At 44.9% G+C, this 60,948-nt stretch overlaps 2 protein-coding genes across 3 annotated transcripts; both read right to left on the bottom strand.

Moving 5' to 3' along the window:
• Positions 1-4,099: 4,099 nt before the first annotated feature.
• IFT27 (intraflagellar transport 27) lies at positions 4,100-12,544 on the bottom strand. Of its 2 annotated transcripts, none has more exons than XM_060279863.1 (7): positions 11,983-12,544; positions 7,747-7,826; positions 6,970-7,029; positions 6,365-6,424; positions 4,965-5,082; positions 4,567-4,676; positions 4,100-4,370 (listed from the first exon to the last, which is right to left on the bottom strand). In XM_060279863.1, exons 2-7 carry the CDS (start codon positions 7,789-7,791, stop codon positions 4,272-4,274), a joined length of 492 nt encoding a protein of 163 aa, XP_060135846.1. In that variant the 5' UTR covers positions 7,792-7,826; positions 11,983-12,544; the 3' UTR covers positions 4,100-4,271. The 2 variants fall into 2 exon arrangements, with proteins under 2 accessions (XP_060135846.1, XP_034984493.1); XM_035128602.2 differs by lacking the exon at positions 11,983-12,544 and adding an exon at positions 11,534-11,894.
• Positions 12,545-33,078: 20,534 nt separating this feature from the next.
• On the bottom strand, positions 33,079-53,144 carry PVALB (parvalbumin). The gene is made up of 5 exons (XM_035127857.2): positions 53,080-53,144; positions 46,088-46,156; positions 42,079-42,211; positions 36,724-36,833; positions 33,079-33,292 (listed from the first exon to the last, which is right to left on the bottom strand). Exons 2-5 carry the CDS (start codon positions 46,146-46,148, stop codon positions 33,264-33,266), a joined length of 333 nt encoding a protein of 110 aa, XP_034983748.1. The 5' UTR covers positions 46,149-46,156; positions 53,080-53,144; the 3' UTR covers positions 33,079-33,263.
• Positions 53,145-60,948: the final 7,804 nt, after the last annotated feature.

Genomic DNA, 60,948 nt, shown 5'->3' with positions numbered 1-60,948 from the left:
GAGAGAAATCTCCCAAATCAGGACAAGAATTGAGAGAGCCTGTGGAAGTAAAATTGCAGGGACTTCAACAAACTCTTGGCTAGGTTGCCAACACTCCACCAGAGCTCAGGGATGACATCTTATGTATTGATTAGGTGTATATCGTGCTAAGAGGAAGGCACGCTTGGCAAATCCACACCGTGATCAACTCCCGCCTGGAAACCAATGTCCCCACTGTGGAAGGACATGTGGATCCAGAATTGGCCTCCACAGTCACTTACGGACCCATTGTTAAAATCGTGTTTATGGAAGACAATCTTACTCGGCTATGAGTGATCGAAGAAGAAGAAGAAGAAGAAGAAGAAGAAGAAGAAGAAGAAGAAGAAGAAATCTATCCTCAAAGGAGCTCAAGGTGGAATACATGATTCTCTCCACAGAAGCTTCTTGGAGAAACTCAGGGCTCTATCATTCCCCAAAGCTGTTCAAGTTATACAGACCACGTTGGAAGGTTGTGGTGTCTCCCTTCACTGGAGGTTTTTAAACAAAGATTGGATGGCCATCTGTCAGGGTTTCTGTAGCTTTGATCCCTGCATTGCAAGAGGTCGGATTAGATCAGGCATAGGCAAACTCGGCCCTCCAGATGTTTTGGGACTACAACTCCCATCATCCCTAGCTAACAGGACCAGTGGTCAGGGATGATGGGAGTTGTAGTCCCAAAACATCTGGAGGTCCGAGTTTGCCTATGCCTGGATTAGATGCCCCTTGAGGTGTTTCTTCAGACTCTAGAACTCCTTGATCCTATAGATTACTGCAAAGGTCTGGGCAACGATAATCTGCAACTGAGCAGTTCCCCAGCCGCCCACATATTGCTATTTTGGGACACGAGAAACGACAGACCAAGATGACATACGAAGAAACTGCCCCATAATTAAGGAGGCGCAGAAGCCTGTGAACTTCTGTGATTATATCTGTCCAACCACATCACTCTCAGAAGATTTAACTCTTTAGTGTATAAAGTGTTGCGGATGCCTAGCAAGTTTGGAAGGAGGGGGGGGGAATGATAAAATGCAAGCAGAATTGGCAGCAACCACCCGTTTAGGAAAAATAATTGGTAGGGATACATTGATAAAGCATGAAGGGAAAAACGCATCATCAGTGGGTACACAATGCAGATGTTTAAGCTTTATCAGCATATAATGCTAATGTTTAAGCATTATCAGCATATAATGCTAATAGTTCAAAGAGAACCTCAGAAATGACAGGGAAACAACCTGCTACTTCAGATGCTTTGTCCATTTGTGAAGACAGCCATTATTTGGTACCAAAGCAGAGTACCTCTCTCCCTGCGTATGTATGTGCAAGTGCCTAAAAGCAAGCAAGAGCTGCATAACGAAAGGATAGGCAGCACTTTTGCTTGTCAGCACCTGCATCAGATTCCTGGTCCCCCCCCCCTCCACCTTAAGACAGCTCCTGAATGTGGATTTATTAGAGAATTCTAGCAGCAGCCCTACTAATTCTGTCTTTAATTGCTGCCTTTTTGGCATAATCCAGATTTGCTCAAGCACAGCACCACCTTCACTCCTTGTCCATCTCCCATCCTTCTGCTTTAAAGGGCAATTTCCACACAAATTGCTGATTCAATTTAAACATCTTTTCCAAGAAATATTATTATGGTTATTATGATTATTATGTGTGTTAATGTACACTTAGAGTTCAATCAGCAGTTTCTTTGCCTTCACCAACGAGACTGTTTTTCAGTAACTCTCTGCTATGAGCTTCACTAAAAAGAAAACATCTTTGCATGAACCCCACGTGCAAAAAATGGTAATCTGCACCTCATATCTCTACTCAAAGGTATTTGCGGCTAATGAGATTGCTTGAATGTTGCTTTTCTGTATCGTTGGCACTTGTAGATGGCGTATGGAAAGTCACAAGTCTTTTGTATCTGGATTGGTTTTTGGTAAGTGTGCTACAACTCTGCATACACTGGGGCGTATTAATATGCTTGGAGTTGTATGGGTTTTGTAACATGATATTTTTAGACTTTATTTATGTGCAGCATGTTACGACCTGCCCTGAGCCCTTGGGATAAGGAAGAATTTTTTAAAAAAAATCAGAATAAATACGTTATGACAAGTCTTTCCAGTATAATCTCTCAATTTAAAAGTAGCAAGTGTATTCTATATCACTCCCACAAGATTAATTCTTTATATACCACAGTGGAAATGTCAGAAGCCCATCAGTTACAACTGTACAATGTGAGAAGCACTAGTAAAATGGGAGGAAAACTGTTAAGCAAAAGCAAGTTTCAATATGCTAGGCAAAGTCTTAGAAGGCAATTGTGTTCTAACCCACGGCTGAGACACCCTTCCTTAAATGGTCTGGGCACCAGCGGAGGGCAGTGCATTCTCAAGTGGTAAAAGGAGAAGAAAAGCCCTTAGCAGTTAAGAGAACTACAAACAGCCAGAGAGAATGAGCCAAATCAAAACGATCAATTAAATAATCAAAATAAATGTTGTGAAGTCACAGATATTGGTCTTGGTAGTAACGCTGAAGAGCTCCAAGCTGTGAAAACTACCCCATGGGCTTAAGAACGTAAGAGCTCTGCTGGATCAGGCCAATGGCATGTCTGGTTCAGCATCCTATCCTCACAGTGGCCAACCAGACATCTGTAGGAACCCCACAAGCAGGACCTGAACGCAACAGCACTCGGCTCACCTACGATTCTCAGCAACAGGCATTCTACTGCATATTCACTTAGTTTGAGAGGTCCTTTGGGAAGTCTTCACAGCCTTTTTGTTTTAATGACCCTGATCAATTTAGTATCATCAGCAAACTTGGCCACCACTGTTCACCTCCAACTCTAAGATGGTTTATGAACAAGTTAAAAAACACAGGTCCCAAAAGCAATCCTTTGGGGAACTCCACTTCCTACAGCTTTCCATTCAGAGAACTGACCATTTATTACTACTCTCTGCTTCCTGCTACTTAATCCGTTCCTACACCATAGGAGGACCTTTCCTTTCATTGACTGCTAAGCTTACTCAGGAGTCTTTTCGTGCAGTATCTTGTCAAATGCTTTTTGAAAATCCAAGTACATCATGTCAACCACATCACCTCTATTTATATGCTTGTTGACACTTTCAGATAGCTCCAATGGGTTTCTGGGACAGTACTTGATCTTGCAGAAACCATGCTGACTCTGTCTCACCTAGGCTTGTTCTTCTATTTCCTTGGCTATTTTATCCTTAACAGTACTTTCCACCAGTTTTCCAAGGATAGATGTTAAGGTAACCGACCTATAATTTCCAGGAACCTCCCTGAATCAATTTTTTTATATTAGTATAACATTGACTACTTTCCAATCAAGGCTAGTTACATATTTTTGTTAGAAAACCAGCAATTTCACATTTGTGTTCTATGAGAACTCTCAGGTGGGTATCATCTAGACCCAGCAACTTGTCAATTTTATTTTATTTAGTCTATTACGCCTAGGAAGAACTTCATCTCATGTCACCACTATCTGACTCAGTTCCTCAGACTCCCTTCTTGCAAAAGTGAGTTCAGGCACTGGGATCTGCCCCATAACTTCTGCTATGATGACAGATGCAAATAATTCATTCAACTTCTCTGCAATGTCCTTATTCTCCTTTGACACTTTTGTCATCCAAGGGTCTAACTGCCTCCCCATATAGTCTCCTGCTACTAATGTATTGGAATAACTTCTTGGTTTTGATCATCATGTTTTTAGCAATATGCTCTTCCTTACTGCCTGCTTGCACTTTGTTTCCCAAAGCTTGTGTTACCGGTACTTTTTGTTCTCGTTTGGAGAAGACCTCCATATTTTGAAGGAAGTCTTTTTGCCTCTACTAGCTTCTTTGACTCTTCTTGTTAACTACGTTGACATTCTGGTGGCTCTTATGGCATCTTTCCTGATCTGCAATATACACTCCAGCTGAATGTCTAATATTGTGTTTTTAAACAACCCTCAATCATTTGGGAATGCTTTGACCCACATTATACTCACTTTCACAATATTTAAACTGCAATCAGGCAAAGCAACGCATGCCAAAATTTAAGTCACTGGATAAGTAATAGCCAGGTGAAATAATAGTCAAAGTCTCCTTCAATAGGTTTATTTTGGCTTAGAATTACAGGAAAACATATGATAATGAGAAAATAAAAGTCTAACTTCCACTCTTACAGGATTTAGTTTGTGATTGCTAAACATTTGATTCGTTCCAGGTACAAAGAAATGAAACAAGCTAAGCATTATCACACTCACAGGTGCCTCATACCAATGAATGAAAGGTTTCCACCCTCTCTTTGTAGAGTCGGTGAAAGGCATTTGCCATGATGTGAAAAGGGGCTTCATAGTTTTCCATCTCTTTCTGTAAAGATAGAAAATAAATATATAATGACAGATGAGGAAAAACTCGTTTAATTACTTCAACAAACAACATTTGCAGGAAACAACAATTGCTGGAAACAAGCTAAATTACAGAAAGACAACAACATAACCCAGTGCCTCCTCTATCTGAAAATGAAAGCAATTATTTCTCTACATCCAATTATATAGACACTCACTACTGACATCTCGCAATATTCTAGGCCATTGGTTTCTGCCCAGTCTTTAGCTTGTTTTTGTTCCACAACTCGCCTATCGATCAAATCGGTCTTATTGCCCACTAGCACACCTACAAAAAACAAAAGAAGAAAATAATTGAATTGTTAACAATGGCACCATAAAATTTAGCAAGTTAACAGGTAAAAGAGACAGGAAAATGTGTTGTTTGACAAGGTAATGGAAAGAAAGACCACAAGGGAGTCACATGGCATATGTATTTCCCTTATTTGTTTCAGATACTGACTGAATAAAAGAAAGGCATTCTAACAGCTTGGAACTGAGATGCTGATGTCTGTTAGAACTCATGTGCAGGAGTTACAGGCACAAAGTATATATGCAAAAATGTTCAGTCTCCTACCTGGAGTATGTATTCCAGAGGCTTGGGTCCTCAGCTTCTCAAGCCATTTGGCAGAGTTATTGAAAGACTGTTCATTGGTAACATCATATACAATACACAGGGCATTGGGCTGTTCCCACTGTGCAACAAGAGGAAAACACTGTCAGTTCTGTTGAAACAAATGTGGCCCTGGAGACTTCATAAGAAAATAATTTTGGTACATAGGGAGCATCAGAAAACCAGAGCTAAAAAAGAAAGTCTGATAGACAAGGATTCCATCATCTATGGAAGTATCACTGGCATTCAAAGGGAAAGGTACATTGCTGTGTTTCGGCCAAATTCTTATCCAAAGTCTCAAAAAAGCACTTTCAAGGATGGAAAATTGGGGTGTGTGTTGTGGTGCAGCAGCCGCTGGTCATATTCCATTAAAAGACCATAGTATAAACTCATAAGGAAGTCTAAAAACCATCCCAAATGAAGATATAACATAGCTATTGGGAAAGACAAAGAAAGAGATTACAGCTTATACTTTTCTCTGGCATATTCAGCAAGGTACCATGCCAATGCCCACTTCGTGAATCAGCATAACTGCCCCAGTGTTTTAAAAACTAGGAAAGCTACCAAACACGTAAGAACAAAGCAAGTTTAAGTTTAAGATCTATTAGGGAAACATAAAAAGATCTTCCTTGTCAGGGATAGTCAACACTGTGCTCTCCACATGCTTCTGGACTCCAACCCTGGAGTCATAGAGTTGGAAGAGACCACAAGGGCCATCTAGTCCAACCCCCTGCCAAGCAGGAAATCAGTCCCAGCCAGCACACACAATGGTCAGGGATGATGGGTGTTGACGTCCAACAACCTCTGGGGGCACCAGGCTATCCCTACTCTATGCAAATATGCTCTCTGCACATTTTATTTTGCAGAGACCCAACAAAGCTTTTAGGCCAGGATTGACTGACTTTAGTCCTTGCACAATTGTGGTTTGTTTTTTTTACACAATAAAATTCACGGGCTTTCAATTTACAAAGCAGGGATGCACAGCCAAATTAAGGCATAACTATTTTCTGTGAATCGATCCCAAAATATGCATTCTTGTTTATGTGTCTTGCTGGGTCAGACAAAGGCCTGTGCTAATTATCTGAAAGAATACAAATAACCAGAAGGCATTAGTTGGTCCACCTGAAACTGTGCTGCACTGGTCAATTGTATTTAAACTTCTGCCCACTTTTGTTTAGGAGACTGACCCCTCCCAATAATTTTTATGCATGGGGAAAATCCCCCCCCCCGAATGATCCACCCAGTTGTTAGGAAAAAGGAAGGAATGATTACTCCCAGTTCCTATGCAAGCTTAAATTAGGATGTGGAGGCCAGGGGTACTTCAGAGCTTATCTGTTGAATGAAAACTCTTATATTCTACTTGCCAGTTTCTCTAGCATTTCAGAAAAGATTTCTTTTCCTGCTGAGTCAAAGAGGAAGAGTTCCTGAAAGCAAAAGCAAAAACAATGTGTAGCCATGAAATCTTCCCTACTAAGTAAACGGTTTTTAAATGCTACTCACTTCAGGCACACCAATGATCACAATCTTAATAATTAATAATAATACAAGTAACCCACAGAGCTATAGAAATGAATTAACTATTATATTTTTAAATACAGAAGGAAACACACCATAGCCAAGGGTAGTCCAGCTTGCAAATATTTCACTGCCCTATCTCACCAAGCAGCCCATGACTAACCCACCACATGGTGGCAGCAAAGAGCTCTGGGGGCAGCAAAGAGCTCTGATAGTTGGTTACATGATTTTATCCCAGAGGTAGGAGTCCCAATGGGTATGAAGTTATTAGAGAGTCCAAGATGTTGCATTGTCAACATTAGTGCTATACAAATAAGTTTTCCTACATTCGTATAAATTAACTAACAGAATTTGAGTAAGTAAAACAAAGTCATTGAAAAAAAATGAGAATTATTGATAGGATTTTTATTTTTTATTTAAAAAGCCTATCTGTTTAAATCATAGCTGGGCTCACCACACTATCATTTGTCTCTGGAATCAGTACCGTCTTCACCAGCAATTCTACTCCTGTTGTCTGTCAATCAAAATAAGGTAAACATGTCATAAAGATTCAGAGGAAGCAAGTGTATTTTCATACTGTGCTTGCCTAGGGCCAACAGAATCCTTCAGGCCTTTCAAATCATCATCACAATATAACAAACTAATTTATATGTCATAGAATCTGAAAAATGGATGTTTGGGACTAGCCTGGAAAAACAAAACCAGGCTGAAATGAAGGCAGTTGCTTATAGTTATAGAAAGTTTGTTTTTGCTGCAGGACTAACTCTGGCTGTAGATTCTTTAGGGTATTTTTCAAACCCATTTTTAGGCGACAATCTTCAGAAGAGAAATAGTAAATCCTTCTTTTTCTGCTCACATAAGGTAAATACAAAAAAGTATGTTTCAACATGAAGACCTACAAGTGCAGAGACCTGATTTGTACAAGTCTTCCCCCTCAAATTGGGTTTCTACATGTACAGGTCTCTGTATGGGGTGCCTGTTCCATATTTCCTTAGACATATACAGGAGTGGGAAATGGAATGGGATGCACTTTTGCTCCTCCTGCATTTGATGACAATTGGTTGTGTAAGTGTACAAACTGGTCCTAGGTAAATATATCCTTGCCACTTTTCTGATGGGATGTTTTAAATGTAACTAAGGATACTTAGCACTATGATTAACATTCAGATCTGTGAAGATCACACCGATGTCTCTCCTCCCCTGGTGCTTGTCATTCCACCCAAAAGCTCACCAATGTATAATTTTTCTGAAAATGAGCCCCATCATTGCAGAACATCTGGACCAAGGCACTTTTCCCCACTGCTGGGTCACCTGCACAACAAATAGGAAAAATACTTTTGTTTTAATTTTGCTAAGTCACTTCCTTCCTCCAATTATATTCTAAGAAATATAATGGACCTGCGGGTATAGAGTGGTTATATAAATTCAATAAACAAACAAAAGGGGGGAAATGCTAAATAAATAATTCTGATGTAAACAATGACCAATATTATACCGTGTTTCTCATATTATAAGACATGTCTTATATTTATTTTTTCCTCAAAAAAACACACTATGGCTTATTTTCAAGGGATGTCTTATTTTTTTCCTCCTCCTCCTTGCCGTGGCCGGCATTGCTGCTGCGCCTATCACTATGTCTTATTTTCGGGGTATGGCTTATATTCATTGAATGCTTAAAAATCCTGCTATGGCTTATTTTATGGGTATGTCTTAAAATATGAGAAACAGGGTATATTTTATATGCATGCTGAAACCAAAGGATTTAAATACACCTATCTGGGCAAAGGAACAGGTCCAAGCTAGACATGACATTCATTGTGTGAATGTACAGGTGAAACTCGAAAAATTAGAATATCGTTGAAAAGTGCATTTATTTCAGTAAGGCAACGTATTATTTTTTCTTTTAATTTTTACAAATGCTTTCTTTTGGAAATTCCATGGTAATAAAACAAATAGTTACAATAATACAAAAATAAACAATAATCATTAATCACATTCCATTTATAATTGACCCGCCTAACGACAAAGAATTACAATTACAACAAATGAAGGCTTGACATATCTTGCTTTGCATGTCATGCATCTATCTCATATACTGGTTTCACCTTTTAAGTTGCGTTACCGAAATAAATGCACTTTTCGAAGATATTCTAATGTTTCGAGTTTCACCTGTAATTAAAAGCAATGCATGTTTTTAGTGTAAAGAGTGGCTGAGGAAAGGCTGAGGAGTCTCTGGACCACAAAGGTGGGGAGGAAGTTTTTCTTCCTACCACAGTGCCCACATAAATTGTTTCTTCAAAGCTGCAATTTACATTTCACACCTTGAAATGAAAAGCACACATTTCAAAAGCTGTTTTTTTTCTTTTTTGTGTGAATTGTAGCAAGGAGCAAAATAATTACCTGCCAGTTCTGTGGCAGCTCAAGATTCTTCAGAACTGCATCTAGCATGGCTTTCATGACACCTGTTCTCAATTTTTTTGCAAGTACACAAACTCCAAAGATCTGCTGTACTACTGCTGATCATAGCATGGGTCACTACAGAAACAGACTTTCTAGTTTTTTTCCTCACCATCTATCAGGACAGCACCTTTGGTCTACTTATATATATTGGTCTACTTATATATTTTACTTGCTGCTTTATAAATATTATTTTGCTTCTTTGAGTTTGCCACAACTTTCTTATTATCAGTGAATGCTAATCATAACCTTGTCCAGTCTTCTGTTCATAATGCGAACAAGAGTGAAGAGAGGAGATCTACTGTAAAGAACACAACAAATGGCATTGTGGAAACATTTCCTGAAGCTGCAACATACTGTACTTTCCAGTATGGAAAAATATTTAATTCCGATCATTACAATATTGTTAGGATTCAATATCAACATTTTAGGCATCAGAATTGAACAGGAAAAATATTTTAATTGTTCTGCATAAGAAGCACGAAACACTAAGATTTCACAACAGTTTCCCTCTGTTCACAAAGGACACAATTGTTCTGCTAGACATGCATATGCAGGAGCAACATGCATGAAAAATTCAGTATTTGGGCTCAAATTGAGCAACTATTTACAAGACTAATCAAAGGAAATTGTGCTTTTCAGGGTGGCTGGCTGTGTGTGTTTACTCCACTCAAACTTCATACTCTTGCATGGATGCCAGGTAAGACAGGAGCACCCAATGGACATAGCAGAAAAAAATGTGTCCATTATGCATAAGGAGACAACACAGTCAAATTTATACCGGTATGCTTCTGGTTGACCAGGCCACCTTGTAAGGCAATTAGAAAATAAAATTTGTTTAGGCAAATTGAGTATTTTGCATTCTTGAATGACGGTGTAAGGTTTGCATTTAAAGTTAAAATACGGAATATATTGTTGTGAGGCCCAGAGCCGAGTGCTGGTGTAGCTTCAGCAATTATCAAATTGAGACTGAGCTGTATATAGCGGCAGCAGCAGCAGCACACCTATTACTGGTCCTGCCCTTTTCAGTTAAAGGCCCCAGCCTGCTCCATTAGTCTTCTGCTCTGGCCTCACCCACCTCATTGGGGCCTCTGCAATGGAGTCCTCTAGACTGAAGATAGCAGTGCTACATCTTTAGGCAGGAAGGGCACTGGCACCAATTGACTGCCCACCTGAGGCAGGATGAAGCAGCAAAAGTCTCCAAGTTGGTACCCTCATGGGCGTACCATCGTACCAAAGCAGTGCTGGCATTGGTTCCCATTTCCAGCGAGATCTCGCTGAAATCTCGCAAGATCTCACGGAGCACAAAGGGATCTTGTGAATTTTGCTGATGCTGGCACTTCTATGCTGGTGGAAGAGTGGCACTTCTCATTTCGCCTCAAGCGGGACACATCAGCCTGGCCCCTGCTTGGAAGAGCTTTTGGGGCGTTAGCCCTGCATGGCCTCCCCCTTCAGAGTCTGTCCTCATCCCCTGAAAAAGAGTAATCTGATTCTAGGGTCATGACACTTCTAAGATTCTAAACAAACATCCCATAATGCTAAGCATGCGATAAAACCACAACATCTTTCAATATTCTTGGCATTTTCTGTTCTATTTGGGAAACTTGCTTGTCTAAAAGCTGATCTAACCTAAACACTTTGCTTCTAAAGTCTACAGTGACTCCTGATCTGCAGTTTTTTTAATCAAACAACCAACCATCCAACCATCAATATGCTTTCTGGCAAATCAAGATAAGTTTAAACTGCCAGTCACAGTCCATTTCTATATAACAGGGACGTCCAACAGGTAGATTATGATCTACTGGTAGATCGCGGGGGGTATGTGTGTTTTTTTAAAAAAAGCTCAACAACTTTGGTAGATCACTGCCAGTTATTTTATAGTGGGAGTAGATGTCTCTTGAAAGTTGGACATGCCTGCTATATAACACGAAACAATTTCCTCCTTTCACCATTGTTTTATTTTATAGGTTTGCAGAGAAAGCCTTTGCCCCCATAAAAGGAGGACCTGTTGCAGACTAATTGTCATTTTCAACAACTAGAATCATTTATTGATCGATTTATATGCCACCAACCGATGCAAGAAAGTGTGCAACACGAGAGACAAAACATTCACATCACAAAACCAAAATTAGATGTGACTGATAGAAATCAGCGATGCCCTGGAGAGTTTATGTTTGACATTGGAGGGTCAAACTGGTTTCAGAGCAATAGAATAATTAGATAGGTGTGCTGTGCTATTTTCTCTTTGTGTGTTTTCCCGTTCAATCCTAACCATGTCGATTTAGGAAGGAAGGAATTCTCATGAGATTTCTAGAGCGGGGCGGGAATTATTTAAAAGCAACGGTTTCCTGCTAGTAGGCTGCGTTGCTATAAAAGCAACCTAACACCTTAACCGCATCCTTAGATCGCGGGTGCTTGTGCAGAGGCAGCAATGCTCTTTTCCTCCCCGCCCCCTGTGTGTGAGAGAGGAGAGAACATGCCTTGGCCCGGGGCTATCAGGTCCCTATGCACGAGACGCGATTTATAGCGATGCTGCCAAGGCGGCCAGTTTCGGAACTCACCTGCCACGATGCACTTGGCAGCCAGCTTCACCATGGCCTGCGCTACCCCTTCACCACAGGAGAGGATTTTGTGGGGAAAGGGGAGAGGAAGAGGCCGGTGCTTATGAAGGGGAGGGTTGTGTAGGCATCGAGGGGTTGGAATTAAGGCAAACGGGGAGAGGGACCCCTGAGGTTGGGCCTAGCGGGTCGGGTGGGCCGGCGGAGGGAGAGCCGTCCTGAGATCCGCGGGGACAGCGGTACAGGGCCTTGGCTACCGGGTCCCCCCAAACCCAGCTTCCAACTTAAACCACGCTCTTCTGCCTCTCGCGGAAAAAAGCGACTCCAGCCCTCTCCTAGCAACAGAACACTAGAACGTCCGCGCTTCCCCCGCCCACCCCCACCTGCAATACTATTGGCCGACGCTCCCCGTTCTCGGAAGAAGCGATTGGTTTCGCGTTGCGCCCGCCTACATTTCCGTTTGGCTGTTCTCTCTCACGTCCTTTCCGCCCTTTTCGTCGATGCCCTCGGCTCATTAGTTCTCAACATGTGCCGAGCGAAAGGAATTCTAGGCGCCTATTGGCTCAGTTTGTGCTCAATCATTTGAAGTCGTCCAGGGCCGCCAACCGCGATAACGCCCCTGCCCGAGGAAGAGATGAAGTCATTCAAAGCAACAATTTTGCGTGCGTGGACCGTCTTCTTCTACCCGGTGATTTATGATCCGACAAACGAGCCTATTTTATGATTGGTTGAGCTCGGGCGGCATGTACCACTGGGACGGAATCATGCTCTTTTCGTTGTAAATTCTCTAGGGACGCCGGAAATGACTACGGTTAAACTGTCTTCGGATAATCCCGATTCGGTGACGACTTTCCATTAGGATTCTGCGAGGCAGCACGCGGGTTCACTTGCCAAATCAATCCCTAAACACCCCCACCCGCCTATCAACAGTGGGCCTTCCCACGCCGCTATGTGGCTCCTATGTACTTTCTGTGTTTATGGCGGCTCCACGCAAGGTTAACTGAGTTTTCCGCGTCTGCGCAGACCGACGCTGGCCCTGTCTCTTCCCCACCCCCATACGTTGCCCCTCCTTTGGGAGAGAGCGGGGAAGGGTTGCGCGCGCTGCGTGGGGTTCGAACCGTCTCCAACGGTCACTGGCGTCGCGCGCTTTTTGACGCTCCTCCGGCGACCCTCCCTTCTTCATCGTTATCGGGCAGCTGTGTAACCCCGGCCCCAGCTCGGAGATGGGTGGTGTCTACTGTTGCTCAACCGTAGGAGAGGGGCCTCTCCTCTCCTCGCGAATTCCCGAGCAAAGGCAACGAGTGAACCCTTTCCTCCCCGAGGCAAAAGGAAGGTGGAATGGGGAGCAGAGAGAGAGAGAAGGGAGAGTAGCTGCTGCTTCCCCACCTCTTGACCCCGAAAACGGGGAAGAAATGGTAGGGAAGGGCGGAGAGCAGGCGCCAGCCAGTATTGCAGTTAATCGCAACAGCTGACATTGCTCCAGAGCTGGAAAGGCCATTCGCTTTTTGGAGTTTATTGTGTGTTAATACCGCCTTTCTTTTACGATATTTATTTTCCAGAGATTTCCCCATTTGGCCACCATTATTGGGCGGCCAATATTCTGTGCCCATCTAATCATTGTTGCTTTAACCTCCTCCTCCTTGACTACCCAGTCAAGGAGGAGTCAGTACATTCTTGAGATTATCCTAGTTTTGTTGTTTATTCATTCTATTTCAAGTTTTGAGGGCTCTTTATCAAATCCAATCTTTTTACCCTGTTTGAATGTTTTGTATATTTGGTGGTATTCCAACCAACCAGAAAGCTGGTTGGGCCTTTATTTCCTCATACTTTCTAAGTTTAATTTGGTCGTCCTCTTCTACCGAAAGTGTGTTATACATTAACCAATTTCCTTTCATGTTCTTTTTTACCGCGTTTGCTTCCACTGGCGACATCCATCTTGGGATCTTTGGTTCCAAGAGTCTTCTACAGTATACTTTTCCTAGACTTTAAAAAGAGCATTTCTTACTTTGTGATTTGTAAAACTCTTGTGTACTCTGTATTTCCCATAGTTTAAGTAGGCATGCCACCCATATCGGATGTCATGCCCTTCTATATCTAATATATTGGTATTACTTAGAACAGGGGTCCCCAAACTTACCCGGCTTCGGGCCGGTGCCCGCCGCTCTGATCGTGTGGAGGGCGGGGGAGGGCGCGCCCATGCGCACACTTACTGGCGTGGTGGCGCGCTTCCGGGTTGGGAAAAAGCGTCGGAAATCGTTTGTGCGCATGGGCCTTCCCTGACCCGGAAGTGCACTGGAAATGACGTTTGCGCAAGCACGCAAACATTTCTGGTGCACTTCCGGGTCGGGAGAGGCCCATGCGCATGCACACAAACAATTTTTGGCGCATTTTTCCAACCCGGAAGCGCGCCACAGCGCCGGTGAGAGCGGGCAGCGGGGGTCGTTGCCGACTGGATAAAAGAGGCCTTCGGGCCGTATGCGGCCCGCGGGCCTTAGTCTGGGGACCCCTGACTTAGAAGTTACCAGTCCCTCATCCATGAAAAGCAGGCAGCCTCATAGTATAATTTTAAGTCGGGGATACCAAAGCCTCCCCTTTCCTTAATATCTATTAAGACCTTATGTTTTATTCTTGGTCTTCTCCCTGACCAAATAAATTTAGATATTTCTTTCTGCCAGTTGTCAATGCAGCCTATCTGGAGGCTTTTCAACCTGAGGACAACATTCGCCTATGATTATTTTATGGGAGTTGCTTGCTGATAATGGTGGGAGTCAGAGATAAAAAATGGTGTAGCAATTAATGTAACAACATTTGAAAGATTTCAACACATATCTCCATCAATGCAGATAAAAACAATCTAGCCAGGAGCAAAGTAGGGTTGGTGAGAGGCTTGGCCTGGGGAGGGGGCATGGAGAGTTACACTTGGTATCTGGGCCTGAAGTTCCCCATCCTTGGTATATAAGATTGCAGTCTGCCAGAGCTTCTCCCTATTCTTTCACTTGGTTCCTTTGTCCATTTTTTCACTCTGCTATGGTGCAAAACTGAAATCCTGCTTGCTATTGCAGGATGGGGAGAAGGTAGATGAAGGAACTGTCATGACTGCATTTTTCTTATGCACTGTTAAAGGTGTGTGTGTGTGTATGTGTGTGTGTGACAACTCTGGGTTGTATCTGCGACGAAGGCCCCCTCTATTACTAAAATGCAACACAGGAATCCAGAGGTGAAGCCACACACCCTCTTCTCCCGCCTCCTCCCAAATAAACCACTTTATTCTTGGGAGTTTATAAGTAAAGAGACTCTCTTTCCAGCTCACGTGGCCTGGTATCAAAGAAAAACTCTAGGCTGTTTGATAGAATAACCTCCTGTCACCAGTAAAGGATCCCTCTCGGCCTGATTCTCCTTACTGTAAAAGTTTGCCCCTTTCCACGCTGGCAACTTGTTGACACTCTAGGTTATCTTTCTAAGCCTCCTCAGTGTTACTCTAAGACACAAACTTTCGCCTCCTTTCCTGAGGTAAGTTTTGTCCTCTAATGAGTTAGCACTTCTGTGAGTCCCGATACCTTGCTGGAAAAAGAATGACAATACTTTTTAATAGCTGAACTATTTAAAATTTTAAAAGATGATGCTGTTAAGGTGCTACACCCAATATGCCAGCAAGTTTGAAAAACTCAGCAATGGCCAGAGGATTGGAGAAGATCAGTCTACATCCCAATTCCAAAGAAGGGCAGTGCCAAAGAATGCTCCAACTACCGCACAATTGCGCTCATTTCACACGCTAGCAAGGTTATGCTTAAAATTCTACAAGGCAGGCTTAGGCAGTATGTGGACCGAGAACTCCCAGAAGTGCAAGCTGGATTTCGAAAGGGCAGAGGAACCAGAGACCAAATAGCAAACATGCGCTGGATTATGGAGAAAGCTAGAGAGTTCCAGAAAAACGTCTACTTCTGCTTCATTGACTATGCAAAAGCCTTCGACTGTGTTGACCACAGCAAACTATGGCAAGTTCTTAAAGAAATGGGAGTGCCTGATCACCTCATCTGTCTCCTGAGAAATCTCTATGTGGGACAAGAAGCTACAGTTAGAACTGGATATGGAACAACTGAGTGGTTCAAAATTGGGAAAGGAGTACGACAAGGTTGTATATTGTCTCCCTGCTTATTTAACTTATATGCAGAATTCATCATGCGAAAGGCTGGACTAGATGAATCCCAAGCCGGAATTAAGATTGCTGGAAGAAATATCAACAACCTCAGATATGCAGATGACACAACCTTGATGGCAGAAAGCGAGGAGGAATTAAAGAACCTTTTAATGAGGGTGAAAGAGGAGAGCGCAAAATATGGTCTGAAGCTCAACATCAAAAAAACCAAGATCATGGCCACTGGTCCCATCACCTCCTGGCAAATAGAAGGGGAAGAAATGGAGGCAGTGAGAGATTTTACCTTCTTGGGCTCCTTGATCACTGCAGATGGTGACAGCAGTCACGAAATTAAAAGACGCCTGCTTCTTGGGAGAAAAGCAATGACAAACCTAGACAGCATCTTAAAAAGCAGAGACATCACCTTGCCGACAAAGGTCCGTATAGTTAAAGCTATGGTTTTCCCAGTAGTGATGTATGGAAGTGAGAGCTGGACCATAAAGAAGGCTGATCGCCGAAGAATTGATGCTTTTGAATTATGGTGCTGGAGGAGACTCTTGAGAGTCCCATGGACTGCTAGAAGATCAAACCTATCCATTCTTAAGGAAATCAGCCCTGAGTGCTCCCTGGAAGGACAGATCATGAAGCTGAGGCTCCAATACTTTGGCCACCTCATGAGAAGAGAAGAATCCTTGGAAAAGACCCTGATGTTGGGAAAGATTGAGGGCACTAGGAGAAGGGGACGTCAGAGGACAAGATGGTTGGACAGTGTTCTCGAAGCTACGAACATGAGTTTGACCAAACTGTGGGAGGCAGTGCAAGACAGGAGTGCCTGGCGTGCTATGGTCCATGGGGTCACGAAGAGTCGGACACGACTAAACGACTAAACAACAACAACAACTTCTTGGCACAAAAGAGAAGAATTTTATTAACCTTAGAACATAGTTATTTATTTAACGTTTCATGTGTTTATAAGATACATTTCGGTTGTAGGTAATCTCTGTCAAACATTTAAAATCGAGCCTTCCTGAACCTCATCTAGATCCCCACTTTCCTGGCCTCTCAACTTTCTTCTTCACATCTATCTACTCCCTCCCCCTCTCCTCAACTGACAAAACCGCTGCTCCCTCCTTTTAAACTCGGAACAGTCCCGCCCCCATCAGAATGTTATGTCAGTCAGGCCGGAGGTGGATTAACTTTTCCAGCCAGGTAGGAATAAATATTTCAAAACTGTGTCAGTCCGTTAAAAGTATCCAACTGTGTTTTACTCAGAATAGATCCACTGAAATGAATGGATCTAAGTTAGCTGTGCTCATTCATTCTAATAGATCTACTCTAAGTACGATTAAAGTTAGATACTACATCTGTATTATGACCCAGCAATCTTAACATTTAGTTCTTTGTATTTATTTATAAAATGTCAACCTCTCCCTCAGACATACTGTATAAGCCCAATTCAGACACAGCAGCTCTGGTCTGACAGCCATGGTTTAAGGTTCCCTCCATGCTAATTATTATTTGTTAGTTTTCTTAAACCCCCTTTCATCAAAGTCCCAGGGGTCACAGCAATCTTAAAATACAATATTAAAATCAGTTAAAAGTTTGTGATCAGAAGAAGAGGGCGAGTCCTAAACACATGAAACCAGGTTCCATTGTTTATCAGCGCAGATTTGAACAGGGACATAGCTTCACTGAAACTCGCAGTGCTAACCTAAAAACAACATATGTAAAAGCAGCAGAAAATAACCTCTATAAAATACAGATGGTAAAATCAATCAAAACATCAAAACGGCTAATGTGAATAAAAGGAACCTCAAACTGTAAAATATCAGCTAAGACAGAACTTGGGGACCAGTATGCTTAAAAACTACCCGGTACTGCACTAGAGAAACCTTCAAAAACCCAGTAGTTCCTTGTGACTACTTGAGGGAGTCAAGAGAGTAGCTTTCAAATAAGAAAGCAGGGAGCTCTTGGCAGAAGTGTAAAGAAGGCTGATTATGACATTCACTTGGGATGTAGAAGGTGTGGGTTCAGTTCCCTCTTGTATTCATTTTCTTAAGATTCAATTCACACTATACTTTAGCTTTCTATCTGTAGAGGTTAACAGGTTTTTGTTTTTTACAAAATGTTGAGATGGTCAGACACTGTGGGAGATGGGTCTAGCAAGAGACAGAAAATTAAATAGTTACAGTGTCAACGTAGTTGTGTTCTACACAGCAGACTTTAAAACCAAAGTGAGAGTTGACCCACCCTAAGGAGGTACACATGGGAATTTGATAGAAGAAGTGTGAGCAGAGGACCGAATAAAGGAGGGAAATGGAACAAAGTTCAAGAAGAGAGAGGACAGCAAATCAAAGAAAGAAAAGGAAAATAGGTGGTGATAAAGAAACCTTTGTTGGAGGCATACATTTTTTTGTTATTGTCAGAAACATCTTGGTATTAAAAACCCTACCCACGGCCTTATCTTTGTGAAAGGCAGACTTCCACTCACTGAGTTTGAAATACTGTATATGACACATACGAAAATGATGAGAGAACTGGGTATGTTTAACTTTTAAAAATAGGGGAGACGTACTGGCAGTTTTCAACTAATAGGCAGAACAGACTTAAGCTTATACAAGTTGAAACAATATACAGCAAACTACCTCTAACAGTTAACAAAGCTGGGGTAATGTGGGATCTTGTAGGTTTTAAAAAAGAGAGTCCAAAAGCATCAAAGAATGGTTTGAGGGACGCGGGTGGTGCTGTGGGTTAAACCACAGAGCCTAGGGCTTGCTGATCAGAAGGTTGGCGGTTTGAATCCCCGCGATGGGGTGAGCTCCCGTTGCTCGGTCCCTGCTCCTGCCAACCCAGCAGTTCGAAAGCACGTCAAAATGCAAGTAGATAAATAGGTACTGCTCCAGCGGGAAGGTAAACGGCGTTTTCGTGCGCTGCTCTGGTTCGCCAGAAGCGGCTTAGTCATGCTGGCCATATGACCTGGAAGCTGTATGCCGGCTCCCTCGGCCAATAAAGCGAGATGAGCGCCGCAACCCCAGAGTCGGTCACGACTGGACCTAATGGTCAGGGGTCCCTTTACCTTTACCTTTAAAGAATGGTTTAGAACCTTATTCTATGCATGTTTACTTAGAAGTAAGAGTGGCTATGAATTCTCTTTTAATATTACCAACAGGCACTGAAAACAGGAAGCAAAAGTCAATAACATCTTGAATGTCTCAAAAACCATTCTTAGCTTGAAGGCTTTTGAAAAATTGAAGTTGCATGGAACTATGGGAGTATTTGCTCATTATCTCTTCTTGATAATCACTGAAGATTAGAGGGCAAGGACAGGAGGACAGTTCTGACACTGCAAAAAATATTGTAGGTATCATCTAGGCTGCTACATGCTCAGAATTTGAGGTGCACACTTGAGCATTAGCTGTATGGGCCAAAGGAATGGAAACCTATGTAAATTCTGGTCACATTCCTGTCCACTATACTCTCCCCTAATAAGAAAGCCATCCAACATGAACTCTGAGCATTCAAGACTGTGGTAAATGGGGAATGTTAGAGAGAGCAACCAAGTGTAAAAGTCAGCAAAGCAGAAAGGTTTGGATAACAATGACACAAAATCTTTCTTTTCCTTCACCTCTGATTCATGCTCTGTGACTTAGGGCAGCTGTAAGGAGGTAGATCAGTTGTAACATACCTTAGCAGCTATGGAGTGACACTACCCAGCCAAATTCTGGGTTACTTTACAAGGGGAAAGTTCACATATATTGCTTGACATGTACCTGAGTCTCAGCTGTAGGAGAAATTTCTGCAGTGGAGCAGAAACCAAATGGGTATCCAGATAAACTGCATTATACCAGTAACTTGGTAGCATTACACGATAACGGCTGAGAATAATTATCTATGGCTTTGTTTTCACTGAGGTGTTAAAACTGAGGATTCATATGGTTTTATATTCCTCCATGCTAAAAGCATTCCTGTACTGAGAACACTAGTGTTTGTTAGGAAGGCTGGGTTAGATTCTCCTCTCTGATTTCTAGGTGAAATAAATTTTATTTTTATTGCCACTGGCTGTCTCAGGAGACAATGGAAGAGTACACCTTTGAGGGTGAGGTCAAGCTGTTGGAAGGTTGCAGCACCTGCTATGGCTGTAAAGACTGAAGTGGGAGAGACATGTTTTCCTGCAGCTGGGGCAGATGAAGGTGTCCAGTTGTGCTGCTGCAGATGGACTATGGCGTTTCTCCTCTCTCCACTCCTCCCAGTGGTCATTTCTCCTCTGGTCACTGCTATGGATGCACAATTTGACTGCATTGTGGTTGTCTGCAACCCACATGTTAGGGTTGACGTTGCCAGCCTTCATGTCACATTTGCAGACATCTTTATAACACAGTGTTGGTTTGCCAACTGGCCTGGTGCCGGAAGCCAGGTCTCCATAGAGCACGTCCTTGGAGATCCTGGCATCTTCCATTCTGTGGACATGACCAAGCCAGTGTAGACGTCACTGAGCTGGGAGTTAGAACAACACTCCATTTTTGTATGGAGTAGCATTTGATTATGTGTGCCCCCAACCTGCAGTCTAAAGTGGTACAGTCCTGACACCTGTTTACCACCTCAGTGAGAATCTAGTCCAAGTGTGTCCACCCTCAAATCTTGGCACAATAAAGCTGCTGGTGGTTCAAACAACAACACAATTTAAAACATTAATTGAGCAGAATGAAACTGAAATTCAACAAACCCATCTAAACTTAAATTATTTTCAGCCAGTTTGACCATGCACCATTAACAGGTTTGAGAAATATCTCAACGAAAAGGCAAAAACTGCTGCTGAGAAAACAATATATCCCTAAATTAGTGAATGCTATCTCAATTTCTTGTGTATGGATTTTGAGAGGATGAGTCAGAGCTGTGTGTTGATCCATCAACCTGTGCTATATGGATCATCTGCCTGTGCTGGTCCTCAGTCCATTGAAATGCAGACAGGATAATCCTAGGCACCGCCAGCCTAGTGGGTTTTGTTTGGCAAATATATTCTGCAACATATATTTGATGCAATACTAATGCATTAGTAGTGGATTTATACTGAACAGTTTGTACATCATTCCACTTTCTTAGTTCAGCAGTACTTCTCCAATGTAACTGCATGACTGCCTTCTGAAGGGCCACTTTTGCACTATACTGCAACACCAGAACACTGGTGGGATGAAAAGTTACAGGATTTATTTTAGTACTGTTTGCACTGCAGGTGAATTCCATATAATTGCCCTGATACCACCATGAATATAAATAACGAATGTGCAATAAAATGGACATCTGGAGGGGATCCCAGTCCATTGAAATGCAGATAGGTCCTAGGGTTATCCTGGAACCTATCCAGAAAGAACAATGTTGTGTGGGGTTCTCCAGTCCCAGAGCAGTCTTATCATGAAGCAAGACATGCTGGTTACTGCTGGCTGTGGATTTTGAGACCCATTAATTTCAGCTGATTTTGTGCCCTTTAATCATTTTAAACGCTCCAGTTTTAATTTGTGGTGCTAAAAATTGGAAACAAAGGTATTCAAAATTGATAAAGATGTTTCATTAAGGTGATGGCATTATAAGATATGTCCCATAGCTTATTGAGTGCAATACTCCAGCTTGATGGTTTACTTTTAAAGCACCCTAGTTGTACCGTGTTTCTCATATTATAAGACATGTCTTATATTTATTTTTTCCTAAAAAACACACACTATGGCTTATTTTCAAGGGATGTCTTATTTTTTTCCTCCTCCTCCTGCCGCGGCCGGCATTGCTGCTGCGCCTATCACTATGTCTTATTTTCGGGGTATGGCTTATATTCCTTGAATGCTAAAAAATCCTGCTATGGCTTATTTTATGGGTATGTCTTAAAATATGAGAAACAGGGTATCCAATGTCTGACTAAGTTAATTTAATATTAATTAAATTGGGTTAATATTGTCACTTAGCAGTACACTTGTTCCGCTGGTGAAATGTTTTGTGCCAGCGGGATGTTGTGCAAGGGAATGCATAAGGTTGCTGGTAACTTTGTTTCACAATAGCTTGCACAACCCCTTGCACTAGAGGACAAAGAATGCTGGAAACAGACTTTTCTCATTCCTCCGCACACCTGCCCATCTCTGTATCTGTGGCCTGAGGGTAGTGGGTGCGGATGTGATAGCACTGTGACCTTGACTCTGGTCTGGAGTGCCAGTGTGACTTGTTCATGCCTGAGACAGAAGAAGAACTTGGGCCTTTTCAGGTATTATTCTGCGAAATCACCATGTTTAGGAGGGTGGGATTTAAATGTATAAAATAAGTACATTCTACGAATTTCGGCATATCTAAAATGTGCTTACATGCCTGCCTATGCATGTTCTCCATGCTTACAGCATCCGAAAAGGGCTCTGGGGTGCTCTGCCTCCACAAGCCTTAAATTGCTGTGCTCAAGGAATCTAAATTGGCATATCCGGAGAGAAGCGATGCTAATACCGTAGTACACAAATGACAAAGCTTTAGAATGACTATATGTCTATCTTACCAGAAGCTAATGTGACAGCAGCCAAGCTAGCTGAGTGAATTAGGTTATGAGGTTGGATTCAGTGTTTATTTTCTAAGTATTCTCCTAGGAAGTATTCTCCTAGGAAGAGCTGGATCAGATCAAAGGCATACCTAGTCCGGCATTGTGTTCTCACAGTGGCCAACCAAACAGGATATGAACGCCAATATCATTTCCCTTTGTGATCCCCAGCACCTGACTTTCACAGGCATGCTGCCTCTGAACATGGAGGTGTAGTACATTACCACCATGACCAAATTGGTGGCCTCCCTTACATTTTGTAGCAGTAAATTCCAGCATTTTACTGTGTGCTGCTTGAATAAATACTTCGCTTTGTCTGCTCTGAATCTCTCAAAATTCACCCTCTGTGGTTCTGCTGTATTAGATTTTGTTTGTCACAGCTGGGCAGATATTGAAGGCAGCATTCTGATCAAAGCTCCGGGTTCTACAAACCCAGCAATTTGCAATTTCAGAAGTAAGTTTCCCAGGCCAAGCATAACTTGTGGTCCTTGCATAAGCACACAGCAGTAGGTTTTCTTCCAAATAAATAATCACACAACGTCAAATAATGTGCCTAATTTATATGTATAACAGTCATAGTATAATTGAGGCCCTGGGTATGCGACTGCAAGATTGACCTAAATTCTTTTGGAAACTTCCTGCATTCTCCCAATGCAGCTTATTAGAGGTTCTGTTAAATGCATTAAAAAAACTGAAGATTGTGATGAATTAAATATAATGCTGAATAACAGGATCCTGACATCATCTTCCATTATTCAATCAGAAATGTGATATTAGGTCACAGTGTCCCCAAATGTAAATTTTCCCTGTGCTGTAGATATTTTGCGGAAAATGCACAGGAACATGAGGGACAGTGCTAACAGGGAGGCAAATAGCTTTGCCAGAGTGAAGGAAGGAAAAAACCCTCAAGATCCTGAAAAGTGTGAGCAGAACTTGGACATAAGAAGTAGACAATTGGGGTGTGAGCAGATTGGCAGTGTTTTTGCATGATCTGCTGCTTACATTTCATATACTATCCTGGGATATGTCACTGTTCTTCAGTTCCCGTGTGTGTGTGTGTGTGTGTGTGTGTGTGTGTGTGTGTTTTCCACATAAATCTCATATAACAAAATACAGAATGTCCTGATAGTCATCTGGGCAGCATTCTTCCGTTCTGCTAGTACCTGGCTGTTGTCCCACCTCTCCTCATTATTCATTATCAGAATATTTTTCTTTTCTTTTTATCTTGCAACAAATTTGCAGCGCTGCACACTGTTACTCAATCATCCAGACACCTGGTTAATTTTGTCTGCTCCTTCCTTTTAGCAGAAGATAAGCATGGCTACCCCCTGATCTTCTCTCAAGGTTCTCCCCCCTCCACTTTTCAGTATGTTCAGTGGTGCAGTCGGGTATTTTTAGATTCTGGTTTTCATAGAATCATGGAAGTGAAGAGTTGGAGGGTATTCCAAAGGTCATCTAGACCAACTCCTTGCAATGCAAGAATAATAGCTACAGAATCCCAGGCAGTTGGCCACCCAACTATTTTATTTTATTTTATATTTTAAACTTCTAATGAATCAGAGTAACCAGCTTCCAAAAGCTCTAAAATTGTCAGCAAGGCAAATGAGAAATTTGTTGGAACTTACATTCTTGGGAGAGCTTGAGTTCCAACAGATATCAGAATAGTTGAAGTCCCCCATGACTACTATATCTCTTTTTGAATTTTTGGTAATTGCTCTAGAAACGCATCATCCAAGCCTTCATTCTGGCTTGGAGATCTATAGTAAACTCTCACTGTGAATTCACTGTTGTTTGCCTTTCCTACAATTTTTACCCAAATACTCTAGACCTGCCTTCCATGCTGCAAGTCATGGATCTTCTTATTGGTGTTGTTGTTTAGTCGTTTAGTAGTGTCCGACTCTTCGTGACCCCATGGACCAGAGCACGCCAGGCACTCCTGTCTTGCACTGCCTCCCACAGTTTGGTCAAACTCATGTTCGTAGCTTCGAGAACACTGTCCAACCATCTTGTCCTCTGTCGTCCCCTTCTCCTAGTGCCCTCAATCTTTCCCAACATCAGGGTCTTTTCCAAGGATTCTTCTCTTCTCATGAGGTGGCCAAAGTATTGGAGCCTCAGCTTCAGGATCTGTCCTTCCAGGGAGCACTCAGGGCTGATTTCCTTAAGAATGGATAGGTTTGATCTTCTAGCAGTCCATGGGACTCTCAAGAGTCTCCTCCAGCACCATAATTCAAAAGCATCAATTCTTCGGCGATCAGCCTTCTTTATGGTCCAGCTCTCACTTCCATACATCACTACTGGACTTGTCTTTGTCCATGGAGTTTTCTTGGCAGGGATACTGGAGTGGCTTGCCAGTTCCTTCTCCAGGTGGATCATGTTTAGTCAAAACTCTCCACTATGACCTGTCCATCTTGGGTGGCCCTGCATGGCATAGCTCATAGCTTCTCTGAGTTATTCAAGCCCCTTCGCCACGACAAGGCATTGATCCATGAAGGGGCTTATTGGTGTACCCATCCTTAATATATAATGTTGCTACTCCTCCCTTTCTGTATGGTCTATTCCTAGGTTATGCCTCTCAATTACTACATTACAATCATGAGTCTCATTCCACTAGGTTTCAGCAATGTTTATTATCATGTTTGTCATCCTGTATTAAGAGCTCAAGTTCATCTTGTTTATTTCCCATGTTCTATGCATTAGTATAGAGACAACTGAAACCATGAGTCATTTCCTCCAGCTGCTTCCTTGTTGTTTTTTTCCTGCCCAATTGCAAGTTCCTGTAGCACTGCCCAAGTTTCCTGAAGCTACTGTCCCCAGTACTCTGTCCTCTGAAATATTCTCTACTCCCCATCAAGATTCAGTTTAAAACTCTCCTGATCAGATTTACAAGACTCCTAGCAAACACATTATTGCCAGCTGCTATGGGGTGAAACCTACCTCTTGCTAGAAGTCTTCATGGAAGTGGAAACCATGGTGCAAGAAGCCAAATAGCACCATCTCACAGCCAGTTGTTTACTTCCAGTTTTTTCTCCTCTCTTCTTGGGCTATAGCCTCCAATAGGAAGGGGTGATGAAATACCCACCTGTGCCCCAAAGTCCTTCAGCTTCCTACCCAGAGTTTCATATGGACCTCTGCCCCCAAAGTCTTGCCCTGATGGCACCAGTGAGGAGCCCTAAGATGATGCCGTCCTAAGGTGATTACTCAGGAAGCCCCCATGGAATCTGTTTGCGCAGTAGTACCATCTTGCATGTGCATTTGATTTAACCCAGCCCCCAGTTGGCTTTTGCATTATTATTATTTTGAAATTCTGCTACTTTTAATGGTACCCAGCCCAAATCCACTGTGTGAAGTGGCTTCTTCCCCTTGTGCAATGGCCTCCCTCATGCTCTTTTTGTTGGACTGTTTTCAGGAATGTAGACCATAATTTTAACTCTCAAAAATAGCAACACGATCATTCTCTGGGGAAAGGGAGGGTAATTATTAAAGCCATATCAAACTTGGTTCACACATGTGTGCACATAATTTGATTACTCTTTCTATGCTTATTCTTTCAGAGTCCTAGCTGAATGTGTGTACTGATACCAACAATTCACATTGTGCCTGACTTGATGTGAGTCTGTTCTTTTGTGGTCCATTTAAATAAATCATGCAAGATCTCTAGTTGGGTCAAGTTTCACAAAGTGATGCTGGGACCTTCTAGGGAAGGGTCTATAACTAAGCACTAAAATAGGTTTTGTGTGCATTTTCAAGGCTTGAGGTTGCTAGATTCAGTATGGACAGATTTACCTGCAGCTGTGAAGAAGAGAGCTACAGTGTGTCTTACCACTGCTGCACAATTGCCTCATCTGATCAGAGGCCCATGGAGACAGGTTTCAATGCACATTAATTGGGTGCACAATTCCCCTTCTAATCCAACTGGCACGGTCCTATTAAACAACTGGCAATAACATTAAGTAGCTGTTGGGGAAGAGGAGGGGTCTGGATTTAGTCACCCCCCCTCCTTTTCACCAACAAACTGATGGACAGCACTGCTCTCCTTCGAAAACCCACTGGAACCAATGCCAAAGAACAAGAAAAATGCAACACTATCTATCTATCTATCTATCTATCTATCTATCTATCTATCTATCTATCTATCTATCATCTATCTGAGTAACCATAAAGAATCAGATTTTATTTCAATCCTCTTCTTCATTTTAAAACTTCTTTAGGAGAGCTGAAAGGTGTGAGCACATGTGTGTTTAGTGATTCCCCCCCCCCAGCAAATTATTATCAACAAACCATTACCAATGCTCTTGGTTTTGTTTGTTTTTTTGTTATCAACAAGGTTTAAGATTTGGTTTCTTAAAGTAAGTCTCTGCATCCTATTTGAAAGATGTGCTCAACATCATGCCTGCTCTGATCTCAGACAGCAGGATAGGGATAGCACCCCTCTCTCTTAAATGGGCTGCTTGTCATGATTGATGATGCTGGGTATAGAACAAACATTGGTATGACTCAGGAAAAGTCAGCTCTTTTCAATACCTTCAGGCAGAGCAGGAGAGATAAAAGGTAAGCCGTGTGGAATCAGAAATGTTCTGTTGTGGAATCAGAAATGTTCTGCCTAGCTGGGCTGCACTCAGACAGAACCAGTTTATTCCTGTGGGGAAAGGGATGATGATCCGCCACAGAACTGCCCTGTAGAGGTTGCTTTAAATAATAATAATAATAATTGGCATGGTTTGATTGCCTTTGTTTTAATGGTCGTTGATTTCCCTATAGCTCAAGTCATAGGCAGTGCAATTACACCTTATTGCCACAGGAGGTCAGTGGCTGCTGAGGAATTATATATGTATCCATATCTAATCTCCCCTATCTTAATTTATTCTTTTTCTGTTACTACTAGTGCATGCGTATGTGGATGTGGTTTGGTATTATACACGCTGGCAGTCTGCTGCTACTGCTTGAGTCTTCAGCCGATGCCCAGGAACGGTGTTGCGCTTCGAGGCCCCCAAGCCCTTCCCCTGTAAATAACTTCACACTGACTCATAAATTTTGTTTAAGTTATTGGGCAAAATTTAGGCCACAGCTTTATTAATTACAGCAAAGTGAGCAGTATTGGCTTCGGCATTGGCAACAGACTATAACTGACTCCCGCCTCTCTGGCCGGTACTCTGAAAGGGTAAACACCAAAAGAGGGAGCAACATCAATGAAGACCAACTGAAGCTCACTCTGGGGTTCCTGGGGTTCTGGCATGGCTCTAGCCCCTCAAGCGGGCTTCAGACGAGATCTAGGACCCCCAGATTCCTTTACTGGAATATCTAGATCCTGGAGGGGCAGGTGATGGCCGCACCTCCCCTCCCACACACTTCAGTAAGCCAATGCCTAACCGCCAAATCTTACAAAGTTGTGACAATTGCTAAGGGGGTAGCCAAAAACCAAGTGGCTACAGCCAATCTGCCAAATGGAAAAATTCCAAAGCAAGGCCAAAGCAGCACGACCTAAAATTAGGGAGGGCGGGTGTTTGGCAGCACGAAGCACGTGCCCCCAATCGTGTTGCGCTGCTGCTTTTATAGGACCCGAGAATCACGCCGCTTGCCCTGATTGGCCAAAACAGCCTGGCACGGTTCCAGGGCCTAACGGTTAAGATTTAGGCCACACCTATCAACAACCCACCTTACGGGGGTGTCCTGGTGACCCGCACACAACCAGGACCCTCATTAAGGAGGACCCCATTTGTACACTCTTTGGGCCCCTCCAGATGTCCTCTTTATGGTGATTTCATGATGATTTGTGCTCTTGATGGTATCAGGGCACTTATATGTTATCCCATTTTCCCAAAGTGTGCCTGCAGATATTTGGGGGCAGACATACTGCTTCATTTTCAGTTAGTAGTTTTGTGCTGAAATCCTGTAATATTTTATACCAGAAACATTCACAGAATCATATAATTGTAGAGTTGGAAGGGACCACGAGATTCATATCAACCCATTCTTTTGCCCAGCACGAGGCTCGAACCCACAACCCTGAGATTAAGAGTCTCATGCTTTACCAGCTGAAACACCCTGCCTTTGTTACATTTTTGTTGTGCTACAGTGCAAGAATACCTCTCCAAGTGGGGAAGCATCTCAACAGTCCTCACATGTGGACAGTCTAGTACAAATATATTCCACTAATATGCTTTTATTGCATCAGGGTACTTACAAAGCATTGTGGGGTTTTTTTTGGGGGGGGGGATTTTTGAGCATGGGTATTCAATCACATCATCAAATTTAGGCTGCAGCATTACATTGCAGGGGGGAGGGGTTTTTTTTGTTGCTCTTGATTTTATTACGTATTTTGTGTTTTTATGTTGTATTTTTATCTTGTGAAACGCCTTGAGATCTATGGATGAGGGACGGTATACAAATGTAATATAAACAAACAAACACATGTTTGCACCTCTTGCACAATAAGCACACTTGCTCCAAAGATTGGACTTTGTGTGTGTGTGGGGGGGGGGGGAAGTAATATGAAAATGTGGTGCAAGGTGTGGAATAGCGCTTGCTTCTTATTTTTATTATATTAATTGCATTTTGATCCCAATTTCATCTTCAAGGAACTCAAGGTTGCTTACATGGTTCTCCCACACCTCATTTTATCCTAACACCTTTTGCCCTGTGCTTCCTAGGCGCAGGTCCGCACTTTAAAGCACTGAGTCTGAGTCTTTATCTTTTTTGCCCGGGCACTTCCCCCACAACAAAACCCACTCTTTAATGCTGAATCAGAACAAACGGCAACCTAGGCTTTCCAATTCAGCAGTAAAGAGCAGGTTTTCACAGGGGAAGTGGGCCAGGACAAAATGAATGAATGAATGTACTTGAACATGGCGCTTTAAAGCTCAGACCTGTGCCTAGAAACGCAGCACAAAAGGAAGCCTGGATGAGCCCAGAGAGGAAGTGACTGGCTGAAGGTTACGTGGTAAACTTCATGGCGAAGTGGGGATTTGAACCATGCTCTCCCAGATCCTAGCCCGACACTAGCCCACGCTGGCTCTCACTAGTCTCCCCACAAGCAAATTAGAGTGATTACTCATTAAATAGTCAATATAATATAATCTCCCTGCAAACAAAGCAGGCTGAAAGCTCAATAAATGGGTTGTTGGGAAGCAAGTACCCTCAATGACATGTCACGGAATATACCTGCAGTAAAACAAAAGTTTAAACCTGGTTTGGAGGGGCCTCTGGTGTGAGGCAGCCTAACTTTGAGGAGAGGAAAGGTGAGGTGATCACCTAAGGCAATGGCCTTAGTCAGGTGTCGTGAAGATCAGCATATTTGTGGGTGTGTGGGTTTAAATTTGCCTATGAGGTAGGGGAGAACGTCCAAGAGGATGCTGAGTCTGCACCTTATGATTACGCAGACCAGCGACTTTAAAGCGGTAACATCTTGGAGAGCTGGCACAGTGTGTGTGTTTGTGGGGTGGAGGTGGTTAATGGGGTGGGAAGGTTATTGTGACTGCAGATACTTCTTTTGGGTGCCACAGATTTTGTTTTTGCGGGGGAGTTTTAAAAGTAATAGCAATGCTGGGAGGTGTGTCATGTAGATGCACCATCAGGCTGAAATCCACACTAGCACAAATCTGAAAGCCGTTTGCACATTGCGTGTGTGGTGCTGCACATAATCTGTGCTGCAAAGAGCCTCTGACTATTAGCAAAGTCTGCATTGCATCAGGAGGAGCAGTGTTGCATCCACCTGGGTAGTCGCATGACACACTGCTCCTCTGAAACAAGGATATTATGACATGGGATGGCTCATCCTGCAACAGGACAAAACCTTATTAGGAGACCTTATAGGTACCGTGTCATCTGAGCTGAGACACTACAATGGGGAAAGGGCCTTTCCAGTGGTGGTGCCCCATTTGTAGAAGGCTTTTTCCAGGGCAGCTCACCTTGCATCTCTCCTGATTCCTCTTCAGTGCTAGATGAATACCTTTTTTACCTTCCCAATTTTGTCTTTGTTTTAGTGAATTCTTCAAATCAAAGCTGGGGTGAACAAATGGAGGGGAAAATAGAATAATATTATAATTTTAGAATACCTAACTGTGAAGATGCGTAAAATGAAAGGGTTTAAGGTCAATGAGAAAGAGGAGGATTGGTTTGAAAAGATACTGAATTATTTGGGTAGGTTTGAACAATTGGGGTAATTAAAATGTTAAAAGATAAATAAACCTTGTGGAGTGTGGAGCTTAATACATATAGAATTGTACATATGGTTGATTTAAATATTTTTTTATTGTTTACTAGCTGGCCCTGCACATGTTGCTGTGTGTTAGTCTGTGAGATGGAGGGTAATAGCCCCCCCTTCAGATCCCCATGAGCCTCAGAGTCCCCCTGAGCCGAGGCGAGATACTGTGGAGAGGGCAGGTTTCATCCCTGTGTCTCCCCCCACCCTGTTGTGACCCATCACCTATCCCTGCCCTCTATTTGGGCCCCCACCCCGGCAGGCCCCTACCTCCACTTGGCAATGTTGGGCCTTGTTGCTGTAAAAGGCCCGTTTTCAGTTCTGCTGAGGTCTTCAATACCTCTGCCGGATTGATGTATGTGAGTGGTGGATCTCATGGTGGAGGCGGGGTTTGTGGGTGTGGTGTAGATTTCACAGGAAGGGAGGGGGTGTACTGTGGGAGGAAATGCACTTGAGGGCACTGTTTTACTTTGTTAAAAAAGAGGTCTGTACCTGCGCAGAGGTCTGTACCTGTGAGTTCTGAGGGATTTTTTCCCTAGGAACACTCGGGGAGTGGGCTGGATCGTTGTGTCAAAATTTCAGGACGATCGGTCAAGCGGTTACGGAGAAAAGTGGAGCCCACACTTTCACGATTTTTACATATATATATATATATATATATATAGAGAGAGAGAGAGAGAGAGAGAGAGAGAGAGAGAGAGAGAGAGAGAGAGAGATGTATACCTAATGTATTGGCCGCCTGGGGGTTTCACTGTTTGTGTTTGGTTCTTGGTGATTTAAATAAAAAAATAAAAAATAAAATAAAATATATAAAATAAAAAAATCAAAGCTGGGGTATCTGTGGTCCTTCAGATGCTGTGGGACTCCCAGTTGCAGTCACCATGGCCCATGGCTCACCCTATCTGGCTGCTATCTGTGGTGCACAGATAAGTTTGCACCGTAGCAATTGAGGTGTTTCCTGTGCATGGTACAAGGAAGAGCCACACAGCTCTGCTTTGTTTGGTTTCACAAACTCCTTGACAGTCTGCAGACTTGAACTGTTACATTTGCACCAGAGTTTGGTGGGGTGGGGTTGTCCTTCCAGTCTTCGGGTACTCTGTAATGTGTTATTGATAGCCATGCCTCTCTCATCACTCTAATGCACCTTGCTCTATGTGGGGCACTGAGCAAAGGCTGGAGAGGAGGACTGTGGTCGAGGGGAATCAAGTGGCAAGGTTCAAGAGAAGGAGACTGTTGTGACAATGGCCAATGCTGAACTAAAGAATTCATTCTGGTTTGCCGAGTAGTCAAATCCAGGCCCGGCTCTAGGTAGACCCCCGGTGGCGCAGGGCACCATGGCGCCGGCCCGCCAGAAAGGCGCCGCGAGCTGCGCCCGCTGGCCGGCCGATCCGCCGGTCCGCCACGCAGCGGCGCCCACCCGCCCATCGCACTGGGAAACGGGGCGGGAGGGCGCCAGAGATCGCGCTGTGCCTGCCCGCCCCGCCCGCCGCTGCGCCCGCCCGCCGCGCTGGGAAACGGGGCGGGAGGGCGCCGGAGAGATCCGGAGCACCACAGCGGCAGGGGCATTTAAGACGGCCCTGGTCAAATCTGTACCCCATGCAAAAAATTTAAAGTAGTTCCTGACTAGGCGCTGTGTCATGGATGACCTCCATGTGAATGTTCTGAACCTGCAGCTCACAGAGTAGTGAGAAGCCTCAGATGAGATAGCAAAGTAGCAGATACCAAGGAGCTACGAGCCCTTGTGCTGGAGAATGGAAACAGTGGAGAAAATGATTCCCTTTTCCAGGTTTCTGACAATAGCACTTATGCTTCTTTGCTGCAGAACAGTAGCAAAGATCCAGGAAGAAGCTGCTTTTCATCTTCAGAAACAGCCTTTATATTGGATCAGATTTAAAAGCAAAACCTTGCTTGCTGTCAAGGATAAAAAGAACCCTACATTATTTTTTCATGGGGCAGGAGTGTACCTAGTTATGCTGAGGTCTCGGTGAAGTGATTTCTAATCATCTAAATTTCTTCATAGCATGAGTCACTTTATTTCCTGCCCTAAGCTACTAACTAGTACTACTGGTTGACACACGCTGTTTCCCATTCTAGAAATGGCTGCATTACAGCCATTTGTGAAACGATATTTGAGTTTGATCGACACAGACTGATGTAGCTGTATGGCCTTTTTGTTCATATGGCTCCCTGCATTTGGGAAATGTAATGTGTTGGGGAAGATTTACTGAGCATTTAAAAAAATGTTTGGGGGGAAATCCGAGGCAACCCATTAAAACATGTTTTATTACAGCTTCAAGAACAGTTAAATCAAAGGAATCGGCTGCCAAATGAAGTTGTGTAATTGCTATCACTAGAGATTTGTCAAGGCTAAGTGTGCGCGTGCGCATGAGTGCGCATATCTGGGAGAGTATGAAATCAGTCTTGCCGCAAAGTGAAATGAGATTAAATCATTTGCCATTGGCATATCCCTACTGAAATAATTTCCTCCATGCTGCTGACCTTATACCAGCCTGAGCTGCTTCAGCAAAGGGGTATCCAGATAGCCAAGAGGATTATATCCCTAAACTCATCCCTCTTTTCTTTGCCTTCCCTCCATCCTTTCAAGTTGGAATAAAATGAAGCACATGTGAAAGGCAAAGAAAATGGAGCCCAGATTGATGTGACCTTTATTATTTTAACAGCATCTTTCAGCACAATTTACAGAGTTGCAGGGCTGCAAGGAACAGAGTTGGAGTATAAAATAACATAAATAAATAGAAGAGGAACCAAGGAGCTCAGCAAAAAACAGTTGGAATCAGGCAATGAAGGGTGCATGAAGGGTTGAGATTGGTCAATGCCTTTATGCTTCAGCCACCAAGGTTGAGAATTCTGGAGGAAAAAGAGAGAGGAAGAGGAGACAGTCAAGTTTGCACCCTATGAGGGCTGTGACGAAAAGGACCATCCTCGTTGTTCATGTCTTCTGAGATCCAGTATGTTTTTCTGGACACAGTTGTCAAATCACCAATTTCACTGGCGTCAGGAGCACAATAAGGGAGTAAATGTTTTAAGGCAGTCTTCGCCAACTTGGTCCCCTCTCCAATGTTTTGGACTAAAACTCCCATGATCAGCCCCAGCCAGCATAGCTGTGGGGCCTGGAGCTGATGGGAGTTGTAGTCCAAAGCATCTGGAGGTGGTAGGTTTTATTTCTCTTTACCCGGTAAAAAACCACTCATTTCACTTCGTCGTTTGCTGACAATTCATAGAATTGTAGAGTTGGAGTGGACCAAAAGGATCATCTAGTTCTATCCCCCAGTTAAGTTGCCAGGTTGGGATGCAAGAGATTTGGCATTGTTAGGTTTGTACACAGCTCCCACCCTGCAAGCTGACCTGAACTGGGAGAGCCTCAACCTGCATCGACCTGAGGACTGGGCTAATGTTTAATTAGGGTTCACAATTAAACATATGGTCAGGCAAGGAGCAGGATGGGGAAGGAGGTGCAGCCTCTCCCCATCACCACCATTGTGCTGAGAATAGGTTGGTCGAATCCTGCAGAGTGGTACTTCACAAGTACCTTCTCTGCAGGGAAGCCGCTTCTGAAGGAGTACCCTGTAGTCTACAGGATTTAATTTTTCAGGGGGCCTGCATCTCCACAGCACATTTCTGTGAGTTTGGTGTGTGCCTCACTTTCTCCTTGGTTTCTCAGCTGCTCTCCTTGCCTCTGTGGAGTCTTAGGGCAGAAGGGTTCCTGCACACACCACCCAATTCAAAGCAACCAGGAAAAGGTTAGAGACATTAGCTCCCAACAATATTGACACCCCCATTTCCTAGTCCCTATGCAAATCGAGAGACCCATCTAGACTGACTTTTATTGGCTTGCTTAGAGATCTGTTTCGAAGGGCCACCTTAGTAGATCTCCATCTCCTTCTTGGACTTGTTTTTGCATCTTAATGACCATGGAAGACTGCCAGATCAGCACATGACATGTCTCTCTCTGTTCCTATGGCCAAAGACACAACTGAAGTGCTGGCTCTGGGATACATGCCAACTCCTGTTTCTAGTACTGTACTGTACACCAATATGACCTAGATTTATGAATCATGCATTTCCCCTGGCATGCTTCATGGAAAGAGGTGGTGGCACAAGAATACAAACATGGTCACAGTAGATCGAAAAGGGTGGAGGAGGGTGTCTTTTTCCAATGTATGCATATACCTAACACATATACAGACATGCTCTCCTGGCAGATTAATCAACAGCAGGAAGCTAAAGCCGTGTCCCTTTGCCTTACTTCACATCCTTCACCCTCAGCTGTGAGTAGCAAAGGTGGCAATGATGCTAAATTGCCAACTGCATGTGAACTGGCATTAACTCTTTGCTCAGACCCCTGGGTTGCTGCTAGGACCCACTGGTGCTGACACCTGCCCTGGGTTGCCTGACTTGGTCTAGGAGCCACAATTTTAGTTTCCTCCAATGCCCACAATGTAGCAGTGCTCTGTGGGATATTTTTATGCAGTCAAATCAACAATGTGTGTTTTGCCAGATAGGCACATGAAAGAGCTGAGGCTCACAGAGCTTTCCTGTAAACTTGCTAGAGAGGTCACTTCCCTGTTGCCCTGACAGGCAGAATCAAGACCACAATTTTAAGCAGTATTTCAGATGCCCAGATGGTGCATGATAAGGAGAGTGAAACCGCAGCCCAGATTCATGAGAGTCTGGAAGTTTCATGTGGATTTGCAAACAAATAATGAAGGAAAATAAAAAAAATTCCTTCAGTAGCACCTTAAAGACCAACTAAGACTTAGTTGGTCTTTAAGGTGCTACTGAAGGAATTTTTTTATTTTACTTCGATCCAGACCAACACGGCTACCTACCTGTAACCAAATAATGAAGGGTTTGCTTAAATTGAGACTGAAGTCTAAGCCAGATTATGCTAAACATGTGACAGAGTTCTTGAGAGAGAGGAGAGATCCAAAGCAGACACTCAGGGGCCTTGTAGGAAATTAAAATGGTGGCTAAGACACATGGGCGTACCCAGGATCAAAGCTAGGGGGGCACACCAGCCACGCGCTCCCAGCCATGCCCCCAGCCACCCGATTGGCTAGCTGGCAATGACATGGCCAGGATCCCCCCAGGAGGCATGGCCAATGTCCACACCCCACAGAGGAAAGGGGGCCGTTTGCAAGGCAGCACACGGAGCCACCCGCACTAGCACTCCTGCCTCACCCGCTCCTTTAATGGCAGCGGTGACTAAAACGAGGCAGCAGCAGCGAAGCTGCCTCCATTGAAGGAAAAAACCTGGACCTGGACCTGGGCTAACTTCAGCCCACACTCTTTCAAGTCACAGCGAGCACAGCACAGAAAGTGCTGCCCCACAATGCTCCACGGCACTTCATTTGCAAATGAGGTGCCACAGAGCATTGTGGGGCAGCACTTTCTGTGCTGTGCTCGCTGTGACTTGAAGGAGTGTGGGCTGAAGTTAGCCCAGATCCAGGTCCAGGTTTTTTTCAACAGAGGCAGCTTTGCTGCCGCTGCCGCCGTTTCGCTTCAGGCTGAAGCGGAGCACAGCAGGCAGTGTCCCTGCCTGTCCTCTCTAGCTGCCCCCCTGCCCCATGCTGGGTACGCCCATGCTAAGACATGATTCTTTTGTTGTCTGCTGCCATTGCCAAGTAAGCTTGTCAGGACTTGTTGACCTAGGAGAAGTCCTATCTCACAGTGCTCTGTCAAGGTTCCCCTCGTGCCTGAAGTCAGCTGTCCTTTTCCTCTGAAGCCTGCCCTTTCACCCAAGTCCCGTCACTTTAGACTACCATTTCTCACCTTCTGATAACTGTGCCCCACTTTTGTTCTGAATTAAAAATGGAGATACACCTCACCCTTATACCCAGGAGACACTTTAGACAATGACAGAATGAGAGGAACTCACTCTCTGAGGTATATGTTTGCATGATTGACTGTTCTGCCCCAAAGGATGTGTCCCCAAAGCCACGACTCTTGCAGAGATGCAGTGGGCAGCCTCCTGCAAAGAGAGCTTGGTGTGCCGCTGCACCTTTGCAGGGTAAATGATTGCCTAACTTCCAGTGCAATGATGTGGCAGAATGACTGATTGGAGGGAAATGGCAGAGATGCAGTGGACAACCTCTTTGGAAACCAGTTGCCTTGGGGTAACAGGAGTATTCAATTACTGAATCAACATCTTTCTTGTTTCTTATTTCTTGCATCCCAGCATGCATTTTGAAAATCTTTCCTATACAATGCATGGTTGTTCTTGGTATTATTTCTGACCTGCTGGCGTTACACTTGAACTCTCCAGGCAAAGCACCTACCATCAACACCGATTTTGCCATCTCCATCTTTATCTCCAGCGGCCAAGAATTCCTTGGTTTCTTTATCAGTCAGGTCCCTGGCGTCAGGGGTAAAGCCCTTCAATACAAACCTATGAATGAGAAGAATGGGGGAGGGGGAGAGGAAGCTAATTCATGAGATCTCAGAGTTACCCAGCTTTTAAATTTTATGCATGTGGCACATATTTGCTATCTAAATGTGCAGACAGCTTTTCCTCCGAAAGGTGCTCCAAAGTGGTTCAAGGAACAGAATAAAAACCCAATCAAACATAATTTTGTTCCATTTTTAAAACATTTCACAATAAAAAAAGTAGGGCAGCACTGAAAATGGCAGAACAGGAATTAAGCCATATGTGAGGGTCAGGTAGAGCAAATGCACATCCACCAGATACTGAAAGGCCTTGGGGTTAGTATTGCAGGTCTATTTAGTGAAGAAATACCATACTCCAAGCATAATCATAAAAATAAAAGTAACAGGACCAGTGGTCGGGGAAGATGGGAATTGTAGTCCAAAACATCTGGAGGGCCGAAGTTTGGTAATGCCTGCTCTTGAGAGTCCCATGGACTGCAAGAAGATCAAACCTATCCATTCTGAAGGAAATCAGCCCTGAGTGCTCACTGGAAGGACAGATCCTGAAGCTGAGGCTCCAATACTTTGGCCACCTCATGAGAAGAGAAGACTCCCTGGAAAAGACCCTGATGTTGGGAAAAATTGGAGGGCACAAGGAGAAGGGGACAACAGAGGACGAGATGGTTGGACAGTGTTCTCAAAGCTACCAACATGAGTTTGACCAAACTGCGGGAGGCAGTGGAAGACAGGAGTGCCTGGTGTGCTATGGTCCATGGGGTCACGAAGTCTCGGACACGACTAAAAGACTAAACAACAACAACAAGTGTTGTATATGGGACAATGTACTGGTACTTCCTAAGGTTCAAAGGGCTTTCAAGGTCAAAACTAGTGCTTGAATTTAGCCCAGAAGCAGACTAGCACAAAGGTAGCCAATGTAGTGCCTTCCAGATGTCAGAGTACAACTCTCATAACCCCTGTCCATTGGCTATCCTAGGTAGGATGATGAGTGTTGTTATCCCACAACAACTGGCTACTCCTGGGCAAGTAACTAGTGGAGCTTTCAGAGGATCAGTGTTACATCCCCCCCCCCCGGTGGATAGTACCATGTAAAGGTCACACTGCCTCCTTCTGGACCATCTGATGTTTTTAGATTGTCTTCAAGAAGAGCCTCACAGAAGGCATGTTCCTATAGTCAAGTGGAGTGGTTTACTATAACATGCATAATGATTAGAGCAGTGTTTCTCAACCAGTGTGCCTCCAGATGTTTTGGGACTACAACTCCCATCATCCCTAGCTAGCAAGACCAGTGGTCAGGAATGATGGGAGTTGTAGTCCCAAAACATCTGGAGGCACACTGGTTGAGAAACACTGGATTAGAGCTGTCTTTCCTATTGGGCTTAGTGGCACATTGTGCCAGGGTGCCGGCCTCTCAGGGGCACCCCAGTGAGTGGGGGAGCTATGCAGATTTGCCGGCAGCCTTCCCTTTCCCTGCACGCACGCCAGCTGCTCCCCGTCAACCATATGGCTGGCGGGTGTGCAGCTTGCCTCCCAAGCCTCCGCGGGAGGAGAGTGATCCCTGCAGAGGCTTGATAACGCTTGGAAACGGGGGGGGGAGGGCACTGGAGGGATCTTTGCACCACGGTGCCAGATATGCTTAAGACGGCCTTGATAATGATGGCTAAGTCCCTGGTCTCCAGGAAAGGGTACAGCTGGCATATCAACCACAGGTGAGGGAACACGCTCCTGGCTAGAGTTGTCACCTGAACATCTGAAGCTAAGAGCACCCCTAAACCTGCAAACTTAAGGAGGGGTGTGACCCTTTTCACAAATCAGCATTTTCCCCAAGAACCACCATCAATACCTCTACCTCTGCCTTTGGCTTGCCTGGATTGAGTGTCTGTGGATTTGCTCTCATTCTGTCTTTTACTGAGCTCAAGCACAACAGGCTAACATGGAGAGGAACAGTTGGCCCTGTCCTGCCTCGTGAGGGTGACCTTCCTAATGTCGCTGAAAGAGAGGAAATTGTCACATGAGGCTGCTTCAGGTGGAAGAGAGTCTCACAAGGGAAAGCTCTATTTCAGATGCTTCAGCAGTTATTTCAAGCCACGTTACAGATTCCTTCCATCCGTCGTTCTCTTTTGAGAATACTCCTCTTTTTAAGTGCTTACTTCGTGAGCTCAGCCCTTGCAAGCAGGGCTGTAGCTGGGTGGGGGCAAAGGCTGCAAGTCGTCGTCCCCCCCGGGATAATCCAGATCCCCTTCATTGAATTTTCATCTTTCATCTAAAAAATAAAAAGGCTATAGCCCTCTTACTTGCAAAGATATAAGGGAAAATAACATGCAGGCAATATTGGATCCAGTAAGAAGGCAAACAACTCCAACCCAATCGGCACTTGGCACTGACTTTTTAATTTTTTCTATTAACATGAAATGTTATTAAAATGTTTTAATAAATGATATACCTTTAGGCTGCAGTCCTAAACAGCAAGCCTGATTTAGGCATACATAGGGTCGCACTAATATTTTTGATTAGACTATGTCAATTTCTGCTGCTCTGCTCTGCTCTCCAGTTTAGACTGGAGAAGAAAAGACTGAGAGGGGAGACATGATGACACTCTTCCAATACCTGAAGGATTGTCACACGGTAGAGAAGAAAGACTTGTTATCCAGTACCCTGGAGGGCAGGGTATACCTAATGGGCTTCTATGAGATGAGGGTAGATTTTGGTTGATCATTAAGAGAAACTTCTAAAAAGCAGGAACAGTTTGATGTTGGAACTAATTACTGGGGGTGGGAGTCTCCCTCCCCAGGGGTCTTTCTGCAGAAGCTGGACATCCAACTCTTGGATATGCTCTTGCTTTGGATTTCCAGCCTCAAGAAGGCTGGGCAAGATGGCCTACAAGACTCCTCCAAGTATATGATTCTATGACATAGGACTTGAATGGAGAACCTTTGGCCCTCCAGAAGTTACTGAACTACAACTCCTATCAGCCCCAGCAAGCATGGTCAATGGCTAGGGGTGATGGGAGTTGTAGTTCAGCAACATCTTGAGGGGCAAAGGTTCCCCACACCTGATTTAGGATTACCCTTAGCCCTTAGGATGAGAGCCTTTAGTATGACTTAGGATGTAACCTTAGTCCTTCTTCCCCCATGTCTGGCTACAGAACTGAATTTAAAATCACAGGCTCTTACTCTTGGTTGAGCTCTTGGATCTGCATTGGTTGTATTTCACCAGTCAAAAATAAGAACGAACATTGAATAAACTTAGCTTATCTTGGTTGGGACATGTGACAACAGTTTTTCATAAAGCAGGCCTTATTACAAAACAATATATCCCTTTGTATCCTAAAATTGCACTTCTATCACACTTAAACAGCTCAGAACCACTTGCAATACCTAAAGGATTGCCTCTCCCCATATAAACCACCCCAGACCCTGAGATCATCATCAGAGGCCCTTCTTCATGTGCCTCCTCCACAAGAGGAACATGAGTTTTCTGCAGTGGCTTCCCATTTGTGGAATGCTCTATGCAAGGTTTGTCTGACACCTTCATTATACACCTTTAGGTGCCAGGCAAAAATGTTCCTTTTCAGCAAGGCCTTTGGCTGATTAACATCCTACATCATTTAAATGTGTGCGGTGTGTGTGTGTGTGTTATTTATTGGCTTGTTTTGTTCTTGTTCTTGTTTTTATTATGCACTTTATGGTTTTATTCTGTGAACCGCCCTGAGATCTTTGGATGAAGGACAGTATATCAAATATAAACAAACAACTATTCAGAAACTGTTCCACAACTTTCCCACAAGGATCTCATCACTCACCTGATGATTGAAGTTTGAAGTTTGACTTACTATTGCAAGGTATTGGTTTTGGAATATATATATATATATATATATATATATATATATATATATATATATATATCAGAATAATATTGGAGAAAACTGGGTATTGGAACCTGCTTAACCTAAATCATATATCCCAGTTTCCAGCGGCCTTTTAAAGTACGCTTCATGCAGAGTATGGGAAACAGGGGGGGGGGGCGCCGGAGAGATCCGGTGCACCATGGCGCCAGGGGCGCTTAAGACGGCCCTGTTGACCTGGCTAAGAAAACACCACCAAGAGCGTAGGGAATTATCTCCCTTATATGAAACCCCTTACTAGCTGCACGCTTGTAAAAGCATGCAGATGAAAATACAAATGGTTGGGTTTCTTTAACTGAAAAACAAACTGACTCTAAAGAGACTTTAAAGATAAATGCTTTCTCTCTTAGCAACTTTATCTACCCACAAACCATTCCAAACCTCCCACAAACTCCCACATAACTCCCATTAAACTACCCAAGAATTAACAGCAAACTAGCTTTATAACTAAGCAACTCTCATACTAAGATTCAACTGGGAATCTCTTAAACTGAGAGTCTCTCTTACTAAGATTCAACTAAGAATCTCTTAAACTGAGAATTAAATCACACAGAGATATTCAACTGAGAGAGTGATCTACTAAGAGATACATTCAACTAAGAGATCTAACTAAGAGATGCAGAAGGCTTTCTGGCAGAGCCTTATATACAAGGAGCAGAGCCCACGCCTGTGAGCAATTAACAGAAATCACCGGCACCTGTTTCTCTTAAACAGACAGTATTTACATTAGACCGGCTCTAAAGTAACTTGACTATTCAAAAAATCCAACAATTGGAAGACACTAAATGCAGACTTACTGCATTTGAGCTCTGGGTCTCACAACTCTGGGACTGAATATTACTGGAGAAACTGACAACCCTTGTCTGAGAGAGTTGAAGAGAAAAGAAAACTACTACTTTCTGATTAACCCGGCATAGTTTCATTACATATGCAACATCTATAGAACATTGTTATAGGCTTCCAGGGCACAAGGCAACTTGTGGAATGTTACCTTCGATTAAAAACTGAAATGACTTAAAAGCTAAATGAAATTAAAGAGACATTTGGTGCTTCTTCTTGGGTGGGTGGGAAGGTTGATTGTTGATGGCTTCTCCTTGTATAAATAAGTGAAAACAAAATGTTTTGAGGGTGGGCAGCAAAAAGATCAATTAATGTTTAGGTATGAGGCATTGTGGACATTGCCTTTTCTGTTGGCTGATATTAGTCATATGATGGCAGGTAGCTCAACATCTTCTATGCATATATTGATATGACCAGATGCTGACATGTCTAAGTCCATGCTGCACATTATTTCTACAACCCATATTTTAGCTGGTATATGAGAGGAACATGAATCTTTCCTTACTTTAGTTCATCCAGCTCAATGTAACCGCTTTGATCTTTGTCCAGAATGTGGAAAACTTTCTTCACATCTTCTTTGCTCTTAGCTTTCAATCCCACCAGCTGAATGAACTTCTTGTAGTTAAAAGAATCGGCAGCTGCAGGAAGATGGAGAATTGAACAGGGCACCTCAGTTTTAGAGTGGCTGGCAAGGCACTTTAGCAACCTTAACTCTTTAACCCCCAAAGGGCCCATTCATATTTCAATTTTCAGATGGCATGAGGTTGGTTAATCCATGTCTGCTCCTTGGTAGTGACAGCAACAACACCAGAGGATGCTTGCATGTGCGAATGGGCCACCGTAGGTCTAGCACCACGCAGTGCTTTCCAGTGGAGTCAATACGCATTCAATGGCAGGCAGCTAAGTACAGAGAAAATTATTATCTATATTGGAGCAGGAACTAGAACTGTTTGAAAGGCCAGCTCTCTCCCATCCTGTGGGCCTAGTTTGACAAGTGGGCAGCTCTGCTCACCTGTCATTTACCCAATGTCACAATGACATCAGGTGATCCATTTTTGCCTCTGGTGACAATCAGTTGATTGTCAGGCCTTGCAAAGCGCCCCCTGCAATTCATTGCTGGAGCTTGCAAAGCACCAGAGAATTCACATGCATAGATTCCTTTCTCTCCCTGTTGACGGAGACGTAACTAAGATCTTCTAAGTGTATAGTACATGTCTATCAGAGAGGATTTCAATAAACCTATGTCTCCTTTCTTCAGTTATGGAGCTCAACAGCAGGATCCTTAGGAGACCCAAGTAGTGTTCTATCCAAATAGTGACTAGAACCAGAGCTTCTAAGCCAGGCATCCCCAAACTGCAGCCCTCCAGATGTTTTGGCCTACAACTCCCATGATCCCTAGCTAACAGGACCAGTGGTCAGGCATGATGGCAACTGTAGTCCAAAACATCTGGAGGGCCGAAGTTTAGGGATGCCTGTTATAAGCTTTAGCAAAGTTGTTGCATTGTCTACCTTTAGGCCACACCATGGACATAACTGAGAAACTGCACCAGAATGACTTTGGTAATCTGGAAGGTAACTAGTTTCTGCCCCCACACCCATTCCCGCTTGGGGCTGTTGACAAAATAATAGAATTGTAAAGTTGGAATGGACTCTGAGGGTCATCTAGTCCAACTCCCTGCAATGCTGGAATATTTTTGCCCAGTGTGGGGCTCGAACCCACAACCCTGAGATTAAGAGTCTCATGCTTGATGTGCCACAAATGTCTAACAAAGGTCTGTGTGAGCTGGGAACCTAGGAGAAATATTTGTGGTCTAGTCACTTTTGTGGCCGAGTGTGGTGGAAATTATTGATTTTATTATAGCATTTCTGTCCCATGTTTCCCAATGGTTCGAAGCAGTTGGACATCATGAGCTGGGTGGTGGGTGAGAGATACAACTTAAATATTAGCCAATTGTGACTTTGACTTTATTTGAAAGAGACTCACAGAGGTATTGTAGCTCATTGGCCCTGTTATATCCTCACCGACAACTAACACACACATTTCAGAAACCAAGACGGACATTTTTCTGGTCCTCGCTAGCTGTCCATGAGACAGGCACATTTGTAAAGCAGAGACAGGACAGAAAAGACAGGCTTTTGAAAAAGGGTAACTCGGGTCGCTCTGAATGTGGTCTGACCTGGGAGCAAGGGGTGGTGGAAGACACAACATTTCAAACATACCTCCCACCCCTAAGCATCATTGCAGCAGCCCTGCTGCCAGGGAAGACAAGAGGCCTTGTGTTTTACTTGTCATATTTTGAGTCTGTCACCTGCCCTGTACACCTAAGCAGTGGGGTGGTGGTGGTGGAGGAAGTGGAATAGAGATAATAAATAGCCCCACAACTTGTAGTCAGGTGTGCTGATAGATCAAGGTTTTCTCCAAAGGCTCCCCCCCCCCCATCATTCCTTGGTATGCATATTATTTAGGGCAGTTACCCAGAGACTGCTGTTTCTTTTTCTCACTCTTGCAAATAAAGGACATCAGAAGCTTAAACGCTTCTGAAATGAAACTTCGGGACCGTCTCGCCAAGGGCTCTAAATCCGGGGGAGGCGCTAGGGAAATCGAACGCAGTGACCTCTAAGAAGTGCCCTGATTAGACCGGCCTCCTTTGATGTGGGCAGCAGCCTTTGTCCGCCACTGCATGCAAATCAAGAGAGAACCAATGAATGAAAAAGAGGGAGAGAGGAGGGGGGTGGGGAATCAGCCCGTTCCTAGAGAGGGACCTGGTCTTCATATTGGCCCGAATTTCCCGCGGGAGCCAGACTGCGAGAGCAATGAAGTGCCAAGGACTAATGCGATTTGCAGACGAGCTCGCCTTCCCTTCGAGTTTTTGGGCTGCTACTGCGATGAGTTTCCTTCCCAGCTCTGCCCTTCGCTTGGGCGTTCTCAGCAAGGTTGCCGCGTGAGCAGGGAGAAGGAGAGGGGGGGGGACAGGTGGGTTGTAGCATGTCCATTCGGGTCGAGGCCAAAAATGTCCTGGTTGGTTGAAAGTTGCTTAGAACACAGCAAATATCTTGTGCAGGCGCTAAGCTTCGGAGAGCTACAGACACCTGGAAAAGGTGGATCTGGCCTAACTGGGGTGTCTCTGCCTTGTGATCCTGGTTTTACATGCTAACCCACATGTTTGAGGGTTTCATGGAATCATGGATTGCAGAGTTGGAAGGACCCCTGAGGATCATCTAGTCCAACCCTCTGCAATGCAGGGATATGCAGCTGTCCCATATGGGGATCGAACCTGTAACCTTGGCGTTACTCTGCGTATCCGTGTGGGCAGGGCCGAATTAAAGGTTTCTCCATTCAGTTCTGTCACTGAAAACTGCCTTACATTGAGTCAAACCATTGGTTCTTCGAACTCAATATTGTCAACACGGACTGGCAGCGGCTCTCCAGGGTTTCAGACAGGAATCTCGCCCAGATTTACCTGGAGATGCCGGAGCAAGCATCGACCCTGGGACCTTCTGCAATCAAGGCAGGCACTCTAACCATTGAGCTATGGCTCTTCCCAGGCCAATGATCTTCATTGACCTTTATTTATATCCCCACCTTAAGTGAACCCAAAGCGGCGTAGATGTGGCTCCCAAGAAGTCTCCTCCAACCCAGGCACTGGCCAGACCCTGGTTTGCGTAGCTTCAGCGAGGCGGTGACCTCACATGCCTCCAGACCCTGACTTGGGAGCGAAGGCGTGCGTCCAAGGAGGGAGCTCTCCGAGTGGGAAATTGGGGAGGTTGGTGCCTCACATCTAAGCAGTGGGGCCGCCAAATCCTGCAGCCGGGTGGGTGGGTGGGTGGATCGAGACCCTTGAGTAAACCCTGTTCTGTCCACAGTCCTGAACCGTGGACAGCAGCTTGCATGTTCAAAAAGCGGGGAAGAAGCCTCTCTTGCAGGCGAAGTTTGGACTTTTGCAGCCACCACACCCGCAGCCCCGCTTAACTGAAACCCACGGAATATTTTTAAAAAGTTATGCATCCTGAAAAGCACACACAGCAAGCAGAGCAAGGAATGCGAGTCCTTGGAAAGATGGAAATTGGGGGTGGATAAGGAGGGGAGGTCGTAGCTGGGGGTGGGGGCTGGGGTGCTGCCTTGCTGCCTTGCTGCCAGAAGGGCTCCAGATTACTCAGGGCTCCCTGTGCCAATCTTTGGGGCTGTCCAAAGGTGGGGAGTTCTCCGCTAGTTGCGGCACAGAGCCCGCCCGCAGTGGATTTTTCTCTTAGCAGTAAAATCAACGAAGCATTGCCTTGCCTTGCTAGAGGTGCTCCGAGGAAGTTAGCAAGCAGAGGAGGACTTGAGCCCCGGACTTGTACCGGCTCAGCTTGGCAATATGCGCCTGCAAAACCCCAACCGCCCCCTTCTCTCCGCATCTCCTTGGGCCGGACTTTGGAAGATATGGGTCCCACTCTCCGCAATGCATCCCCCACCCCACCCCCGGCCACCCCATCTATCCCGCCGGTACTTGGAAGTCTCCGGCGTGGCTCACCTGCAAAGGCTGCCACCGCCTTCTTGATATCGTCAGCGCTGAGCACGTCAGTCATCGCCATCCTTGCAACTGTTGGGAGGGAAAGTGCCAAAAGATTTAAGAAGAAGACGGGAGAGGAGGGGGGGCGGGGAGGGAGGGAGAGAGGGGGGAGTGCCCTCCTCATCATTTCTGCTCATATGACCAAAACTGCAGTGCCGGACGGGGATGGCACACCGGGAGAAGGGCTGGAGAAGTGCCAGCCACAAGCAGAAGCAGCAGCAGGAGGAGAGCCACGAGGTTGTGTGTGTGTGCGCGCATCTCTCTGCCAGACGAGCACCAGTTTGCAAAAAAGAGAGGGGCCGGTGCAGGCTAAAGGGGTTGTGGCTGGGGCAAGAGGTTTGGGTACTTTCTCTGCAGCCGCAGTCCCAAGCAGCACCTGGCGTGGCGGGAAAGAGTTGCAGGCAGGAAGCGAGAGACAGTCATGTCAAGGTCAACCTGTCGGCCGGTCCAGGGAAAGATAATGTCGTGGGACAAAAAAACCCGAGGAAGATGCCTTTGGAGCATCTCTTGATGGAGCCAGGATGGGAGGGATAGCGATGTCTATAGACATATCCCTATCTTGGGTGGGAGGGTTTCTAGATTTATATCTAGGATTGGAGCGATATCTATCTATAGATAGATGAAAGTTAGGATGAAAGGGGTAGCTATCTATCTAGGGTATGGGAGGGATCTATCTATATCTCTATATACATCTAAAATATCTATCTGTGTCTAGGTTGGGACTGATACCTCTGTCCTGGGTGGGAGGGAGGGATGTAGGATGTATCTCTAGGTTGAGGGGGCATCGATTCTCCTCTCCTTCTTTCCCAATGATTCCTTACAACAAATCCATAAAGAAGTTTTATGGTGGAGCTTAGCTCCCCCCCCCCGTTTTTTGGTTTTAAAAACAGAGCTTAGTGATTGGCCAAAGTTCACCATCACTGTAAAGATTTGAACCCAAGCCCTCCAGTCAAAGTCCCCCTGCTCTAAGTAGGAGACTTTGTTTATTGATTCTAGGGAAAGGAGAGGATTTCTGCAGGTGTAGCTTTCCCCCAGCCCTGCACACCTTTCCAAATCCCTCTTTCTGCACAGTTATTTAAAGTACAACCCCGCCAACATCACCTACTTCTTCCCGCGGTGTTTCCACCTGTTGGCAAACCAGCAATGGAAATGGTAGAAAACCCACAGATGAACTACAGCATCTCCCGTGTGCTTTAGGGTTCAAACTGCTATCCTGTACTGAGGAGTAAAACCCCACTGAATACAGTGTGGCTTCCTACTGAGTAAATATGCATAGCATTGGGGTTCACAAGGGCCTACTACTTCATAGGCTTGTAGGATCATGCCAAGGGATCTATCTCGTTCAGCGTTCTAACAGTGAATAAACCATATGTTTCTAGGAAGCTCACAAACAGGGCATGGAGACATTTGCCTTGCTTGCCTTCCAGCAGCTGATATTGAGACAATTTGCTTCTGGTCATAGAGGATCTGTTGAGTTATCATGGCTAATAACCATGAATTTCATCCATGAATTTGTCCTGTTTAAAACCCTCATCCTCTGGCAGAGGGTTCCACAGGAATCTACTCACATTTACTTTTATTAGGTGTCACTGAGTTCTAAAATGACAAGAAAAATGTCTCTATGCACTTACTGCTCATCACTCAAGATTTTAAAAATATTGACCATGCAACCACCCTAAACTTATACTAAAAAACTCAGAATGGTTTAGCCTTTGCTACTAGGGGAGGTTCAGAAAAGGGCAACCAACTCCTTAATCATCATGGCTGTCCTTCTCTGCATCTTTCTCAGCTCTAGGATATCTTTTTTTAGATTAAGTGATCAGAAGCCCATGTGATATTTCAGATGTGCTATAGATTTTTTTTATAAACACAACATGAAACACAGCATTTGATTTTCAATCATTTCCTAATGACACCCAACACAGAGGGTAGCATTCAACTAATGTTTACTCAGAGTAGACCTATTGACAATAGAACCAAATTAGACATGATCATTGGTCATTAATTTCAGTGGGTTAAAGTTAGTTGAATACAACTCAGTATTTGATTTTTCAAAACAGCTGCTGCTCACTGAGTGACGTATCCATCAAAACATCAATATCTTTTTCTTGATGAGTGTCAGCCAGTTCAGAACTATCCTATATATACAGAATCATAGAATCATAGAGTTGGAATGTACCCAAGGGTCATATCCCTTGATATCCCACTTTATCACTACCCTAATGCGTCTCAAAGCCACTAACATTCTCCTTTCCCTTCCTCCCCCACAACAAACACTCTGTGAGGTGAGTGGGGCTGAGAGACTTCAGAGAAGTGTGACTAGCCCAAGGTCACCCAGCAGCTGCATGTGGAGACCTGGTTCCCCAGATTATGAGTCTACCGCTCTTAACCACAACACCACACTGGCTCTTGTGGGAGGGAGAGAGGAGGGAGACACAATGAGTTTTAAGAAGCCATTTGAGCATGGGCAAAGGAGCAGCAGATCCCAAAAAGAAGAAGGTATCACATTCTGGAAGTGAGAACTGATAACAGAGAGGAGGAAAAACAAGGACACATATTCCAGAAAAGAAGGAGTGGGAACATAGCAGCCAAAGCAGGAGGTGCATGTGAATGAAGCAATTGCAAAGATGAAAAGTAGAATTTTGCATGCCATGTTGAAAATCAACAGAAGATCATGAAGCCCATAAAGCAAAAGAAAACATTTGCATTGCGGGAAATCAGGAAATAAATTGTGTGGCAGCATTTGCTAAGTGTTGACCACTGAGGGGAGTCATGTAACTCTTTCTATTTTCTCTCACTCAAGATCACCTTCATAAATGTGGTCAAGGGGTGACAGTAGGCTCCCAATATTATATTACTGTACTTTTCTGAGCCTGCCATTTACATCCACAGTGATTCGTTGGAAGCCCTTCTTCATGATAAGCTTCCTAGTTTATTGACTTCACCCCCTTTCTGACATAAAGAGCAGCACTGCCACAGAATGCCCTTCTGCAACCTTCCTATAGCATTTATGTCCAGGGAAAACTGTATTCTCTGTTGATTTCTCCTTGTTCCACCAAGTCCCTGATACACACCACTATCTTCTTTTAGTACCAAGCATTCCAATGTTTCCATTTTGTTTTTGAGGCTTCTGGCATTAACACAGAAGCGCCTTTCAATTGTGTCGTTCTCCAAACAAAATTCCCATATGCAGTTTTGCCATATCATTCTTTGGTATCTTTTTGTTCGTTTGTTTATTACATTTATATACAGTATCATTCTTGCTCCAAGGAGTTCGTTTTATCTCCACAACAGCCCTGCAAAGTAGGTTTGGCTGAAAGAGAGTGACTAGCTCAAGGCCACTCAAGTGAGTTTCACTGACGATTACAGAAATGAAATCGGGTTTCCTAGGTGCTAGTCCAGTGCTCAAACCACTTGGCCACTGTGTCGCCATAAGTGATCTTTCTGCAGAAATATTTGGCTCTATTTGTGCTAATTTTGCCTTATTCCAGAAGAATCAAGTAGCTGCATTCTACACTAGCCCACTGGCCTCTACATCACCCATGCTTGCTGCAAGGCAGGCCACAGATGCATCAAGCTGCCTTTCAACGGTACACAGTAAATATGTCCATCTGCTAGTAAACAGAGGAAGGTCTGGATGGGAGAATCTGCTAACGGGCATTACATGCCTCTCTCCAGTTGCTCAGTGGAGGGGCTGATCCCCAAAGAAGAAATACTCTTGGAAAGCCTGCTCCCAATGTGCAGAAATGCTTTCCAACACTCTGAAATCAATCTTCGGGGAATGAACGCCTCATTTATTTTATGGCTTCCAATAAAAATGTAATGCGTGGCTCCAAGATCACTGGGATCTAAAGAGATACCTATGTCAGCAGTAGGCCCAGGAAGAGAAACAGACTGTCAAGGCTATGGATCTGACAGCATAACCCTGGCCTTGGCTGTCATTTCTGTGCTGAAGTTAACAATATGAAAAAGCAGAGTGACTCTTCCGCATAGTCTTGCAGCACCTTTTATTATTTTCCATGAGATTTTGTAGGCAACAGCACTCCTATTGGTTCTTACTTAGAAGAACCTGTGATATATGCATGTTTAATCTTAAAGGCAGGGCTAGGGTGAGGAACCTGCTACCCATCAAAAGTTATTGAGACTACAACTCCCATCACCCTCGGTGATTGCTTGGGGTTGATGGAAAATGGAGTCCAACAATATCTGGGGGGACCACAGGTTCTCCTGCTCCACTTTAAAACATGGCAACCCTGTTTGCAGCTACTGTGGGCCACATCACTCTTCTATGCTTTCAAAGAGGAAGCAGTTTCAGAAGTAGAGGAAGCTGAAGACTGGGATTTTATCCATCCTCTTCTCCCCTTTATGCACTCTCATCCAGTCCAGGAATTTCCAGTTATCTTCATAGGCCAAAAACTGCACCCAACATTAAATACCCTTTAAAAAAGCGCTTCAGCTGGCCACTTTTACTTTGAAGCAAAAACTGCCATGGAGCATCCAATCCAGATCTGGATGGGGTCCACACCAGTTTGCCTCTTGAAAACCCTCCCCAGTCAAACACACCTAACTATAGGAAATGCGCCCAGATCTCCTGACTGCGGAAAGGAAAGGTGACACGCAATGGTTCTCCTCCTGTCACTGCTTGTTGTTAAGAGCATAGCTGCCAAGTTTTCCCTTTTCTCGCGAGGAAGCCTATTCAGCATAAGGGAAAATCCCTTTAAAAAAGGGATAACTTGGCAGCTATGGTTAAGAGGAAGAGGAAGAGCTCTGTGAAACTCCCGAACCGCGTGAAATTCCGGTCAAACATAACTTTCTTGCTACCACCAGCTGTTCCTCTGCCTGGTATGAGGTTGCAAAACAGTTGTGTGTGTGTGTGTGTAAAACTATTGCTGCTTTATTGCGGATCTGTAGGAGAATGCAGGTTTTCCAGTGACACAGAACTCTTTGTCGGGCAGTAAAGTGGTCCCACACAAATCACATCTTGAGGTCCTATTTTAACAGCGAAAGGGCGTGTTGGGGATGCAGATCACTCACCATGGTTTGCCTCTCTTTCCCCAGTGCTTCTCTCCCCCCCCCGTCCCAGCTTCAGTACAGAAGAGAGAGAAATGCGTGGGTCTCCGCGGAAGCAGTAAGGACGCCCATTGGGGATTGGGAGAAGTTTCACTTGCACCCTTTATCCGCGCGTCCCTTTTTGCTGTTAAAATCAGAGCCCCCCACCTCGTTTCTTTCTACCCGATTGTGTCAGCAGATCCTGGTTTAAACACAGTTTGACCTGTCGCCGTGGCGTCTGGTTTCCCTCCAAAGCATCCCAGGTTGTAACTTCGGTCTCTTTTTCTCCCACCACCCGCCCCCCACTGCTCCCGATTTGGAGAAGGCGGCTAAGTAGATCCTTGGAAAACTCGGTCTTTCCATCCAGAGAGAGAGAGAGAGAGAGAAGCGGGAAGGAAGGAACTTGGTGGTGTTGACGCAGCAGCAGCACCTGTTCCCTACGATACACCCGATACTTTCTGCCCTGGTTGCCGAGGCCCTTACTCAGCAACCCCTTGCACTCAGGCGCCGCTCGGGTCACGGTGCGCCAAATCTTCTCTTGACCGCCCGCCAGACCGCAGAGATGCTCGGCTTGCCGCTGCTGCTGCGAGCGAGCGGGACTCGAGTTTCGCACCCACTCCGCTCAGGTGAAGGTGCGGTTACCTTTAGACTGAGGACTGCAACCCGAGGCCCGCCTCCAGCCTACGCTTTTGCTAGCCTATCCGCAAGTAGCCAAGCCGGACTGACGCTCCTCCGGCGCAAACCTCCAGAAAAGATGGAGGTGATAGGAGGCCAAGAAAGAGATGCCCTTTATTCCCCTGCTCCCGTTTCCGAGGTTAACAAGGAGTTACCAACGCCCCCAAGGGGGGAGGACTAGAAAGAAAGCAAAGCAATTACATAAAGAAAAATCCAGCGGAGGGTGGGTCTTTGGCATGAAACCAAATGATGTGGGCGATGGTTGAGCCACCTTTGCTGGCAAAGTTAAGAAAACAAGCGTTAGCGTAACACAGGATTCTTCGTCAAGGAACAATCGCTTCTTTAGGCTTTAAGGAACCGATGCAAGGAAAAATGTTGGACCTTACATTAATTTAAAAAACTACATAAGAACTGTTCTAGTAACCATCTGTGCAAACTTCTCCAGTCCAACTTATTTTGGGGGTGAGTGGGGAAGCCTCTTTCAAGTAGGGCAACGTAAAGCGTGGGGAAAGCTAACAGGGTTCTACCACATACACACTCACGAAAAGCGAACCTATTTTGTAACATAAAGCATTGCTCTTCTTGTTTTCGCAAGTTGAGAGTTGGGCTCGAACCTCTGAGGTTTCAAGAGAACCGCCGCAGCATGCACTGCGCTCTCTCTCTCTCTCTCTCTCTCTCTCTCTCTCTCTCTCTCTCTCTCTCTCTCTCTCTCTCTCTCTCTCTCTCTCTCTCTCTCTCTCTCTCTCTCTCTCTCTCTCTCTCTCTCTCTCTCTCTCTCTCTCTCAAACTCTCTCAAACTCTCTCAAACTCTCTCAAACTCTCTCTCCCTTACTCAAAGCGATTATAAATTCCCTAATCTCGGACTTTCCACGCCCAAATACGCACCGGGATCAGATGCACGCCTCCTCCCTTCTCTCTCGCTTCAAAATAGGCCTTTTAAAGGCACACCATGGTTGAGTTATATCTCTACTTCCTGTGCTTTCTCAATAAACCCCGTTTCCCGGCCCCCCCTACGATCGCCTTGCTGGAGATGGAGAAAAAGAAGCAGCCCCCAGCTTCTTCTAACGCGGTGGATACTTCTGTTTTATTGGGGTGGGAGAGTTGTACCGTGCAGGTAGAGAGAGAAACCGCACCTTTAGAGACCCCCCGTTCCCCAAACCCAAACCCACAGATGAATCCTCCTTGGAGTAACGGGATCCACTCTCTCAGCCTCCATTCCTGAAACTTACCTGTCTAATGTTTGTGCCAGGCGCGCGCTAGGAAAGCCTGGTGGGTTTTTGAAGGTGCTCACACAGGAAGGTGAAACCCCGGGTGGGCACCCCACTTATATAGGCTCCTTGCCTCTTCTATTTCGGGAAGGCGATGTCCCCCTCCTCGCCGGTGTCAGATACTCAGGGACGGTGATGGCAGTATCACATTTACCTTTCCCTAACTAATCAAGCGGCACTATTAATAATCCTTGGCACCCACCTTCCTCTCGCTCCCGAAACCTATTACATCGGCAATCTGGCGGGACGCTCTGATGAAACTTCCATTTATTTGTCCCCGGAGAATCGAAATGACATCCCGTCCCGGCGCGGCTATTTAAACTGTGTGCCAAACGGGAGGAAGGATGGGATTGATTGGAGGAGCCCCCGCGCAGAGCGGCCACACCTGGGTGGGGAGGAAAGAACTAGGGCAGAGCTGCCGCCTCTGTCAAGGCAGGTACGGTGGTGGATGTATTATGGAGCCGAATCTGAGCTCAAGACACTCACACCCCCGGCTCGCTCCTGGGCACCAGGAAAAAGCAAATATCTGTGAAATAATAATAATAATAATAATAATGAAAATTAGGCTAATCTGTATGCATTTGCTTTATTGGTTTCTACTAGACACCAGGAGGGTCAGGAAACACCATCTCATCCCGTGAAACTTTCCTGTAGAAAGAAGAGAATTATACAAATATTTTATGTTTTTGCCTGGTGCTTCATTACATATATTTAGTTGCCAGGCTAAAACTTTTCTTTGTAACCAGGCCTTTGGCCTTCTATGACCTTTGAAATTGGGCTCCCCCCCCCTTGTTTATGTTTTTGGAGAGGGGCTTATTAATTTGTTTTTGTTTTATTATGTATTTTGCGTTCTCGTTTCTTATTTTTAGGTTGTGAACTGCTCAGTGATCTTCAGATGAAATTACATACATACATACATACATACATACATACATACATACATACATACATACAGTACTATTGCTTAGCACTTTTTTGGCTTCTGAATTTTTTTAAATTGTTCAATTTCATTTCCCCAGTCATAAGGACTAGGAACTTTTAAACAATGGAGGAAAAGAAGAAGAAGTCCTTTTAGGAAAGTGGGAAATTGTTTCCTACCAGGATTCGACCCTTTGTCCCTCTGCCCTGAATGGCACTGGCTTTCCAGGGTCTCAGGAAAAGATCTTTCCCCATCACCTGTAACCCAATCCTTTTAACTGGAGATTCCTAGGATTGAACTTGGAGCCTTCTGCTTGTAAAGCACCTGCTCCTAAGCTGTGGGCCTTTCCTCCTAAAGGTTGTAAATCGCAGACATATAGTATCCTCATAATCCATGGTAAAGATGAATGGTGAAAGGGGGGGGGGTTAAGAGGACCTTTGCTCCCTTTGCCCTTCTCTGAAGCATCTTGCTTATCCCTGTTTCGTAGTCATCATGCACCAAATACAGAAGTTTGACTCTGGTCAAATCTCTTTGGACATGTGGCAGTCTTGACCCCAATACTAAGGAGCAGGCCATGCGCTTCCTGTTACTGAGAGTGTGCTGGAGTGCAAAACAGGAAGTGCAAGTCGCCTTTGCACTCCCCCCCCAAGGTGTCCAACCATCTGAAGCCAATCTGAAAATTTTAGCATTAGCTTTATAAGTCAATCTAGAAACCTTGAAGAGGGTTGCAAGCTGATCCCAAAGAGCTGCGAGTCAAGAAGATCAGAGTGTTGGGACATCCCTGTGATAGCAACAATGCTGGAAGATGCTGCAATAGGATCTACAGCCTCTGTTCAGAACTGGGTGAGTGTGGGGAATCACAGCACACTGTAGTGTGTTCAGATGAATGAGTTCTCCCATGCAGATAAAGGTAAAGGGACCCCTGACCATTAGCTCCAGTCGTGACTGACTCTGGGGTAGCGGCGCTCATCTTGCGTTATTGGCCGAGGGAGCCGGTGTACAGCTTCCAGGTCATGTGGCCAGCATGACAAAGCCGCTTCTGGAGAACCAGAGCAGCACACGGAAACACCGTTTACCTTCCACCTATTTATCTACTTGCACTTTGACGTGCTTTCGAACTGCTAGGTTGGCAGGAGCTGGGACCGAGCAACGGGAGCACACCCCATCACGGGGATTCAAACCACCGACCTTCTGATTGGCAAGCCCTAGGCTCAGTGGTTTAACCCACAGTGCCACCCGTGTCCCCCCCATGCAGATAATTTCTCTCTATTGGGCACTGTGTCCACAGGAAACTGCTGCACGTATCCCTGATTAAATAAATGGTGCCTTGAGGCTAACTAATCTAGTCCCTCATGCGGCCCTCAAGGGATTTTTAGTGGCCCTTGGCAATATTTGACACTCCACACACACACTCCTGCCTTCCCTAAGCTGGATAAGCAAGGTGCTGGGCTTTGGGAAGGAGGTGCGAGGGATCTGATAGGGTCCTAGAGTCCTCCAGTCTCCTTCCCAAAGCCCAGTTCAGGCATCCCCAAACTACGGCCCTCCAGATGTTTTGGCCTACAACTCCCATGATCCCTAGCTAAAAGGACCAGTGGTCAGGGAAGATGGGGATTGTATTTCAAAACATCTGGAGGGCTGAAGTTTGGGGATGCTTGGCCTAGTTAGTACTTTCCCAGTTTGGGGAAGGCTCTCAGCCCCTGCCAGAGCCTTGTGCATTCTTCCCAAAGTCTGGCACCTCGCTTATCAGGCTTTGTGAAGGCAGCATGGGGAGGCAGCACACTTCCCTTGCCCCCTGCATGACAACGCAGCGTGCAACCCATGGGTTCCGTGTTGAAGTACTCTTGCGGCCCATTTGGTGTGAGGACTGCCCTGTTCAAGAATCATAGTATCACAGAATTGTAGAGTTGGAAGGGAGCCCAAGGGCCATCTAGACCAACCCCCTGCAATGCATTATTATCAGAGTTCAAGGGCACCTTCTAGCCAGGCACCTGGAAAGCAAAGCATGGCCAGTGAGGGGTGTGGCCGGGGGAGAATTCCGAGGGCCAGACAGAGATACCTAGAGGGCTGCATTTGGCTCCTGGGCCTGAGTTTCCCCACCTATTCTCTATTTATTATGTCACACACCCTGGGTTCCATTGACCTGCCATATATACAAGCAGCTTAAACCAACCCTCTTTATACGTGTGCACTTTGCTTTTTATCCCTAGGGCAATGCGGAAATTTGTTTTCCTTTGAATTAGGGAGGGATATCATGGAGAGATCCTCTATTGCTTACAGGTGATTGCTAATCACATTTGTCTGCAGGATGTCATTGACAACTGGAGGAGGAGGGAGAGTTCCACTTCCCCTCTTGCAAGCCAATACAAGATGCATCTGTATAAAACCAACTGCTTTCAAGCGCTGGTTTCCTTGCTACTTTGAACAGCTGCAGCGTTGGCTACGGCAGGCACATCTGGAAGTTCCAAAGCTGAAAATCCCAAAGCCAGGATGCAGGGCTTGCTGCTCTTAGAGAAAGCAGCATTACTCAGTGGGAGTTTTGTTGAGCAGTACATGCTACACAAGCGCCCCAAAACCCACCCAAATCCATGGGTAATCTGAGGAACAGACTGAAATAGTTCCTTACCCTTTGAAAGCAGTCCTTCAGTGTGGCTTATTGGCAGCGCAGCTCTCTGTGAAGGAAAGAAAATCTATAACTCCCATCAGCCAGGGAGAGGACTCTGTCAAATGCTAATTTACCTGGCAATATTTCACGAGCCAGCAAGCACTTTTTCCACCTGGCAGGACTGACCGAGAATGAGATGCAGAATTTGACATCTCTAGGTCACCCTTATGAATCCAGCTCTAGTTAGGAGTCATTGAAAACTGTCTCTGACATCTGTGAGCAATCAGCCTAGGTGGTGACATTAGATAGACATGGAGGGAGGAGGTCACTGTGCAATGGTTGACTGTTTGATGCTTCTCAAACTTCTTGGTACTGGGGGTCTTGTCACATGAGCAACTTTAGGACTTTGTAACCCTGGGAGGAAACAGTACCACATTCAAAGGGATAGGAGCACCACATTCCCAACCTAGCAGATGCCATGGGTCAGGGGCAAATTCAGGAGGAGACAAGAGTACCAGGCTCAGGGTGCACTAGGCTTGGGGGTTCCTGGCACTTAGCAGTCTATTCAACTATCCTGTCAGTAGCGAGAACAAATATCACCAACAGTTAATCTTGACCTTGAACTTTGTGACCGGTGTTAATGTATTTGCAGGGCTGGCAAAAGGTTTAGGGTATTGCAGTAGATGCTGGCTCGTTATGATGAATGGGGCACTGCCCCACTAACTCTGTCCTCAGTCCTGTAGGAATATGCAGCCAAAATCTAACAATGTGTGTTTGCTAAATAAGGATATGAAAGGGTTAAGACTCACAGAGTTCCTGATTACTAGAGAGGGCACTGTGTGACATCACTTCCCTTGAGTTCTCTGGTGGGAAAAAGACAAAAGAGTTTAATCTTTTCTACTGCCCCCAGCCTCAGAACTCAGCCTCTTTTTCACAATGCTTCTCAGACAGACGGATGTCTATATGATCTCCGCTCAAGCGTGAAAGCTCATACCAATGACAAACTTAGTTGGTCTCTAAGGTGCTACTGGAATGATTTTTTTAATTTTGTTTCACTAGAATCCAGTTCATTTCAGTGGATTGAGGCCAGGTACAAGCCATGTGTGCCCTGTGAATTATATTGTCTTCTGTCCCCCACCCCACCCTTTTATCTCCATTAAATACTACATGACATGAACACAAGCCTCCTGTCTTTATTTGCAGCAGAACAACCAGACAATAACATTGGCAGACTTGAAATATGGCCCCTGGTGTATGCCTTGACGATTTTTAATCTAGTCCTGGCTAGAAGTTAATTTTTCTTGATTATAGATTATTCATGGCAAGGCTAGGAATAGATCAAGGGGTTGCTTATTGAAAAAAACATGTTAAGGCATCTGAAGTGAAGCTGCACATCTACCCAGGGGCATAACAATTTGGACCTTCACCGCTTTCCCAGGAAGGTAAGGAGAGTATTGTCTCATCATGGGACAGCTATCATTTGAGGTCACTAAATAAACCCTCCCTCAGGCACAAGAGGTAAAAGTGTATTGAAGTGGTTAGCCTTTGAATTGCTAATTAGCTGTTTTCCTTTGAATTGTTAAATAGTCTTTGAATTGTTAATTAGATCCATCATGCCTCTTTCACTCTGAGCACAAGGGCAGCTTTTGTTAAATTCAAAGCCAGGAAGCTTTGGAGAGGGGTTTCTGATGCTTCACCTTCAGAGCTGAGAAAGACAGAACCTTCTGGTTGCTTCTGGTTAAGCCCTCTTCTGCACACTTGCATCCTTCCAGTGGCAAGGAGTTCCTCAGTGAGAACCAGAAGAAGGTAAAACCTAACCACCTGTCTCTATTTTCTGGGAATTCGTATGACACACATCACACTCCGAAGCCTCTCATTTTCCTTCTTCTAGCATAGGGCATTTAAAAACCTTTAGATCTATAATCTAATGCAACTGCAATTTTACTTATCCCTGTGTGGCTAGGCGTAGCTTAGTCATAACACTCCACTGTGTGATTTACCGTATATGCTTTATTATTTAGTTTCAATAAATGAAGGTTTCATTTTTCAGTCTTGGTTTGCATGTTTTTTCTTGGGTCACCCTCACTCAGGCACACTTAGAGAGGCACCCTTCTCATTTTCAGTTGAGGTCCCATCCTTCTCTGTGAGATGGGTGTTTGAGGGATCTAGTGAGCAGTGGGTGAAGTCAGACATTGCTAATGCCCACTAGTCTCAATGAGCATCAGCCTCTGTTGGGCGATTGTTGACATGGCTCAATAGACATCTCCCTTGGAAGAAGTGGCTGTGGGCAGCCGGCACCAAAGTGCTACAACTTGCAGGACAGAAACAAACCACTTGCCTTTTTAAATTTTCCACAGTGCCCTGATCACAGAATCATCAGTACGTTTCCGAGCACAATTCAAAGTGTTGGTGCTGTCCTTTAAAGCCCTAAACGGCCTCGGCCCAGTATAGCTGAAGGAGCGTCTCCACCAAGGGCGTACCCACCATGCGGCAAGTTAGGGCAGCTGCCCTACTCTAGAAGCAGGGCTGGTGGGCAGAGGCGGAGCACAGCCCGGCGGAGCGTGAGTTCGCCATTCCCGCCGCACCGCGCCGCACCCTCCCTCCAGCTCCCCGGCGCGCCCTCAGGCAAGGCCAAGCGCGGCGGGGAACCAGGGAGCGCGGCGCGGTGGGCAGGAACGCCGAACTCGCGCTCCGCTGGGCTGGGCTCCGCCTCCGCCCACCAGCCCTGCTGCTAGGGAGGGGCACAGCCCGGCGGAGCGCGAGTTCGGCGTTCCCGCCCACCGCGCTGCGCCCTCCCTCCAGCTCCCCGTCGCGCCCTCTGGCAAGGCCAAGCGCGGCGGGGAACCAGAGAGTGCGGCGCGGCGGGCGGGAACGCTGAACTCGCGCTCCGCTGGGCTGGGCTCCGCCTCCGTCCACCAGCCCTGCTTCTAGGGAGGGGCACAGCCCGGCGGAGCGCGAGTTCGCTGTTCCCGCCCACTTTGTGGCCCCTCCCCTTCCGTGCCTTGGCCCCTCCCCTTGCCCCCCCTAGTTTTGATCCTGGGTACGCCCATGGTCTCCACCCTCATCGTTCAGCCCGGACACTGAGAGTTCAACTCCGAGGGCCTTCTGGCGGTTCCCTCACTGTGAGAAGTGAGGTTACAGGGAACCAGGCAGAGTGCCTTCTCGGTGGTGGCACCCGCCCTGTGGAATGCCCTCCCATCAGATGTCAAGGAAATAAACAACTACCTGACTTTTAGAAGACATCTGAAGGAAGCCCTGTTTAGGGAACTCTTCAATGTTTGATGTTTTATCACATTTTTAATATTCTGTTGGGAGTTGCCAGATGGGTAGGGTAATAATAATAATAATAATGATAATAATGATAATAATAATAATAATAATAATAATAATAATAATAATAATAATAAACTGTAGCATTGGAAGGGACCCCAAGGGTCAGCTAGCCCAACTCCCTGCCATGCAGGAATCTCAAGTGTTCAAGACAGATGGCCCTCCAACCTCTGATTTAAAACCAGATTAAAAACTGCATTTCAACCTCCCCTCCACAAGGATTTTCATTTCTTCTTTAGACAAAAAGAAAGGTTGCTCTCAGCACATGCCAGGGAAACGAGGGGCCTCAGGATCTTGTGGAACTGTGCTTTTCCACGACATGTCCCCAAATCACACTGTTTTTGCCCCACCACCAGCGGAACAGCAAAGTTTCTGTTGTTGCACTGGGAGAGAGGGGCCCAGTGGAGAGGAAGGTCAGCCGCACACAGAAGTATATAGGACCATGCTTTTAATCTAGAATATATCCAATAATGGTCCTTTCAGCCTTGCTGAGCATTGCCTTCCCACTGAAATCATGCTTCTGTCTCATTTGCCTGTTTCTGGAAATGCCGATAAATCTTAGGCCCAAGGAACTGAATGTCTTCGCATCTATCCACAATGAGACAACCCCCTCCCCTGTCTGCTACTCTTAGTTGTGGTTTTATGCTTGGGATCATGTGAGGGAAATACATGCCATTGTGCAAATGGCTCGGATTGAAAGACATCACGTGGCTGTTAATCTTACTGCAGCTTAATTTCTTTGGTTGAAACACCCACCTTTTAATAAAATAACAACCAGCAATAAAACAACAAAGAAAGCCACAACAAGTAACGAATGCAAAATGTAAGTTTGGTAAACTGTTTGGAGGTTTATTTGTTTTTACAATCAAGCAGCATATAAATTTTCTGATATAAATAAATAACCAACAAATAACCACCTTGAACCCAGGTGGCAAACTAAGGTTGCAGCTCCAACTAGCAAATTCAGGATTTGCAAGCT

The sequence above is a fragment of the Zootoca vivipara genome, chromosome 10 (assembly GCF_963506605.1).
Source record: "Zootoca vivipara chromosome 10, rZooViv1.1, whole genome shotgun sequence".
Classification (NCBI taxonomy): Eukaryota; Metazoa; Chordata; class Lepidosauria; order Squamata; family Lacertidae; genus Zootoca; species Zootoca vivipara.
The sequence above is the reverse complement of the archived record's forward strand: the minus strand, read 5'-3'. Positions and strand labels throughout refer to the sequence as shown.

Coding starts and splice junctions, on each gene's coding strand:
- IFT27 (XM_035128602.2), bottom strand. CDS start 11,567: ATGGTGAAGCTGGCTGCCAAGTGCATCGTGGCAG. Junction 6,425..6,969: donor CAGAGACAAATGATAGTGTG/GTGAGCCCAGCT, acceptor TTTTGCTTTCAG/GAACTCTTCCTCTTTGACTC. Junction 4,677..4,964: donor CTCTGGAATACATACTCCAG/GTAGGAGACTGA, acceptor TGTTTTTTGTAG/GTGTGCTAGTGGGCAATAAG.
- PVALB (XM_035127857.2), bottom strand. CDS start 46,148: ATGGCGATGACTGACGTGCTCAGCGCTGACGATATCAAGAAGGCGGTG. Junction 42,212..46,087: donor GGCGGTGGCAGCCTTTGCAG/GTGAGCCACGCC, acceptor ATCTTCCTGCAG/CTGCCGATTCTTTTAACTAC. Junction 33,293..36,723: donor TGGCAAAATCGGTGTTGATG/GTAGGTGCTTTG, acceptor TTTTTCCTCCAG/AATTCTCAACCTTGGTGGCT.